The sequence below is a fragment of the Phalacrocorax aristotelis genome, chromosome 1, assembly GCF_949628215.1.
Source record: "Phalacrocorax aristotelis chromosome 1, bGulAri2.1, whole genome shotgun sequence".
NCBI classification, from domain to species: Eukaryota; Metazoa; Chordata; class Aves; order Suliformes; family Phalacrocoracidae; genus Phalacrocorax; species Phalacrocorax aristotelis.
In genome coordinates, this window is record NC_134276.1 from 117,388,345 (window position 1) to 117,454,738 (window position 66,394).

The window sequence follows — 66,394 nt, forward strand, 5'->3', positions numbered from 1 at the left end:
GACCAAGCAGACTACAGATGTCTCCCTGTGGGCCAGGACCAGCCCCTGCCCCAAAATGGCCTGGCTGAGGTGGGAAATACCCCCATGAAGATACCAACGATGACATCAGCATGCACAGGCAGAACTTGCTCTGGGCTCTTCACATGATATTTGAATGTAATTGCTATCCACCTCCTGAAGGGTTTAGCCATATTTGAACACTTTAGGGGGATGTCTCTGCCCCCACCCCCACTGCTCTCATCTTCCTTTGCCCTCCAGGTGGCCTGCTTTGGTATAGGCAGGGGATGGTTTCTTTACCTCTATCAATAGTGGATGGCCATGCAATTCATCCACATCACTTGCTGGTGATCAAGAGGGCTGGAGGTAAGAGTCTTTCAGTCCCAGAGCTGGCCAAGAGCTCTACTTCAGCCCGTCAGCCAGCCTGGAGCCACACAAGTGATGTTTGAGGGAGGCCAGCCAGAAAGATGCTGGAAAGGCCACTTCCCAGCTATCCTGCACAACCCAGAGTCTTCTCTTAACTGATCGCACCCAAGTTAAATTAATCTTGATATAATTAACACAACATCTGCCACCATTTGCTTGCTGGAAAAGCACAAATAATTAGAAGGGCTTTCCAGGTTCTCAGTAAAGACTCCCCTGCTGTTGCCAGCCTCATCCCCTGGCTGAGGCACAAGTCACGTAGCCTTGCAGAAAGGAAACACAGCGCTCATTGTGAACAAAACCAATGCAGGATGCAGTCACCTGTTGTCAAAGGTCACAGGGTCCCCACCAGGTGATGGTGTTGTTTCCCAGCCTTTTTTATACCAGAGGACAAGAGGGGACCATTGCATGTGCTCAGGAGGGACCTTCACCACTGCTAGCCTCCTACAGGGAGGGTTTGATTGCACCCAGGGCTGAGCAGCCTGGCCAAAAGCACAAACAATACCCCAACACTAATCCAAGCGCCTGCGATGACACGTCACCAAATTCTGCTTCCATCTCAGACAGAAATGGGTGATGCTGCTCATCTTGCCCACTTCTGTTAGTGGTTCTGTGTGTTTACTTATGGAAGTCCATGGGGCATCTCACTCCTCCCCGCCTGGTGGTAATAATACCTACACTTCTGGATCTTATGGCACCACCAGAATTTGTTGGCTAACATTAAGGAAATTATTTTGAAGATACCTATCAGTGATGCTGTATCCTACAGCTGAGTTACACATGAACTCTTCTTGTTTGCTTATTTTGAAATGAATTGCTATAGTTCATAAAAAGTGACATGCACTTATCATGCACGTGCCTAAAATCTAGAGGTTTTTTCAACTACACTGAGATTTTAATCAGAAGTTAACACAACAACTGCTTGCATGCCTCTTCTGCATTTACAATGAATGTTTCATTTGCTATAGTAAACTGGCCCGTTACCAGTTTTATCTGTCTGCTCACTGACTCACCAACTTCTACTCTGTTGTCTCTGCAGAGCTGTTGGCGGTGGGAAGGCCTGGTCCTCCAGCTCACCACAAACTGCTGCCTCTTGCTGTGGTGCCTCTGTGCCCCCATGCTGGGCTCTGAGGGAGGACCACAAGGGCTATGTACACAGCCACTGGGACATCAGGCACGGCAGCCTGGGGCAGAGGTTGGAAAGCAGAACACAAACTGTTTCATTACTGGGATAGCAAGATTCACTGACATGAGAATTTTGTGGGGGTGAGTTCATCCTGAATGCTAAAGAAAAAATCTAAAGGGATCATTCCCTTTTCTTTGCTTGCTGTTATACAACATGTTTCTTTTCTGGTTTTGCTTTCACCTATATACCAAGTCGAATAAGTTCATTCTCTGTTCTCCTTTTATATTTATAAACTTCATGAATTATATGATGAAAAAACTGCATATTACATTTCATGCCATTTGTTGCTTAGCATATGCCATAAGCAGAGGGAAATTTTTCTCTTTCCACTGCAAAACATTGACATGAATACAAATCTAAACATCCATTCTGCACAGTACTATAAACCACTGGTGGTTTGTCTCAGCTGGGAAGAAACTGCATCCCAAAACATCCACATTTCCCGCAGAGCAGAGCTCCCCTTGTCCTGCCAGCACTCGATGAGCAGATGGATGGACCTTGCCCTACCCCCAGCCTTCCCCAGCCAGGACCAGTGGCTGGAGAAGATGGCCTAACTGGCAGCATTCTGTGTGGCTCCCCTCCCCTGGAAAGCACCAGCTCCCCACAGGAGGCGAGAGGCACCCGGAGGCACCCTGGCACCAAGGCCTCCCTCAGTAACCTGGAGAGGGTATAGCTGGTATGGCACAGCCTCACCAGGGCCACCAGAAGCCCTGAAGAGGCAGTACAGACATGTATGTTTCTGGTCAAATTCCTGATAGCACCATGTACACCCATACCCGTTATGCTGCAGATAACCCCCGGCCCGAAAGTATCCTCACTACTGCCTCGCTGATGCAGTGCCCTAGTCAGGCTGGAAACAACTGCAAACGGAGGTAGGTGACTCCCCGGGGTGTTGGGTTCACAGGCTGCAGGACAGGATCACCCATGTCCAGTCACACCACTGTTCCAGGGCTAACCCTGTAATGGTAAAGTCAAGGGATTTTATATGATGACAAACCATTGGTTTTACCCACTGCCTGGGCCCATTTGTCTAAGGGTGATCACGAGAGAGTCACCTCCTCCTTGCAAAAGGAGCTATGCAGGCAAGCATCCTCTCTCACAGCTAAGGTGGCTTAGGTGCCACAAAAAAATCCAGATGGATAAAGATGGGTAAAACAAAACCATCTCCCTGCATCCCTTCCCTGCACCTCAGCGTTCGGGCAAAGCACCAGAGCAGGGTTTGGTGAGCTGCTGGTGCACACGCATATGCAGGCTTATTAGCACACGCACTCCAGTGGGGACCTGTTATATGCCACTGTCCTACAGCCTCTCCTGGACTGACTTACAAGTGTCCTTGTGATCTCTGTTCCCTAAACTACCCAAGTCAGCTCTAGTCAGCGGTAATGTGTTATCACCTTTCTTTTATTTGACCAGTTGAAAATTTAGAAACCAGCCTGTACTTTCACTGAAAACCATCAAGAAGCAATTATTAAATAACAGAACTTACACATTTCCAAAACAAGTTAGAAAACAGATCTTTTTATTAGGAACAAAATCACCGCAGAGAAAATAAAAAAAAAAAACCAAAACACCAAAAAAGAACAATAGCTGGACATGAACACATACAGTTAAAGGAAGAGCACAGGCTGCACAACTTCTCTCCTGACCTCACAGTAACAGAAACCTTTGCCCTGTTGCTGAATGGCATTTTCAGCAGGGAAGGACAGAAAACCAGCCATGTCCTGTCTGCCTAGTAAAGACGTCTTGAGTGTCAGATTCCCATCTCAATGGGAAAAATCCTTCCCACAGTGGGGTTACACCAGTGGTGACGCCAACAGCTGTCAGGGCACCCCCAGCCCTCCCAGGGCTGAGAGCAGCAATGCAGCACTAGGACAAGCTGGAGCCAGAATGCACCGGCCCAGCAGGACAAAGCTGGTCCAGCTCTGTCACCCTCAGCACCCCAGCGCTGGCATGTTCTCCAGCGCAGCTCAGAGCACCGTTCAGCCTTCGAAGCATATACTGGAGTCGACTGTCCCCTGCCTGCCCCTGCCAGAAAGTACAGAAGAAAAGCAAAGCTGACTACGTCCTCCCATTTCAGTGATGCTGGCCTCTGTTCACCTAGCATTGCTGCCACTGCGCTGCCTACAGGCAGCTGCCACCCCAAGTGCTCGGCATCACGTTTTTGTCATTCAACTCACAGCCTTTGAGGAATGTTTGTACTGAAAGGAGATAGCGCAGCACCATGAGGAAAAGAATTATTATCTCCCTCTTACCGTGGAAAATCTGATTCCTATGGCAGCCTTAAAAAGCAGAGACAGGCTGAATCACCATCAACACAGCACACAAGATCCAAAAATCTTCTAAACAGAGTCACAGGACAAGAAAACAAGAACAACCACCTACGGCTGGGCGTCACTGATGCAGAGCTTTGCCATGTACACAGACATGAAGGACTTCCAGGTAAGCATGCAGCTATCCTGCTGCATCTCCCCCACCTGGGAGAGAAGCATTCAGCTCGGTTTTCATTTTGCTGGGGTACTTGCAGACCTCGATGGGTGGCATTTACAAGACATACCTTAAATCTGTTTCCAAGGGATTCATGGCACAATGTCAGCACAATATAAAACAGGAACAAAATGACAAGGGAAGAGAGGAATGCAGTGCACACCTCCCCATCCCTTTCCACCTGATCTGTATCATCTCTGCTTTTACTCTACCATGCCTTTCTAGCCCATTGGGCTAGTTTAACACCAACATGCCTCAATTCCAACTACCAAAATGCACTTATACAGTAAACACCTTGCTCTGGCAGTGTATCCTGCAGCAATCCCTGTGGCCTGACAGCCCTGCAGCCCCTGGCAGCTTTGCCAGAGATTCAGCTACCTGCTGCCTGGGACTGAGTCCTTGCCCTCTCCTTACCTCGTCCTTCCCTGCGTGTCTACCCCAGCTGCTCCACTCACAAACTACCCCTGAGCAGAACAGGACATGTGTTAGCAGCAAGACTTGTCTCAGAGATTCTATAAATTGATGCTGTCTGTGCAAATAACACAGCACTGAAAAAGCCTACATGCACAGATAGATGGCCAGCTTAATCAGCTTGCAGTAGTTAAATCATTGCACTAAAGGCACTAATGTTTGCACTGATGAACGCTCTCAGCATTATAATCAACATTTCTGCCAAAATTACGCACCCAAGCCCCAGGCACCTTTCTGTTGCAAGCAAGCAAGCTAGTGACAGAGCTGTTTTAACTCACTGGCAACCCGAGCGGTTGGGTTCTGGTGAAAAGTAACCAGTATCCCTCTGCCATTACAAGGCATTGAAAGGCAAGCAAGCCAGCGTCACCTCCTGGGGTCTGCGCACAGCAGCAGCTACCACCACTCCTGGCCCCACACAGCAAGCAATGAGGGCCAAATCACAAAGGGTTTGGAGCTCAGAGGAGCGATTCAGTTAAGCACCCAGCACAGCAGATACCTAGATGAAACCTCCATCGGGCTTTTTTTACAGGGCCTGTGAAAAATGCCTTGAAATCTCTGGAGAAGAAGCTTTCTCAGGAAATTTCTAGCAGGTCCTTGATTCTCTCTGGGACTGGCAGGCCATCTCAATCAGCCTGTCATGCCTGTCCCTTGCAGGATCCACTGGCTGGTGAAAGCATGTCAAGGCATGGTGGGGGTAGGGAGCAGGAGAGACTGCCCCTCTTGTTTCAGGCTGTCCTCTAGGGCTCTACAGTTTAGCTGCAGGTCTATTAACAGGCAAAACATCAAAGAGCTGCCCAGTTTTGCTAATGAATCTGTCAGCCCACAGCAGCATGGCCTTGAAGCCACACATGTGCTTTTCCTTATTTTTTCTTTTTCTTTTTCTTTTTTTTTCTTTTTAAATGAGATTAGCAGGCCTGACACCTCACATCTTTCCCCTGCTAAAATTTTCCAGACCAATTCTTACACACAATGAGACTATGGGATGCAAAGGATGGGTGTTGTAGCCTTCAAGACAGGCTGGAACAGCAAGCATGCCAGGTCAGTCATCAGCTGGATCTGGGAAGCAGTCCGAGGCATTTTCCTGACTTTCCACATCAACTATGACCTCTGGGCCTGGCATTTCCTCAGCCTCTATAGCCATTGGTAAGTTTTCTTCCACCAGTGGTGGGGGCTCAACACCTTGACCAGTCTGGGCAGCATCTGGGAAAGAAAGGAAAAACAGTTTATAAGTGCCCATGCTATGCTCACCCTCATAAAAATCCCACCCGACCCCAGTCCCTGATGCTGCAGGCTGCCTAATCCACTCAGTTCCCTCTCCCCAGGCATCTGCAAGCCAAATTTCAATTTTCTTTATAACTACTCATTTCTTGAGCTGTCCACTGTGGTTTAGGCACGTTGGTGCTGAAGTTCTCTGGGCTCAACTGCCCAAAGTACACCAAAACACTCAGTTACATCTGAGTAATTAAAGCTGGCAACCAGCACACATTTAATATGTTCTCACCTAAACACTTTCCACAGGCACCTCTGCTTTTTGCTTATTTATAGAAAATTTAAATATGGGATACTTTGTTAGTCAAACTGACAATGTGTAAATTTTTCATTAAAAAAGTTTTACACTTTAAGTATATTAATATTAAACAATGACCTGAATGACTAACATCAGGGTTTTTTTTCCTTTGTTGTACTACATTCATGAGCAGCATTTAATATTTTGAAAGCAGAGCAAAGCAGCATCCAAGGTTAGAAATAAAGCATAGCTGAGCTGCTGAGAGGCTGTGCATAGTACAGTGAAGGACACCAGAAGTGGAGACAGCAGTGCTGAGACCAGGCTATGACCTACGCAATGCTGCTCCGGTTCATGATGTCTCTGCCAGACCTACTTCGTCTAATGATGGTGCATTACTAGGGAAGGTGTTGCAGCATTTGTGTTTGTGAAACAAAATTGAAGGAAACATAATGCAAAAAGTAGAGTATTAATATCAAGAACTCACAGAACAAGAGATTTCTGAAAGATTTTTATCACTGCACTCTCTTGACCATACTGTGCTAAAGCTGTGGGGTTTTATTCTCAATTTCTTTAAAGGATTTAAAATGTGATTGTATTCTCACTTTATCCCCAATTTAAGGAAACACACAAGCCTCTGACTTCGATGGGATTTAGCTGTGTTTACAGCTCAGCATATTGGTGGATGCTGTCACGAAGATGACTGCTTACAAAAACAATGCCAATCCTTACAAAATGTTACTGATGAGAAGGAGGAGGGGAGTGTGATAAAGTTTTGGGGGGTTGCTGGTTCTGAGATGGGTATTTTAGCACAGGAGAACAGACAGTCTGCAGCCTGCTGGCAGTACCTTCTGTGGGATGCTTATGAGACGGCTGCCACTACATCTCATGGCTGGGTAAGGGCAGGAGCTACTCCAGTGCAGAAGGTGGGCATGAGTAAGGTTCTGATAAATGACCTCCTGCAACTTCTGTCATCTGGACAAGATGCAGCACCTTCCCTGCACTGGTGAGTCCCAGGCCCCTCTCTACAGTCAGCTCCTCCACCATCAGCCACACACATCCATTTTGTCCTTCGTCCTCCTAAACAAGCTATCTGTCTGACTTAAAACAAGTCACTGGACCCACCAGGCTTTGGAGGGCAGTCGATTTGGGCAGCTTTAGCCTCGACATGGTCTCCACTGGGAGGGGTCTTCACACCTTCACTGGAGACTATGGACATTGTTAGTCCATCATCCTTCTCTTCCTCTGTAAAACCAAAACCGGAGACTTGAAGGAAAGAAGTCCCCCACAACCCAGAAGCCTCAGCATATTCATTGTAAGGCCAGACCACCAACAGATGCTTGCGTCTCCTCACGTGGCACTGGCTCCATTCCCGGAGCAGACAGATGCCAAGTACAGAGGGCCATTGCCAGCCTGTCAGAGACCAGCTTGGCCATGCTGGCAGGATCACAGCTTGAGGCAGCCTCACTGGGCATGGGCAGATTGCACTCAGGGACTGGCGCTGACAAAGGACTGCCATCAGAAGCCTTCAGGTTGTTTCAGGATCAGACCTCAATGAGGCTTAGTTTTCTTGCCCATAGAAAAGTTTTTGCTGTGCTTCTTTCTGGCCAGGAGCACATGGTGGCAAGCATGAGGTGGAAAAAGGAAAAGCAAAGTTTAATGCAAGACTCTGCTGGTCTTAACATTGCCTATCAGCAAGCAGCTTTCTGCTCCACCAAGTCAAGGGAGGGCCGGCTGGAAGACAAGTAGCTACCCAGCTGAGACCAGTTTATGCTGAGGTCATTTCAAGCCCAGCCTGCACACACACAGTCCTCTGAGACTCACCCCAGGAGGCAACAGCATTCTCCACTCACCTGAAGGTACTGGAATGAACTTGTGTTTCCTTTTCATGCAGCAACATATGACTGAGGACACGACCACCACCAGGATAACGGTGCCCCCTGCGCACCCTGCCAGGATGTAACTGAACCACGGGTACTGCAGCAGGTCTCCTGCAAGAAGGACGTGGCGTTGTTAGTTACCAGTGTGAACAAGCTTCTTTCTCCAAACAGGAGAAACCCTGCAGCCAGATTAGAGCATGTGGGCATTACTGTTTCTTTGGTTTGGATCAGGGAGCCAATACTTGTGAACTGTGGCACGTCGTGATTTACGTCACATCGTTAATTATGGTTTGGAATTTTTTGTTAACAAGAGGCTTGTATGACTAAGCTGTGTCCACTTGGTTCTACCTACTCTGACCAGTAACATCTAAGATAATTCCTAAGTTTTAATCAAATTTAACAGGGAAGGTGCTGTTTTGAAAGATACTACATTTCAACAAGTTTTACGAAAACAGGCAGCTGAGAAGAGGAGGGAGACCTAAGCTAGCTTCTCCTGCTGAAAGAGAAGCTGCAGAGTCTACCCTCAGAGCTTGTATTCCACTTAGGACAGCCACGTTAACAACTACGCCAACCTCAAAGCAAATCTGATCACAGCCTGCACTTCCTCAGACTCCAGCCACCCACGTCAGAGCTGTAGGAAACCGGCTTCACTGCTGCTCGGGGAAGGATTTATTTTTATTCCCCTTCCCAACTGAGATCACGCAAAATGCCTAGCAGGAGGCAAAGGCTACAGACAGCTGAGCAGAAGGCCACACACAAGTCAGTGGTAATTATTACCCAGCTCAGGGTCCCTTGCTCAGGGTTGCTTTGATGGGTCAGACTTGCACAAACGTTGCTGCTGAGCAGGGGAGCTGGTAGAGGGCATCACAGATTTGCAAAAAAGGGAGACCCGTGCAGACTCGCTCCTTCACTGAGACAATTTCCTCCAACCTGGGGCAGCCAGTAGGAAAACACTTCTTCCCATGTGAAAAAAAACCCTACAGCTCAACTATCGCTATTATATAAATTCCTCAAAACTCCTGAGGTAAACCTATAGCATCCCTTTTCAAATCATTTGGCTTCTCTTCAGCTGCACACGTGCCAGCACAGCACCACGCTGCAGAAACCAACAGGGTCATCTGGAGCTTGTTTTCGAGACCCCAAACACACAAATTGCTGCACATCCCCAGAGGCTGGGAAGTATTTCAAACATTCCAGGACATACTACATGCTGTCATAGTCCACATAGTCACCGGAACAGTAAAAACGACTGTAGACAGGTGCTCCTGTGCGTGAAATCACACATACTTGAAGTATTTTCGGAGTGCTTTTTCCAGTCTCTTTAGGAACAGTTACCAAGTTCAAAAAAACCCTATACTCCAAATTAAACTTTCAGTGAATGAGAAGTCATTTCCCTAATAATTTTATTTCCATTTTGATGACAGCTTAGAGAATACTGTCAAAGGCATAAATGTATGTTAGAAATATTTTTTCCTGAATATTTTTCCTAAAAATTTGCCATTTGTTAAAAAGATCTTTTTGAGATAAAATATTGTGTTAAAAATCAATAATAAACAAGTAACAAGACAAATAATGACTCAATAAAAGCCTTTTATATATGTTGACTTCTTAACTTCTGAATCTTCTGCTTTAGATCCTGTGTGATCAGAGCCCTTTGGTGCCTGGGATTTTTATGGTATTTCTGCCAGATTGTTTTACGCTAACAATTATTCAGAATTCATCTAATCAGCCAACAGGTTACCCAAATAAGTGTTTTCATACAGATCTTATACCTACAGTGGAAAAACTATATTCAGCCCTTTGCCTGGAGCAAATAATAGCCCACAAAAATAATTAATTAGTCTTTAATTTAATTGAACTCATTTCTCTCTTCATTTTACTAGCATTCAGAATTGCTTTAGTTCACCTTTTACAAATGTGGTTGCATTTGGTGACTGAAAAGTAGAATCGCTGCTACTTTCTTGCTCTCAGACCCTTCCAAATACGTGTTCGTGCGCATGTCCATCCCGACAGAGCTATAACTAAATTCCCCTATGGACTTTTCAAGAGGAAATAAGGAACCGATATCGCACCCAGGGGACTGGGCAGCCATCCAGAATAAACAACGGTAACTGTCAGCACTCGCATGATTTATCACAGGGCTTGATTGACCTGCTCATGGATGTTCTCATCCTCACTCCCCAGTGCCTCAGCCAACTTGGGTCTGACTACGCTGAACAACCTCTGACCAATTTAAGGTCACTGCTTCACAATCAGAAGTGCCAAACTTGTACAGATCAGCCAGCGGCGCCAACATTATCAGGCATGAACAGCCCACAGCATTTCTGCTGAATGCCAGCACACGATACAGGGTAGATGTCAGTAATTTTGCTTTCACACCAACTGCGTGGCAACCATAGAAGAAAAGACAGTATCTGCCATGGAGTTGGAGGGTCTCAGACAATTTCTAAAGTGTGAGGTGCTGTTGCACAGTACAATTTCTCTAGTAGCAAAGGTGATGAAATTAATTACAGGTAAATTAGTCAAAAACCTCATGGTTAAATTATTCCATCCTGACATAGTTTGACCATCTCCACTGTCAGAGAGGAGAAAAATCCTTCACTACTGGAGATGCAAGTGAAATCACACCCAAGGTTATAAATTTATTTTATTTTAATAAATGTGAGATTACAAGACAGACCAGTGTTTTTCATCATTAGGTTCTGGCCGTTTTGATCAGTCCTAGGATCCGAATTTTCTGTCTCACTAAACGATGGCCTCATTCAAGCAGAGTACTCAGCATGGAAGGAAAAACCCCTACATTTTGTAAGTAAATGAAGTAAATGCCTTGTGTCTTTACCACACCTCTTGATAGCGCGAGGCTGATGGAGGGACATTTGTATAGACTGGTAAATCTTTGGGCAGCTGGCCTAGATAAGGAGAAGAGAGGCAAGGCAAAACACCTCAGCCAAGTCCAGCAGCAACAGGGCTGAACTAGCCGAGTTGTTTTTGCAGGCATGTTGCAGAAACTGGAAGGCTGTCTGGGAAATGGATGAATGACGGAGTAGGAAGCAGTTCGTGTTTCTAAAGCAGCATAGAGGATCAGTGCACAGGGGGATGCAAGGTCTCCATCACTGGGAAATAGGAAACCAGACAGAGATCCACCCTTGCTGCAGAGTTGGGTAAAAGGACCTCCTGAATAAACTTCCATCCCTTCTGTGGTTGTAGGCTGTGTCAGTCTGAGCTACAGGAGGGAGAAGGCAGGGAAGGGAACTCTTTCTAAAGGGAGGGTGTGGTAGGTCTGGAAGGCATCTCTTCTGCCAGAGGACAGAAGAGTTTGCTATTATGCAGACAGCAATAACTCCCTAGTTTTCTGCTGCAAGAGACTAAAAGGGAAATTTTCTGGAGATGCCGTTACTCACCATAGCTGCAAGACAGCACAACGGGCCTGGTCCTCCTGATGCTGTTCCCATGGTAAACCTCACATACAAATTCCCCGGGCACGGTTTTGTCCAGAACCACCTTCTTCCCACCATCCTTAATGCAAGCCTCAGGGGCACTCAGCACAGTGCCATTCAGCAGCCAATGAAAGCTAGTGGTCTCATTTCTGGTCACGTCGCAGGTCAACTCTCCGGTCCCATTAGGGAAGCACTGGATACCAATGGCCGGCTCTGGTCACACACAGCATGAGGCAACAGGAACAGGGAGGAAAGAGAGAGGTGAGGAGCAGACTCAGCACTGAGCATGAGCTGGACAGGAGCTTCCCTTACTGCAGTCTTACCACCACCACATTTACTGGTAGCCAGGGAGCAAGAAATAAGTAACCAGACTCTTCAGTGCCTGCCTCCAGCCCTGAAATACTTAGCAGTTCCCACCCAACCCTGGTAGAGACTCTCGGTCCCTATTTTGGGGATGCCACAAAAATCCGGCATCTCTTCATTTTTCCTTATTGAGACTGAAAAAGTGAACAATAAAAGCACCTGATCTGAGAGGACAGTGGAAACACTCAAAGCATCTGCCAGCCAGAGGCTTTCTCTGTAATCAGCAGATAACCATAGCTTCAGAGGAGGAAGCCCTCTCTTCCACCAGAGGTTTGTACTTCTGCTGTCACTCTGCCTCTTCTTCCATTTTAGAAAGAAACTAGTACAAGGCATACCCAACAGAGCTACCAACACTAGACACCTGCAGTTACATAGGATGACCCAGACTAGGACAATTTAAGTAATGAATCACTGACCTTATTATATTTTCCTGAATTCCTCTCTTTCAGTCTACTACAAGAAGCCAACACATCTCCTACATTTGACACTTTGCTAGACAAAGAGGTATGGTTTTATGACTGTAAGAGTCACATTGAGAACGTCTATGAAACATCCACCTAAATAAGCTCAGAAATCACTTTCTTCAACTAGGAGGTCATCTTCAGCTAAAATTCAATGCCTCCAGGAATACCTTTGCTGTGAAATTGTTTCCCTGACTTAGATGTGGCAACAGAACACAAAGAGGAGACAAAAGTTCCCAAAGTGAATCCACTGACATTGAAGTTAAACCCAGGACACTTCTGCAGTCTTTGCATACTTCCAGTTTAAGCCCCTTATCTTCGTGCCAAGGAGTCACATCTTTGACCTACTCTCGGCGGCAGTTCTGCCTGTTTGCGCCCGAAAGGTGTAAGGATTCATTTGTCTTCACTCAGAGCAGTTTGCTCAGACATTTTCATTACAATTTCATACACTTCAGTTTCTCTTAGAAGCTTGTGTAAGTGAAAGCCCTGCAAAAGGAATGGTGGAGACGAAGACCAGAGCAATGGTTGCTGGCTGTCGGGAGCACTATTCAGCGGGGGGCAAACCCATTTAAGCCTTCTCCGTATTAACCAAGCAATGAGCTGGATCCTGTACAGAAGCGACTTTGTTTCTATCTTCCCACCCTGCAGATGGATGGATGAGCAGGCACATGAAGAGGAGCAGCAATTCTGAGGCCACAGTGAGGACAGCAGGGAGACTGGCATGGTAAGGTACCTATTGCTGGTCTCTGAACAGCCCCAGAAGATGCTGACCTCCAAGCTGCTTGGGGGCAGCTAAGAATCAGAAAGGCACACCCAGATTCCTTTAGTACCTTTCCTCAGCCACAGGAAGCAGGGGCAAAACCCAGCATGCCTCAACCAAGACCTGCACAGAAGTCCAGTTCAGTTTCCAGAGCCAAGTCAGGTAGAGTTAACTCCTTAAGGAAGTGTGTCCACAGGCAGCAAAACGCTGTCGGCCAGTGAGAGCTTTTCTGAGAGCATTCAGGAAGAGTACTCTAGAAATGGACTGAAATCTCCAGCTACATATCTACATACTGTAGGTTCAATTTTACAAACACTTCATGCTGCGTCAGGGAAAAACAGCATGTAGCTCAACTGACTGGTTACTTCAAGGAAGGTTCAACAGACAGGAGAGACTGAAAAACATATGCAAAAAGCATCCCTTACTTTACACTCACCACTACTGCTCCCCGAGTTGCCAGAAGCTTACAAAGCTGTTACAAAGGTGCCTACGGAGGCACCTATAGCTCCTGCAAGCTCAAGTCCTCTCTTAGGAAGAATTTCAAGGCACAAACTTTCAGCCAGGCTCACAAGTTCCAAAGCTATTTGTTGCTAAGAAAGCCACTTACCAAATACTTCCAGTGTAAATAAACCAGTGGTGTTGTGAAAAACAAACTCGTCCTTTCCTTCATCCTCTTTCTCCACGCTCCTCAGCACTAGGGAGCCATTCTGCAAGTTCAGGCATGTACCATCAGAAGTGCCACACTCAACCAACAAAGTATCATTTGAAACAGCTGTCCAGCATCTCACGTCCCTCTTACTCATTCTGGAGAGGTCCTGCAGGCTTTGAATTCCCACAGAAAAGACTGCTGTCCCACCGCTGAGGACACTGGTCCAGGAGCCTGAAAGGAGAGGCACAGAGCATGAGCAGCGAGCTTGCCATGTCCATCCATCGCCTCTTGGCTGCCTCCCAGAAAGGCAAATGCCCAGGTGAGACGTAGGAGGGACTGACCCACCCCTAGTGACAGGGTGGGATCACTAGTAATTGGAAATAAGAGGAGTGGGAAGCCTTCTATAAAGGCCAACTTTCCCACCAATAACATGGGAGTGGTGTGCGCACCATGCACAAAGGGTGATGAAAGGCTGAGCAGTTCGTCTTTTCTCTCCCCAAGTTTGACATGACCATCTACCACCCCTGCTTCAGAGCGAGAGACTGTGCAAAGATAGATCCTCAGGGCATCAATGCCATGGATCTTGTACAGAGGGTAGCAAAAACAACTTCTGCCTGCGCAGCTGCTTTTACCCGAAGATAAGGTCACAGTTTTATCTTGAAGAAGTCTCACAGTATCCTTGCACATTATTAAGTTGCCATACACAAATCAGAGTTGAGTAAGTGGCAGGGTGACAGCAGCTCAGGGACTAACCCAAGGTCACACTGAGCATTAGGAGCGGGACCACGTTGCTCTCCAGCCAGCATTCTGCGTACAAAGACCTTACATTCTCCACTGAAATGCTTTTAGAGATGCAGGACACTGAGAAAGTACAATATGTTAGTTATAATTCATTTACTAAAAAAAAAAAACTGTCTTACTTTTGTCTGACTGCCCCTTTCATGCATTAGCAGTTACACTATTTGACGTCTCCCCAAACCTGGCAGAGTCTTTAAAAGATCTTGGAGCAAAATTAAGGTGTCTGCTTACCTACGCAAATCTGTGCCACCTTCATAAAGAAAAAACCTACTTACCATGAATAACAGTGATTATCACCAGCAAGCACTGCAGAGTAAAAGGAGAGCTGAAATCCATTTTAAAGAGCTCCTTGCATCATATGCTGAGAAGACGGTCTGGCTACAGATCTCAGTGAGTATAGCATTCAGGAAATGATGTCAGAAGCAAGAGTGAAAAAAAAAAAAAAAAGAAAAAACTCCATAGTGGACAGTTTGAATAATGTTTCAAAATAGACCTGCAAGGTTTTGGGTGACTGAACTCAGGCTGAATCAAGCGAGCCACAATGTGCTGTGCAAAGTCCCGCACCTTGAAGCTAGCTGCAAGTGTGAGAACAGGGCTGAGAGGTGAGAAGAGACCAAAATATGTCCTGGTCAGCTCACTCCACTTAGGAAGACGCTAACACTGAGACCAGGCAAAGGCGAAACACCTATTTCTTTCATGCTTTTCCAGTTTATCGAAGTAAAGCATCACCACCCAGGGAAGATAAATCAGTCCAGTCAGATAAAGCACTGCATATGCAGACCAGCTGATTTTCTGAAATACCAACAACGGTCTCTCAGGGAAAGCCTCACCAGCAGAAGGTGTGGGAGAAGGCTCTCCTTCTGTATGCAAAGGCTATGTTGCCAGCCTGAATTTTGCAGAGCTCTTCTAGTGACCGAATGGTACCTGCCATGCAGGAAAGGGCTCCATACAGCTGCCTCAGGCAAAGAATAAAGGTTATGGGAAGTTAAGCTGCACTGCAAAACTAGACTGAATGCAGCCCAAAAGCCACCCCTGCTCTGTTTGGAGTGCAGATCCCAGAGACAAGACTGAAAAGCCAGTCTTGAAGAACCGCTGTGAATCAGTTATCTACAGGGCCACACAGGGCCAGATACTTTGTTTGCACTCTTTGAGATGGCTTAAAGCACGCTGGCATTTTGCACTGAGTGCTGAGGTGGGTTACACCACCGATGCAGCAGAAACTGTCTCATTCACTGGAGGAAGTAAACCGCCATAGCATTAGAGCCAACATCTGGATTTTTTTAGACGCACTTAGCAGATGTGCTGGGGAATAACTGCGAGAACAGTTCAGGATGTGGCTGGGAATCTTATCCTTTTGTGCTGTTTCTCTGGACACAAAAATAGACACAGCCCATTAAGGAAGCTCCACACAGTGGAATTACATATATACACATATTTCTGAGAAATGGTTAAACCCCTTGTGTTGCAGCCTGCACTATTTTTCAAACAATTTGGCTCTGCTTGATAATTCCACATTTCAGCCAGTGGTTTGGCCCCTCTGACTTCTTAGCAATAACAATTACGCCTCACCTCCTGCTGGTACCCAAAACTTCAAAGTTTGCTCAAGGCACCATCCTGTCTTTATTATATGTGCACAGGGCAGGCCTAAACTAATCTAAGATGTGACAGAAGTAGCCATCTCTGAGAAAAGCAGTGAAGTGAGTCTTCAAACACTCACAGCAGCGCAGAGGAAGGGGAGAGAGAAAAGTATTTACAGTAAGAAATACTTTCATTTCCTTCTGTGCTGCAGAAATAACATGAAGAAAAGCTCTCTCAAATAGCACTATGAGACTGGGGCTAACCATCTGCCTCAGATGTGCACATTCAACTTCATCTCACCTTCATGCTTGAAGGGCAAGCTGGTAGAGCTTAGGGTTGCAGCACTGAGGTGGAGACACGAGACAGAACAGATAGCATGTGCAGGGTCACTTCAAAATTGCACCCCAGAATTTTCAGAATCTCAGAAAAAAAAAAATGCAAAAGAGGTCTGAATACATCCAAATCCAGCAAAAGTTCTCTTTCTCCTCCAGCCAATGATAGCAGCCAGACAGAGCTCATTTACAGATTTGCAGTAAAATCAAAGAAAAATACAGCCTTTCTACTGTAGCTCTGTTGTAGAAGTGACTCTGCATGACTGTGACATTGCGGTGTCCTGTATTTAGTCTCCCTCTCAGTGACTCCAGGGCAAATGAGTACATTTATGAGTTCAATATTTCTGACTGCAAGTGCCCCATACATCACGCAGTACATGAAGTCCCATTAGGCTCCTTCTGTCCCTCACATCCTCACTAGCTAAAAAAAAAAAAAAGAAAAAGAAATCACAAGCAAAATAAAGATGTCAGCACATGCACAATCTGTGCTGTCATCAACCAGAAGCCTCCCTCTTAAGAGGAATCCTCTCAAATTTCATGTATAACAAATTTTTCAGATGAGATTAGATGCTAACTCCTAACATAGGCTAATGAACGTTCACAACACTCTTGGCTAGTCAGAGAATTCACTTCCCCTTTTTATATATAGACACATAAAGTTTTGTGTGATTATTGCAGACAAAAAGAAAACGCCATGAGAGGTTTAACGGGGGGCAGGGGGGCAAGGAAGACAAGAACTTGTAATTGGAAGATGAACTAAAACCTTTTTTACTTGGTAAGCTGCAAGCTCACAGAGCCATTTTGTCCTTTTGGCCCCTGAGAGCATCATGAAAGGAGAATGGAGATTCATTCCTTACATGACATGAGGTGTTGATGGAGCACAGGAGATTGGAAAACCTGAGCTAGCAAGTAAAGCAGGAAATAAGCTGAGAAATATTATGAAGAAATTTGTACATACTAACTCTGCATGTCTTCCTTTCAATAGGCTGGTAAGCATCAACAGCGCGTGTATTTTTACCGATGGTAATGCATGTCAGCTTTAACTGGGGAAATACACGTGCCTAGCTTCATACAGAGGCAGGTGGCAGAGCTAAATGCCAGAAACTCAAAGCGTGGAAACAGAAAATAAGCCCGCGGCTCTGGCAATGCACAGATCTGGCTCTGCAGGCTGCTGAGGGCTCCCTGCCCCAGCACCAGCACCGGGCCAGGAAACACTGCTGGCTGCCGGCATCTGCTCTTCTGTCCATGCATCCCCCTGCAGTGGAGCAGCCCGGCCAGGCTACACCACAGGCTGCCAGGGGAGGTACAGCCTGGACTGTGCAGCACTGGGAGTGGGGAAAAGTCTGCAGCCGTGTTAAGCTTATTTGTCCAATCCACCCCTACAGCTATTCATAGATGAGAGAGGGTTTTTTAAACACGTTTTGAGTTGCTCTTAGGAGAGTTTTAACTGTGCAGCCACAAGGTAGGAATAGGGGGTAAGCCTGAAAGATGCTTCTGTGTGGGCGCAGCAGGACCCCAGAAACTGATGAAGATGCAGAGACTGATGAAGATTCATATTCATTAGAATATGAGTTCTTTCTTTGTTAAATGAAACTAGCCAGAGAGTTATGCTTGAACTCTGAACTCTTTCTTGATCAAAGCAATAGCAAGCAAAAAGTAGCAAAGGTAAACACAGGAAGGTGTATGCTTATATGGTGATAAAAAGACTGTCACGCACTTTGTTTCTCTATCAGCCAAAGCTGTGAAATTACAGCTACTTTACAACTTATTTAGGAATTGGACATGCATAATCATGGTATCCCCATAGATCATGTTCGGAGCAAGTGACTTTTGGACAAAATAGGCTGCACTGGCATAGCAAGAAGAGTGACCAGGACCTCTGGTCATAGATGAAGGCCTTCTTGTGTCAGGGAGTCCACAGCCCATCACAGAGCTGTAAAATGGAAATAAACCTGCGTAATCCCAGATTCCCAGCTACAGACAACCAGGAGCATGGACATACATAGGATTTCCCAGGCAGTCCCAAAGTACAGGCCTGCCAAATACCATATGCTTTGCATGAGACCTGCTCCACTGGCCCTTGTCCCACACGCTGTCCTGCAGCACTTGTACTCCACAAGTTTGTGATACAGCACCGCAGTGCTGCTGCTTGGGACCCACCACACCAGAGAGAGCCTGTCATCCTGATCTGTGACATCCAGCCAGCTACAGCTGGTTTACATGGTCCTGGAGAAGCAGAGAAACCAAGAGGCTGTGTGGCAGCTGTGGATAGACATAATTTTACTGATGGCAGCCCATTCTTAAAGCTGACCCACACCCTAAGCACACACGCTACTCACCTCAATGGATGCACACCACGCGCTCTGCCAGTACGTCTGACAGATGAGAGGCTCTTCCCCACCACACGGACCAGAGCAGAGGGGTCTCATGTCAAGTCTTAGGAAAGCAGACAGGCCAGACACAGGTCACTAATGTTTCTCCCTACCTCCTGAAATCGTTCATTTGCCACAGTTCCCACAGAAAGTTGCACCTGGGGAATTTCTGCTGACCAGCTCTCACCTGGATGCTGAATAAGGCAAATCAGGAGGAGAGGAGGAAACTGGAGTTTCCTTCTCATTCCTCCTGTCTCTGCCTCAGAGACAACCTGCAGGTGATCCCCCTTTCAGCTCATTCCATCCAACTTCCATGGGGCTGGTCCTCTGCCCTGAGACAATGCTTAGCCCAGTGTGGTACGCCACAGCCATCGACCAGCTGCACAACATGAGGTTTAATCAGAGGCCACGTGAGGGGAAAAGGGAGTGAAGGAGACACATTGCACACTGTTTTTCCAGCTTCCAGCACAAAGAGACTATAAAAAAGACTGTTCTGAGTCAGATTAAAAGTTGACCTCAGCCACTAGCCTGTGTCCAAACACAGCTAATGTCAGAGCCTCAACTAGAGATGTTATCTCTGTGACAGGGCCATTTGAAGTAACCCACAAATTACAAAAAGCACGTTGCAGAAAAGTGGAAAACAGGAACTGCTACAAAAAGGCTTTGGGCCTAATTATGGACAAGATACAAGGGGTTTCTCCAGCCTGTAGTACCTCTGGCGAAGGAACGGTCCAACACTTGCAAGAGTCAGGGCCAGGATTTCTGGAGCTCCCAGGATGCCCCCATGGGGACTGTCAGATCTCTGGTGACAGGGGCCCATACAAACACTCTCTCTTTTTCAGACCATCCATGGATATTTTCAGCTTTCTCTTGCCAAGGGATGGAAGGAAGGTCCAAGATCCTGCAAACGTGGATGAAGACTTTGTTGTGTTTGGGGCTTAGCAGCAGAGCTGATAAAAGTAAAACCCATATGGATACCCTCTCTGAGCCCCAAAGAGGAACCTGGGAGAAGTCCCAGCAGCAGGTCTGTTGCACCTCAGACACCTCTCCATGAGATACACACCACCAGACTCCCACTTCCTCCCACAGACTTCACTTTTGCTGTGGGATACTGAAGTTATCTGGGACCACCAAACCAGATGCTGCTGTTCTGTCTAAAATGTACCATTCAAGTAACAGTACATGGCGGGGAGGATCCTGAAGGGGCAGAGAAGACGAGACTCTGCGTAGTACCCAGGAGAGTACAGAGGATCTAGTCCACATAAACCTTCTGCTCAAAGTAACCCAAGTAGAAAAACTCATGGTAGCACTTCGATTTTATGCACACAATGCCCACCTGTCTCACGCTCTGTGAGAGCTGACCTCTTTGCTGGCCTGTAATGCCCAGTAGAGCAGTCCCATGCCTTCAGATTATAGAAATAACAAGCTGGAGAGAGGTCTTCTTCAGCTCCCATTTCTAGTAAGTTAAAATCCATGTCCTTGTCACAGATCCCACAGTTCATGCACAAGCTCCCCCCTCCCAGCTCTCTCTCAGATGCTGAGCGAGACCGATCATGGTAACAGACAGCTCAGGGTGAATGTCATGCAGTCAGCTCTAACGCCACTACCACTGAGCAGCTACAGGGTGTGGGGCACCAAGGCAGGTCCACCAAAAAGCAGACACATGGAAAAGGCCCTGTGCCACATTGCTTCTCAGGGTGCTGGAGCACAGCGAGTGCTGAGCTTCAAGTATATGGTCTGATGGCAGATATCATCCCCTCTCAACACTTCTGCCACATACCCTCAACCCTTCCCACACACCCTGCTCGGGGCACAGGCTCGGGCTGTGCCTGGTGAAGGTATCAACTCCATTGCTGTAGCACCATCTACCACCTGCCATCTCACCTTGGCGCTCAACTATTGCCTCACTACCAGGTGAGATGAACAAGAACATAAGGATCCCAGCTGTCCAGGTCAAGCATACCAGTCTCATAGAGTTTCTCTGACATAGTCTTCCTAGTTTGGCCCATGATGACAAACGAAAAAGAGGAGTCCATATATGGCATAACTGCTAGAAACTACACAACTTATATTTAGCACCACTGCACACAGGGCAAAATGCTTTGCATTTGCTTTGAAAAAAAAAGCCAAAAACCAAACTTATTATTACAGAGTTATTCAGATGTATGTGTTCAATCATGCTGCTACGTGAGCAAAGTTAACTGAAGGACCATATTAAGGACAGCAAGGACAGTGCCTATAGTCTGTATGCTTTGGCTAGTTTTGCTGGTCAGAGGAAAATCTGTTTCTGCAAGTGAACAACAGTAGGAAAAGTCAAGTTAGGATCCAAGCAGCCACAGGTTGGTAAAAGCCAACTGTGGAGTTTTTTCCTTTCATCTCTAATGTAACTTAGAAGACTGAGATAAATTTCAGCTCCCAGTCAGTTTCACCTGGGCCTTGCTCACAAGCTGCTATTGTGTAACTGCCACCAGTGCCCCCAGGCCACTATCCTCTGCCTAGCCTGTTCTTGGGGGAACAGCACAAATTGCCTCCAACAGAGATTCTCAGCTCCTGTCAACCAAGGTTTCTCTGCAGCCACCCACTCACTCCTGAAGTGCCAGGTGAACTTGTTCATCTTTCCTGTTTCTTCTTGCTTTGCCTTGCCTCATTTCAGTGATGGAAAATCAACTTGGCAAAATCCCAACTTGGAAGATGAACATGGGAAATTTCACTAATGTCACCATCTTCAAACTAATCACATCAACATTATTTACAAAGGTAAAGAGATTTCACCAGTTAAAATTTCCCTGCAGGATTCACTTAACAATGCCTTAGTCTTACATCTGCTGTGGTTACAAAAAGGTTAATGCCAGGCTCATTTAAGACAATCTTTCACCACAGTACAGAATGTGGACAAAAGCCACCAAAACAGCTTTACAACCACAAGATCGCAGGTGGTTATGACAGGGATTCCCCACCCCATCGTACTGCAGTACCAATGGATAACCTAACGTGACAGTCAAAAGAATTGAAAAAGCAGCAAAAACCATTTTGTGCCTTTTGCTGAAGCTTTGCTACCAGACACAAGAAACTGCAACCACTGGTACCTGCAGCAAATGAGAGCATTAAAGAGCTTTAGGAAGCTTCTTTCAAAAAGCACAGACATACCCTTTGATCAAAAAGAAAAAAAGAGACTTCCAGCTCATCTACCTTTGTATTGCTTACTGGAAGTGCGAGCCAAACACAGATTAAGGTATTTAGAAAAACAGTCTTGTCAGCAGACTGAAAATCATTGTACAGGGAGCAGAACTCCACTGAAAAAAAATTTAGGGGTCCACAAATTGAAAGAAACTGAAAAGCAGTGTTTTATAGGATGAAAGCTAGAAACAATTTCAGCATGGCAACTAGAACTTGAAAGGCAGATTGAAAAGTCCTTCGTCATGACACTTTTTAATGAGATAGCCTTGGTTGAGTCAAAGACAGCAAATAAATACAGCCTTTTCAGACTAGATTAAATTCTTGCATACCCTGAAAATCTGAAGCAAGTAAGATTTTCAGGAAGTGCAAGAAAATCTTCAGTTATTGGTCTTATACCTTCTCTTTCTTCCTGAGATAACAGGAATTTTTAAGCAGGGAGGTTTGCCTCCCTTCATTTCTATCTGTACTGGATTAGCTGACCTTAATAACCATACATACCTGTGTATGTATGGTTATACATATTGGGCCCCTAAAATCCTAGGTAAGTCTTTGAGCTCCTGGAGTATTTCTACCCCTTCTTCAGTTGCTATAACCATCATGATTTTTTAGTACATTATGTATCAGGAATCACCATGTAATTCCTTGTGGTGTGCACTGCAACTCTGCCCATAATTTATATAACAAATATCTCCCCACCAAATCTGCTGGTGCTGATCCCAACAGAATGATTGACAGACCATCGACCTATCTGTATCATTTCTTATGTCCTGGGTACAAATGTAGATTTACCTTCTATTCCTACAACATTTACTTTACCCTTAATTCTTGATCCTTTGTTGGGGCTTGTTAATTTTGAGTAAGTTGCACCAGTACCTATCAGACATGAGTTTCATCTCCAATTTTCAAGTCTATAATTGGTTCCTTAGACTCCCCTGAGAGGATTACTTTTCTATCTCCTTCCACTGCTAGGGCTTGGGGATCTGGTAACCATCACTGTTCATCGCTTTTGTTCAGCTCCCAACTGATTTGGTTTCCCCTTGGTTGCTGTCATAGTCCCCCTTCTTGGGATCACAGGGCATTGTCTTTCCAATATCTTGGTTTTATTGCAGTAATCCTTTGGTCTTGTCTGATTTAAATTTCTATTTCACTTATTTCCATTATTATTACCTCTTTGCCCTTTAAAATTCCTACTTTGCAAAGCAGCTGCTAACAAGTCAGCCTTCTCTTCCTGCTGTTTTCCCTTCTGCCTAGCCTTAGCCTCATCCCTTCCATTATACACAAATATTGCAATACTTACTATCTCCCCTGTCAGCTTCCCTTGCCAACCCAGAGAATGCTGGTTAAAATACTTCTTAATATCTGGGGCTGCTTGATCTACAAATAAGGAGACAAGCAAAGACACATTTTGCAGGGCTTCAGGGTCAGCTCCCACACACATTCAAAATGGTTTCCCCTGCCTAGTTAATGCCTTGTCAGCATTCTTTTGTCTTTGTCCAATTCACCGTTCTTCTAACCCTTTTCGATATAATCTTAATGCATCTAATCCTGCCTTGGATCCTGATAATTCCTGTCTGGCTCTGTGTCTGGCCACACAGTCCTACCATCTGGAGCAGCATTCTCTATTTTTCTGCAAAATCAACACTCACACTTCAGGAGTAAATACAGTTTCCGGTAACCAACAAACATCAGACCAAGCAGTGCCATATGCTCTAAAAATTCCCCTAATCATTTGCTGAACCTTTTCCAGATCTTCCTGGAGTCAGGGTGTTTGCTGCTGCCACACCACCAGATCTGCTGGGCCAAATGGCACTTGTACTCTTGTTATGGTTGCAGCTGCCCCTGTTGCAGGAGGAGGAATAACCACCTCCTTCAGCAGCGCTTGCAAAGCTGTTGAAGGGAAACCAGGAGGTGCAAAGGGGAAACACGAGTGATAGAGTCAATAGGAGGCAAAGGAGATAGAGAGATATCTATAGCAGCTGTCTGAGCTTGCACAAAGAGCAGCGACTAAAGAGATGCCTTGGTTTTGTTCTTATTATTTATCTTATTAGATTTATCATGTTGCCAATTATCCCAAACGTACCAATAATTGATTTGAGCTGGGAAATGGTCTTCCAATATTAGCTTCAAGAACTTTAGACAAAGTTAAAACTGCCCACTGATGGCCACTTCTGGCCTCCAGACCCCAAAAGCAGTCATAGTCAGCCAGGTATCTTGACACAATTCCACAGCCCTTTTCCTTGACAACCCATGGGGACCCAGCAATTTTGCTTCAATTATTCCAGATTTCTGACAACGAAGTACCTTTCACTACACCTTGACCCGTTACCAAATTAAAGGAATTATGAAGAATTACAGAAATGCAACTCACCACCACCTCACCTCTTTCTGGTTGGTCCCAGCATACTCCCTGAAACAGACAGAAATAGATGAGCTCACACAGTCTGCAGCTCAGATGCTCAATAGGTGCCAGAGTTGACCAGTGCATGAAGGGTCCTATCTGGGCTACAAATTCTGTTGCAAAAGTGATCTGGGATGTTTGCTGGCCGAGGAAAAAAGGGACACAAGGGTAGAAAGATTTATTTCATGATCATGAAACCCCTTCTCCATAAGAGAAGAAAGGTATCCAAAGGGATTTTCAAGGAGTTTATTTGAAACGAAAGGTTAAGCATAATCATCCAATAACACACAGACACACTCCTCCCCTCTCACATCATGTTCAGGACCTCTGAAGTATACTCAGACATCCAGTATTGTGCTGCCTCTGCCACCTGGCTGTTAATACAGGACCTCCTGAGGTCCCAATGTTCCCATTCGATTACCAAACACAAATTATTGCTTATTATTCTTCTACTTAGGGCAACCCACTAACCTTCCTTCACATGATTGTTATCTGGAACACTAAGCTGAGCAATGACACCTTTAATCACAAAGGCAAAAGCATCTCCCACCAGCCAGAGCACCTCAACCAAGGCCAGACATACAGACCACCTGCGCCTGGACAGCAGCCATGTTCCCTGCAACCAGCCAGCAAAACAGTCTCTCCCTGGCCAGTCAAAAAACCAAAAACATGCCCTCACAAACAGACAGACAGAGCCACACACTCCTCTGCTGGCCAGCAAGAGCATCTCCCTGTCAACTAGCCTGCAGAAATATGATCATCACCCACCAGACAGATGCAAGCTTGAAAACTAGCCACCCATAGCCTCTGACAATGGCAAGCTAGATTAATACTAAGCCCAGGGCTGGAAACAGAGAACCACACTCACACGAGCACCAGCTAGACAAAGCGCTAAACCTGACCCAAGCCAGCCACATAGACTCCTACCACTTGCCTCAAGCAACAAGATACAAACCTACACCACTTACCCCAAATGACCAGCCAGAGTCTACACAAGCCCAACCAGCCAGGCAAAGCCACCTACCACTTGCACCACCCAGCCAGCAAAAGACCTAGAAAACTTGCCCCGACACATGAACAGCCAGCAAGACATGCCCACACTGCTTGACCCGGTCTGCCACCCAGAGCCATTCACACCTTACAGCACCCGGACAGCGAGTCCCCTGCACTGCTTGCCACAGCTGGCCAAACCGAGCCTTTACCTACTTCCCCCAACAGCCAGGCGCCCAGATACACTGCTTGCCCCAGCCAGCCAGCCAGTCAGAGCCCTAAACCACTTATACGAACCAGCCAGCCAGACCCATACTCAGTTTGCCCCAGAAGGACAGCCAGACCCAAAAATAAGCTTACACCGGCCAGCCACCCAGAGCCCTACACCGGTTGGGCCAAATTGGGTAGGGCTCTGGCTAACCAGGTGGTGGAAAGGGTTTAGGGCTCCGGCTGGCTGGCCGGGGCAAGCTGGGTAGGTCTGCAGCTGGCAGCCGAGCAAGATGGTATAGGGCTCTGGATAGCCAGCGGGGGGAAAGGTTTTAGAGCTCTGGGTGTCGGAGTCCTACCCCAGCCTGCCCCAGCCAGTCACACAGAGCCCTACCCTACCTTGCCCCGGCCAGTGTAATCTGTGATGTGGACCACCAGCTCCTTCCCATCAGCACTTATATCAGCAGGAATAACCAAAAGGGACTCTAAGTCTTACTTACAGAAAGGATGGTGTCCAAAAGTATTCGGTCCTGTCAGGTTGTATCACTAGAGCTTCTCCCTCTCTCTACAATCCCAGCCCTGCAGGTCACCACAGCCTCATGCTGTTTCAGGAGCTCCACACAGAGGTTGATAGAGCTGTAGGGCGCTTTTGGCACCCCCTGGTACCCCACCTTCCCCAGGGGCTCCCCACTGCAGCCCTCATCCCCTCCCCACCCCCACGGACCGTGGGCTGCGGCAGGGGCGCGTGGGGTAGGTGCCGCAGCCCCACCCATGTTCCAGAACCCACCAGTCACGATGCAGGGAACAATCTCCTCCAGCCAATCGGGACGCAGCTGCCAGAGGCTCCTGAAGCTTCTGGAACCTGCTACGCAGAGAAACCATCACTCGAAGCCCACGCAGAGAAGCCCCTCCCCAGAGGAATGGCAGAGCCGCTGCAGCTGGCCGCTGGCACACACCAGCCCCTGGCAGCCCCTCACACCCGGCCCCGGCCCCCAGAGCCCCGGCAGCGCCTCGCCCGGGCCAGCGGCGCAGCGCCAGGCTTCACCGGGCAGTGCTGGCAGCTGCCGAGAGTAACCGCTGGCTGACACCGGCGTGGCTTTGCTGTCCCTCACCGCATGGCCTCGCATGTGGCTCTAGTCGTGGTGCTGGTGCTTGGGTGTGAGAGGAAGGACGGGCCTGACACCCTGAGGAAGTTGGCATGTTTCTTGCTGAACTAATTGCAAATTGGTCTTGACTTAATAGTATAAAGAAGTCGATTCCAAACGCAGAACATAGAAGACCTTGCCGATAAACATGTAAGGCTAGTATTTTAAAGAGTAAGGACACACGTGGCAAGTCGAGGAATTTCAACCGTTAAAATCTAGTCACTTACTCTTCCCTTCAGAGCTGTGGTGTACTTACTCTTCTTGTACCCTTTGACTGACAGACACCTGTAAGCCTTCCTTTCCAATGCCAAGTCACCTAGTTAGTATAGCAGACATGCACAGTTCCCACAGTTAAATACTTTGCAAAATGAAACTGATCTGAAGAAGTAGTCAAGGAATGGGCAATAATTACTTAGCTTTGCTGTTGTAAACAGGAAGGCACTCCAAGCTCACAACCTGTTTTGGAAACTCCTTTTCTGTGACATCCTCCAATTTGCAACTTTCAGTAACCATGCTCAAATCTATCGAAGCTTTCTCACTCAGTTTTCAGACACTTTGTACTCATCAGCTCTTAATTTTTCATCACTCTACAAGATTGACACTTCTGGAGATACCCATTCATGGTAAGCAGATCACAATGTGTCTCAGTCAGTCTAGATCTACACTTGCTGAATTCTCTTGTAGATCAACAGCAGAATCAGCTTTTTCTTTTTTTTTTCCTGGAAATACCCAACAGGAATTCAAAGAGCTCTTACACTGTGAAGACTTACAAGCTCACACCATAGGCTAGAAGATAAACCTGAATTTTTGCCTTCAGACAGAATATCAGAAGTCTGAATGTGAGCTAGCAGGTGATCCCCTTCAAAAAAATATATCTTTCCTTTCTGAACACAGTAGGAAAAGCAAGAGCTACGAAGACAGATTACTTTAAAATTCTACAAGGAAATAGTGGTCAGTTGTGAGAATCAAAAGTTGAGAACAATGTGGGCAGACTGTAGACTCCACAGCAAAGCAAGAACAACCCTGTGAGAACAAGGTGAGAAAGGGGTTGGGTTTGGGGCTTTTCTCCCTGAAGGGCAGTCAGGAAGTGGGATTGTCATCACAATCATCTGCTTCCTCAAAGAGACACTAACCATGTGGCTTTGCCTACAGCAGGGTTAGAATACAAAGCCATAGATTTTACCTACAGAAAGAACATGTATTAAGATACCCTTAAAGAGCAAACCAGATTACATTCAGGAACACCTTTTTAGTAACAACTACAAAAAAAAAAAAACCACACTTTTTATTCAACATTCTGTAAGAGGAGATACTTCAGAAAACATACAAGCAGCACGTTGTAACTAAGATAAAGCCATCTTAAAATTACTACACACCATTTAAGATAAATTTTAAACATGAGCATTGCAGAAAATACATCATCTAATTACCAAAGCTATTTGTTAATCGCAAGTACATATATGGCTATGCCCATTTGCTAGCCACGTTCGTTTTCTTCCCTTTTTTTCCTTCTAAAACAACAGTTCCTAAATAAAAGCTGTGGCACATTCTTCGCTGCAGTTCCCATCTCCTAAGATAGTTTAAACTGACTTCCACCTAAGTGGCACATTCCTCTAAGCAAACAACAGGAGTACAATCATGCTTAAATCTACCAAGTTAAACTGTGGTTTTATTAACACTGTATGTGTTAAATGAAGAGTGAAGTCATGTCCACTGAGCTGTTCAGGTGCTGGCCCTGCTCCCCTGTCCATTCAGTCAGGTGCATGGACCAGCCATGGGGGCTGATGGGGACTGAGGTCAGAGCCCTGATCTGGCCTCCAGAAATCCCTGAGGCCCTTCTCTTTTCAGTGACACCTCTTAGTGGAAGCAAAGACAAGCGGGCACTGAATGCTTCTCAGTGTTAATTACGAGGTCTGCTTTCCAAGGGACTCCTCCCAGGTTCTCCTGGAAGACCTTCAGCAAAGAAAAGAGAAGGGCATCTGCTCTGGAAAACAAACTGATCCACAGAGAAATTTCTCTCCAGGCTTCCACCCGATTCTTCAAAGCAAAAAATCAGATCTGTATGAGCAACAGCAGAAATGCAAGGTTAGCTCAAAGCCAGCTGAGACAGAAGGGAAGAGTCCAAACCTCAAGTCCAATACTGTGGATATCTTTCCTGGGAAATCGATAGAAAGAACTGCATACTGAATCTCCAGACTTGTCTTCTGGGAGCCCCCTTTTGCTGCTGTCCATCAAAGCGTACTGAGAAGGCATGTCTCCTTCACTGCATTTCCAGGACCGTATGGATCCTGAAGTCACACAGTCCGAGTTACACAAAATAACATAGTCATCCTTCAAGCCCTCAGATCCTGGAGGACTGCAAGAATTGAGTTCTGCAGGAGCACAGCCATCAAACGCTGGGGGAATGGAGTGCTCAAATTCTGGATGGGTGGTGTTCTTAGCATTTGGGGTAACACACATTTCATTAACCAAAGCAGGAGGCTTTACAGCTGTCATACCTCCGTGCCTGGACAGCTCACCCCTTTCTCCATCTGGAAGGAAAAAAGATGAGTAGAAATCTCTTTAATGCCACTGACTAGACAAGATGATGATACAGACACAGGAAAACCCCACAGCCAGAAGTTGGCAAAGGCTGGCCAAAGAATATGTGCAAAAGGACCACCTCTGCTTCCCATCCGCTAGGAGGATGGGGAGCGTGGCAGAAAGAGAGACACCAGGGCAGCCCCTCGAAGGAGCTGGCAAGCTAGAGGCCACTGACCAGCTGCCGGCAGGCATGGGAGCACCCTGAGCTGTATGGTGAAGCACTCACTCCCTCGATGCTTGCACACAGGGCTGGTATACCTCTGGCCAGGCCTTCCACAGGACATGGGGGAGATGACAGACCCCTGGGTGAGCACTTGCCTGGCAGAACAGCACCAGTGGATGCTCGCACTCAGAGCAACTCCATCTGTAGCAGTAGCTCCTCCCTGCCTCTAGCACAAAGTAGGAGTGGATGCTTGCGGTTACAGCAGGGCTCAGGCGCAGCACACAGCCTGCTGAGCCCAGCCCGCCCATAGACCCCGCACCCACAGGATGCCCCTCAGCCCCCACCACCCCCATGGGCAGAGGGGCACAGCCCCTGCAGACCACTGGCTCTGCTCACAGCTCTCAAGCTCTGGCCTGTCCCAAAGGCCCCAGGGAAAGACGGGGTGTTAATGTAAAGGGTGTGCCCCTTACAGGAAGGGGCACAATAGGGGACACTCCCACCTGAACAGCCAAGTGCTTTGGGGCACCAGGGCCTCACTGTTCACTCTCTCCTCCGTGTTCAGCGGGTGTGAGCAGGACTTCTGGCCAACAGCTCGCTCCTGCCTGCGGTGGCATCAGCCAGTAATGCTGGGCAGAGCCACCCAAGCGTTTTGGACAGGGCTTGCTGCAGCTCTGTGTGCCAAGAGGTAGAAAAGGGCCTGGGTAGCTCCACTGGCAGTGCAGTCCCTGGCCACAGCGTGGGGGAGCACTGGCCAAACACACTGCACTAAGCACAGGCCAGGTGCTGAGCACAGCGACCCTGCACGGGCAGGAGACCTTCCACTTCCCCAGCCTGAGTCTTGCTTCCCATCCACAGGAAATTCTCTTAAAGCTCTTGTTTGATATTTTACTCTAGTTCAGTTTTTGCTTTGTTTACTTGCTTTTGATTACCTTGAAACGTGGAACCAGAAAAATGTGGCACCTTGTCAGCTGCTGCAGGGTTTATAGCCTTTTTGTTGCTTCTCACAAAACCTTTACTCCTTTGCTCTGTGGAGTTTGTACCATCTAGTCCCTGCACACTAGGATTTTCATCATTTTCTGAAAGGAGAAAAAAAACATTTAACTGAAAATAAAAATCAAAGTGTGGACAACAGAAAAAGATGGAGTTCAGAGGTCAGTTCCTGGGCTGACTTCTGACTGCCTTCCTTTAGACACTCCTTTGAAGCTACTTCTGGGACAGGAATGGAGGTTTTCATAGTATAAAAAAGACACTGGCTCAAGGTTCAGAGTTCAGACAGGCAAAATGCCTTTGGCAAACAGGCCAGCACAGACAGTGTGTGACCGGTGCCTACAGGTATGGCATTTTCACCTGAACATCATTACAACTCCCTCTGCAAAGTATCCCCGTAGTAGTTCAACATGTGTTTCTCAGGCACTGGTTGATGAGTGCAGTGCTGGCATGAAAGTAGCCAGTCTGGGGACTCTCACGAGGGTAGGCACTAGCCACAAGATGCTCCATAAGCAATTACAGGGATCTGGGCTGAGTAACATCCTCCATGAGGAAACACCTTGTTTAAAGCAGAAAGCAAACAGAAATGTCTATGTTTCACAGCTGAAGCCACATTTCTAAAATTATTAGATTTGTATATTTACTGAAAACTCAGAAAAAATGTAAATTGAAACCGAAGTCTCTGCCATGCCTCTCAAGTACAGCATCCGAGTTTCACTCCACTTCACCCACCACCTCCATCCTCCATCACTTCCTGTAACTACAAAACAGAGCAGGAAAGGAGCCCAAGAAGATACATCTATTCCCTGAACCACCCAGTGCACACACAATACCTCTAGTGCCGCAGTGCTCAACACTCAGATGCGGGAATCCCTTCTGTCCACAGAGAAGCCACTGGACTTCTCACACCCCCGCCGTAGGGGTGACAGCAGGGTCTGGTCCCTTTGCTCCCTGCAGATCACATCTTGGTGTTGAGGGGACAGGACCTCCAGGCCGATGAATGACACGTGCCGAACGCTGTGCAATAGCCTAGCTCGGAGCTGGGATGGAAACTCCTCCCACCAGGTGGGAGTGTTACCCGAAAAGCGGATCCACCGCCCAGCGTGCAGTGAGTCAACAATCACACACTCAGGAACGACACTGCAAATTTATTTCAGGGTTGCACAAGCCTGGGTGCTCAGTGGTTTTCCATAAATCAAGCACACTGAAGCCAGCTACCTTATCGTATTTATACAATAATGGCCATACATATTCTATCTATCTAATACATATTCATTCTCATTTACCTAAGTTATATAATTGGCACTGAGTCATTCTTCTTGGCTCTGCCTCACTTTCTTCCATGCATGCTTTCTTTTCTTCAGGGGTCTTTGGTGATCTTGATGGATGGGGCAATGTAACTCCTGTTACATAGAAACAACTTCAAACTATTTCCTCTTAGCAACTCTCACTCATTTTTCTTCTAAAAAGAAATGTTTGTCATTAATTAAATGAGCGAGCTGATGGCCAAGATATCTCAGCCCTAGTCTTAGATTACCTATTAACAACGTTTAATCAAAAAGGAAAGGGTCTATATTCACACTAACTTAATCATACACAATACCCCTTAGATTCATGAGAACTAAACATATACAATACACCGTAGATTCTCGCTAACACTCCTTGTATCCAAGGCGGGGGGGTGGGGTGGTGGTGTCCTCTATTATGAGGAACTGTGCAAGGATCACAAAGGGCAAAAGAGTATGGGGGAGGACAGAAGGAGAGACAGATGGAAGGAAAGATCACTGCAGTTAACACCAAAGAGATACTGTCTGCTCTGCACAGTCTGAGCGACCCTCTCTGCCCAGAAAGGGTGATGCCTAACACATGTGCAGGGCAACTGGAAGAAGGGAAAGCACCAGCCATTCCCAGGCAGTGAGTAGCCAAAAGGAACCGCTGGTCTCTGCACCCAGGTGAAGAGGACAGAGCCCACTAGACTAGGGTAGGAAAGACCTGAGACTGCAGAATATTCGTGCACTGGACTAGGATGATCTAGATAACATGTGATTACGCCGGTATTAATGCTGTCAGCAGCTGCCAGTACTTTGAGTAATTTGGATCTTTCAAATTTGAGATATTTCTGTGCTGGAAAGAGACCCCCTTGATTACAATATTCAGTTTAAATAAGATAATCAGGCCTCACTAAACCACACTCGGCCAAATCACACTCTTGGCTCCCTCTCTGTGATTGACAGGAAGCCACACAGCAATGGATATTCACCTGAACGACGACTGTTTTCATCCCCTTCTTCACATTTCTCAGGATTGTCTCCCTCATCTGCAAGGATCAAACTTGCATGATGAATACTTGGTATCAGGATCTGAACTGAAGTAAAAAGCAGACAAATACAGTTGAAACATTCACAGGAAGAGCTGGAAGAATTCATACCCACCATATTGCCCAATTCCCTATAGCTCATCCCTTACCAGAAGTAAGGCAGGCTCAGGAGAACATCACTAAAGATAATGGCTTTGATTTCAGTGCATCTCACCACTCTGAACCATGGACAATATTCTACCCACTGATCTTGTATTTTTTAGTCTCCTCATGCACCCTCCCCCCAATTCTCTTTTCCCTCTCACCTTTCCTGCCCCCAGTCCTCTCCTCTGTTTAGCTTAAAGCCTTTCAAATCACTACCCACTCCTTTCTACCAAACTACCTTTTGTCTGCATTAGCTATGGGCTGGACCAACTTTGGATTTGAACTGCAAAGCACCTCCAGGCAATAACAGCTTCTTGTTAGAGAAGGCCACCATCTTCCATCCTCTGAGCCACACAGACCCATTATCTTCTCACCTTTATGCATTGCTGCAGGGACCTGTGATTCTCATTCCCATCTTGCCCTCATTTGGGTGTGAGCTATTTAAAGCTGACAAACCAGAAGATTTGTATTAATTTGTACTGAAATCTCACACAGGCCTCGGAGCTCAGGGGGAGCTCCTGAGCAGCAGCACAGCTTCACGCATACTGCACAACACTGTCATGGTTGAGCCCCATTAACAAATGCTCACCCGCACGGCTCCATGGGTGACGTGGTGTCTGGGCTCAGGGAGGTCACATCACATTTGGGCTAGGGTCCCTGACTCAGGAGTAAACATGGGTGTCCCACCACTGCCAGCACTCACCAACGCTGTGCTCCCAAAAGTGGCCGAACCCAGAGGAGCCCCACCAGACAGAGATACAAGGCCCTTTTTTACGAGCCAATGTCCCATCTGCAAATAACAAAACCACCTGTCAGCAGACTGTGAAAACAACAGGAAAATCACAGCTGCTGGGACCTCCTAAGGCCTTGCCACAAGTCCATCGTGTAGACACACAGGACCAATGTAGACACTCCCAGCACAGGACCTTGGCAGCAGGCAGGTTCCATCTATGTGGGAAACCCTCAGGCAGTCAGTCCCTGCAGAGCCACGTGGCAACAGCAGCACTGACAGCAGTGTAAATCTGTAGCCTGTTAGTCTTAAACTAACTCACAGTAGAAACTGCACTGTCAGATATTCCCTGAAATGCAGAGAACTGGATCTACACATAAATGGCTATTTAAATAGGGTTTTTGTATTCTGAAAATGTTGAATAGGATATCTTACCTGACCTGCCTTTGTGCTTCTGAAAATGCCATATCAGCGCAACCAAGATAGTAATAAATACAACTCCTACTGATGCTATGAGAATATAGAACAGTACATGAACAAGAATTCTTCTGAATGCCTCCTTTTGCTCTACAAGGAAAAATCAGTTGTAAAAAAAAACTTAGTGTACGTTCATCCTGCTCTACTATGTTATCTTTATTGTTCTTAATTATTTTTGTAACAGCCTGTAAGTACATTATTATCAGAAAGCTGATTTCTAAAATTAAAGGTTACCTTCTTTATTTTCTCTAAGGTTTTTACAATCAAAGAGTCTCTTTTCACGAAGTATATATGGGACCCTGTAGCCCATGACATTGGGAGAAACCTCAGCCAACAGCCTAGATCATTGGTGGTGTGAGGCAGAAAGAACAGGCAGTGAAGAAACCTGTAAGGTGTGGTAAGAATAGCTAGGGAGATATATTCACACACTAGGCATTTGGGTATCACTGTGTAATACTCAGGTATACTTGCAAGACTCTCTGTATCACTCTGGTTGGGTTTCTGTACCACAGAAAAGTCCAAACAGTACATCAGCCTTGTGTTCCAGGGAAGCGCATGCAGCACTGAAGCACCACTCATGCCATTTCATTGGGAAGCTAAGGTGTCACTGCCCAGAGCTCTGCTGGCCCATGAACACATGAGTCTCTCGGCATTAAATGAAGGAGAAGAGGCAAGCAGTAGATGTGAATTATTTCTTTTTTTACAATAACTGTTTTCCTCTCTCTTGTGTGTCCCTTGCCCAGTAAAAAGACTAATATAACTACATTAGTTATACCTCTTAAACTGTGAAATTTAGAACAAAGCTAGAATCACAGGCAGCATTTAATGAAGTTTCCCAGTTTCCCCACCACAGTAACCCTTGTGAAAGTGGATCTTTTCGCAATTTGGGGGATAGTCATAAACTCAAATTCACCAGAAAGTTCTGATACATCTAAACCAGCAATCACCTGAACAAAGGATATGGCATTTACTGGCTTAAAAAAAAAAAAAAAAAAAAAAGAAAAAAGTAATTTTTCCATCACAGCTCATTTCAAAATATATTGGAGTAGCAAACCAGAAACACAATAACACTTTCTGCCAGCCTAGGTCTTTGGCTGGAGCAGTCATACTGGCAAAAAAACACCCAGCTTTACCCAACAAGGCTTACCCTAGCTAGTCTTTGTTTCATCCATCTGTTAATTAGCTAATTGCTAGCGCGTTTGGGGCAGTCTCTTACATAATCCATCTGGCTTTGTGTATTGAATCTGGATTAAAAAACCCCCAAACCTCTGCTTAACCGAGAGCCAGCATTTTTAAGTGATACTCACCAACTTTTACATTAGTGATGCCTTCATATACGGTTCTCCCATCTCTGTCATTCACTTCTATAGAATATCTACCGTGGTCACGTTCCTGAATCCTGTCTAGTCTAAGACTGTAATTAGACACAACCTCAGACCTGTTAACATATTCCTCATGGTACCAAACACAAGAACCATTTGTCCAAGCAATTTCTGTGTTTTCTTTTTTCCAGACTACCTGAAAGAAGTGTTTCAGCTTTGTCCCTGTTAGATTCAAGAACACGGATCCACCAGCAAGTTCTGTGATTTCTTTAAATGTTTCCACTCCTGAGGGCAGAGAAAAAACATATCTGCTCATTTCTGGGGTATTTTACATTCCACAGAGAGGGACCACAAGCAGGAATATTTCTTGTATCTGTTGTTAGTTGGAAGTGTTCTTCCATTGCTACAGTTATTTGAAACATCATCCTGAAATCAATACAGAGAGATTCATTATAAGAGTGCTTTAATATTTTAACTTGTAATAAGATAGGGGTTTTTTTTCCATTTTAGTAATGTTTCTTCCATTCCATGCGCTTACACAGATTTTCCTCACTACAACAAGGTGGGCAAGCTATAGGTTGCCTTTCTTCCAGATGACATGGATGCCTCCAGCTGATTCCAGGCAGTTCAGGTCAAAAGTAACACAGTCACCTACAAGCCCTCTGACAAGGTGCCCTACTGAAAGACAGCACATGCATATTTACTTACAGGATGTACAGGACGTCATGCATATTTGCTTTTTGAAATCTCTTACTACCTTGGAAGCATTCCCACACAGGCTTACAAGATATCTACTAGGAACCTGCATGCAGCCAGAGTTTGCTTTTAAGAGGAAAGCAGGTAACAAATTAAGTCCCTGAACAGTTTGGAGGTCCATTTCCTTGTCATGCTGAGGAAGCATTTTATTTGGATTTGGTTGAGGAATGGAGAATCCTACTGGGAGGTCACAAGACATATCAAGAAAGTATTATGAATCAGTATCCATCATATAAATGAATGCCCAGGGACACATCTAAAATATTGTCTTTGATACTTTCCAAAACTCAAATAGTGGCTTTCAACAGTTTCTCTACAAAGCTGGATCCTGACATTTGTAATAGCTACTGTCTCAGAAGTAGAAACAAACCCTATGCCTTTTGTCATAAGCTGAATTTGGCACGTCTGTGTTATAAAATTACATAGTCTCAAAGTCTGAATGAAAATAACTCCCATGCAAATAATAACTACTTGCTTCTAAAAAGCTAACTGCTTCTAGGCAATCATAGATTCATAGAATTGTAAAGGTTGGAAAAGACCCTTAAGATCATCGAGTCCAACTGCTAACCTATCACTGCCAAGTCCACCACCAAACCGTATCCTCAAGCACCACATCTACCCTTTTGAATACCTCCAGGGATGGAGACTCAGCCACTTCCCTGGGAAGCCTCTTCCAATGTTTGACAACCCTTTCGGTGAAGAAGTTTTTCCTAATGTCCAACCTAAACTTCCCCTGACACAGCCTGAGGCCGTTTCCTCTCATCCTATGGCTTGTTACTAGGGAGAAGAGTCCGACCCCCACCTCACTACAACCTCCTTCCAGGTAGCTGTAGAGAGCGATAAGGTCTCCCCTCAGCCTCCTCTTCTCCACGCTAAACAACCCCAGCTCCCTCAGCCGCTCCTCATAAGACTTGTTCTCCAGACCTTTCACCAGCTTCTTTGCCATTCTCTGGACACGCTCCAGCACCTCAATGTCCTTCTCACAGTGAGGGGCCCAAAACTGAACACAGTACTCGAGGTGCGGCCTCACCAGTGCTAAGTACAGGGGCACAATGATTGTTTTGCCCTGACAAGCAAAGAATTCTGCTACATTGAAACCACCTGCCATAACATAGTTCAGTTGCCTAGCTATTTCAAAATAAGATAGGACACAACTCAAACAGACTAAAACACCTTCTGTTTGTCTGTCTACCCATCCAGTGGACAAGAAGAAAAAAAATATCTCTGGTTCCCATCTCCAGGAAACAGAGGAAGTGCATTAACTAAAAGGCACAAAGACTGAGTCACCTCCAACAGCAGTGTTGTCAGAATCCATTTTCTATTCCCTGTTCTTGCATTGCTCTGGCTTGAGTCAGAGATGGCAAGTTCAAGTCACTGAAGTACAAAAGATGAAATTGCCTTCAACATTCGGGGCTATCAGAAAGGCCGGGCAGCCAGAGTGCTTTGCTGGGTACCAAAAATATCAAGGGAGCAGCGTGAGGAGGAACTCATTCTCATCCTCTACTCCTGGCTGGGAAATGCAGGAACTAGAATGAAAGGTGACAGGGAGGACAGGGGGTTATTGGGAAAAGAGAGCAAGTATTTATTTTTGTGGGCCCTCTGGCATCCCTGCAACCACAAGCAGAGGGTGGTATCAAGAGTGAGGAAAGCAGGAAGGCAGAACAATGCATAACTGACTAATCTTCTGTACCATGGTAGCCCTGAAGAACTGTAACATCTCAAGGGCCAGGATGCTCAGAATAGGGAGGAGAGCCCTAATCAGCGCTTTGTAGGTCCCTAAACCTCCACATTTTTCCACCGTGGGTCAGACTTCAAGAAGGCTAAGACAGCTTTCAGTAAACATCACTGGACTGGGTTGACCCCAATAGCTATGTTAACACATTTCAAAATAAAGATCTAATTTTTCTGGCTGGTAAATTCAAGCACTGGACAAAGAGAGAAAAACCAAGATTTGAAACGGACTCTAGAATTAGCACCCAATAATGGAACAAGGAAGCTCAGTAAGAGCTCAGCACATTTAGAAGCTTGAATGGTTGGGTTTAAAAGTCTAACTGTAACTTTTTTTTTTTTAGACTTGTAGCACAAGTGTAGATGCTAGTTGCAAGTGTAATAAACATTTAATTAAAAATATAACATAGAATTGTTCTCATCCATATTATAACATGAACTCAAAGGCAGAAGCTGTCAACCGTGAATACATAATCCACACATCATAATATAAACAAGTATCTGATCTGGGCAACCCAAGACAGAAAGAAAAGGACTTTAAAGTGAGAATTTACACCCACCATGCACACGTAGCTGAAATTTTCTTTGGTAGGGACAATGCTGAGAGCTGTTGCACACCATGGCTGTGTACCATCCTGCATCTTCTTTCCCAACCACATGGAGCCCCAACGTCCCATTAGGAAAGACACGAACACGCTGGCCATGCCTGGTGTTGCCCTGCATCCAGCGCTGTGAGGATGTATTTCCCTTGCGCCAGCTGATCCGAAAAGGGTACTCCAACTGGGGACACTCAGGGTCAAAAATAACATAGTCGCACACTCTCCCCTCTATTGTCACCACATCATTGTAAGCTGAAAACACAGCATGCACAGGAAAAGGTCATTAGCAAATAGTTCAACATAATTACAGCTATCAGGCTGAAACTCTGGTGATGAGACTGGTTTGAGAACATCACCTGCAAGCTGAGATTTAAGAGTGAAAATCGGGATTCACTTCCAAATCTTGCTACTGAAATGTATGATCTCAAACTTATCACTAAACCCTGGCTTGTCCAAGTACTAGAGCTTACGCGCAGATGGTTTTGTACTGGTCTTCCTCCTTAGCAGTTTCATAAAGCTTAAGTAAGAAATTTCTTTAAACTCCTGTGAGAGATTTTTGACGAAATAAAGCCACAAATGGCATAACCTGATGCATGTTGAAAAGTATTCCTGACAGCTAATGTATCAGCCATTTTTATTCTTTGTAAATACAAAGACACAGCTCACATCTTGTACTCAATTATTAATATCTAATAAGCCAGCGCTGTCAAATTACATTTGTTTTATTAGTATTATCTTGCTAGAGTTTATTACAGCACTCCTTCAAATATTAAATCTTTAAGAGGAAGCTGTAAGCTTAATTAATATTCTATTTTTAATTGCTTGGCTTTTTCGTATTCCAAATATACTGACATAATTCCATTAGCTGAGGTCTTTTATTTCCCAGTGGAATTAATTTCAAGCAGAAGCTACTTACAACAGCAAGTGCAGCTGTCAGCTTACAGCGGCAAGCTAAAACTCTTTGGGAACATAATTTTGTTTCAACCCAACACTCAAATGTTGTCCTGATCCTGCAGCTAATAAACCCAGCAGCATAAACCTCTAAGAACACATCCACACCAAACCAGATTTTCCATCCCAGTTTAGCATTAAAGCATGCTGCTACCAGGGAATTATTAAGAATTAAATAAGTTTTCTTACCTTCAGGAATAACAACTGCACACAACGCAACCTGGAAGGCGATAACAGGTACCATTTCAGAAGTGACCTTTCCTTTGCTATTGCATATACACTTTTTCATGGGCTTGTTCACCAGGAAACTTAAATCCTGCTAGTTTAGATCCCTAGTGAATTATATGACTTGAAGTAAGAAGGTGAGGAGAAATATTTAAAGTATTCTTAGATGCTAATCATTTCCTTACTGAACCTGAATAGAGAATTCTCAGATAGAATAGCTATTTTGTTAAAAAAAAAAAAAAAAAAAATCCTGTGGCTTCAACCGGTGTCAGAACAGTATCAGCTATGAACTTGTGGGTAAGCTTCCCTTTTTCCACGCCACAAGTGTGACAGTCGAGGCTAGCACTATCAGACGTCCTTTCACAGCAAAAAGAAATCAAGGTAAAAGGCGTAGCTGCAGGTCAACAAAGGAAGATTTGTTGCTGGAGACTTGCACATCTGTACAACTGCTCCTGTGGCCCTCTACAAAAATACTCCAACACAGCAAAAGCTCTTATTTGTGTTTAGTAAGGCGCTATAGCTTTGTCATCAAAAGCATGAGGATGTCTGCAACAAAGAACTATATTACAGTTATCTGCAGTATTGGGGCTTTCCCCGAAGAAACCAATTCTATGTAATATAGTGCAACAAACAACAACCACCACCACACTGCAGCAGCAGCAGCCCAAAGCCATGTCACACATCCTGCTCAGCTTCCAGTTTTGCCTGAGTGTGTACATGACTAACCAAACGAAGCCACAGGAGACAGCACAAAGCATTTCTTGATATGCCAAAGGAGCATATGTGAAGAAAAACTCCCACGAGTCTCTAGAGAAGCCCATGGTACTAGTATCTCTCTGCCAGCTATGTGGTCACCTCAGAAAGTAGATTTCTGGAGATCACAGAATCTAATTTCCCAACCTGACAGTCAACCCGTAAATTAGGGAGAAGTTTCACTCCACAGTACAGGCACAACACCAAAGCTGCAACTTGAGCAGCAAATTATTGATTGAACCTGTCTTTGCTGTTTCACAGTTTCCCCAAAATCATTGCCTGCGCTTCAACAAGGAAAAAGGAAAACTGCATGTAGGGCAGAGCTGACACCCAGACCAAGCAACAAAATAGACAGAACCTCTGGGGAGAACAGACTGCCTCTCTTTCTGCTTGTCAGGCAACATCTTGGACCCAAACTCAGCATGTACAAGGTCATAGAAAAGCATGCATCCAAGAGCCTTAAAATGAAGCAAATGTCCACTAACTCATGCTGACTATCCAAAATAACTGCTTGCTGTGGTTTACACTCATATAGAAACAAGAGACACATCTCAAAGGCAACCATCTGAAAGACCTCAGCCTGACTAAAAATATATGTTGCCATATAACCAACAAGTCAAGCACTTCTCATGTGAAAACTTTACCAGAGAGCCTTCATAACCTTCGTTGCTACCTTCACTAGATATGTGTTTGACCACAAAATACAGCTTTGTGGGCCATCTTTACTGCCTCATTTCAGCAAATACGGAGACTGTGAAAACCATGGCACCCTGGAAAAAAAAAAAAAACAAACCACCTATGATTATATATTCAAAAGAAAAAGGAGAAAAAACTGCAAACTAGCTGCTTTCAACACAAAAGCATTCAAATTAATAGCAAGCAACAAGGACAAAAAGCCAGCAAACACAAGAAGTCTAAACCACGCACAGTTCTGCAGCAACTCAGAGATCTAAACGAAAAGGGCAATTTAATGAAGCCAGATAAATAGCCGGATGTCTGTCAGTGCCATCGGCAGCAAACACCATTCGGCTTCAAAAGATCTCTGAAGGAGAGCAGCTACACCAATAATTAACATCTTTTGCCATAACAAAGTTGGACAGCACATTGCCTCAGATGTGCCCTCCCCAGTATCAACCCTTGCATGGTCGTCTACATCTAGCCACGTTAAATGAGCTCCACAAGAAGTGCAGGTCCCCAAAAGCAACCATTCGGCCTACGGCAGATTTACCAGCGACGGCACTGCTTATCTTCCTTCCTCCCACACTAAACTGGTGGTGTTTCTTGTTACGTGGAAAAACGACAGCACGTTTATTAGGTAGTCAGTAAGCGGCCAAGTCTTTACACAGCCCAAAACAGCAGTAAGACTTGCTGAACAGTGGTAGTCAGCATTTTAGCTATAGCTTTATCCTGGGTTCAAAGTGGGAAGATGTTGACTTGCACCACTAACCACACTAGTCTTGTTGACATCAGCGTGCCCTTCAAAATTCTCATGCTATGAGGAAGACGTCTGTGTGTGCACACAGGTGTGCACGTGCCTGTGCACATATTTGTGTGCAGCTCTATTTGAGCTGTTTGTTTTAAGCTTTGTCTTGCTTGTTTGACCCGCAGGCAGTAGTCGTAATCAGAGAAGGCTCACAAGAAAACCAGCTGAGTGACTCCCGCCTCTCTTTGACAGGCTTGCCATGCAAAACCCTCACGGAGTACTAGCCTCCAGTATTCTCATAATTACCTGAACTGTTTAAAAAGTCTCCTCTGTTAATTATTTCTTCTCAGCACCCACAGACCACTGGAGCCCAAATAATTTGCATATACCATTACCTCTGGGCAGATAAGGCATGTGCATGCAATTTCAGGTATGCAGTTTCACTTAGGACTTGTCAGCTGATCAGTTCCAATTGAAATGAAGCTGCAATGGGACCCAAGGCTGCTATCTTTTACTTTGCATAACACAATTACCCTGATGTGGCCGACAAAATACATATTTAAACAAATAACCACGTTAATATAGCTCAATTCCTGGATCAACCGTCACCTAAAATGAAGTCGTTCAACACCGGGCTGCCTGAGGGAAAAAATGGGGAAATACTGCCCCCTCCAGTACACAAACATCTTATTCCCCAGACACCTGAGAGCAAGATCTAGCTTTCTTTTCACACCTTGGGACATGTATTTAATTGAAAAAAACTAACAGAGTTAAAGCTGTACAAACAACGAGTGGCAAGTTCTCTCTAGCGAAAAACAAGCTTTCAAATACAGACAGCAAGCACTTCATTCGTGGTTCTCCTTCCACTTCTCCCACAAATGTACAAGACCTTTCATTTCACCCGTTCTAGTTGGCTTCCCAATGCTGTTAAGTGCCTGATGTCCCTTCGTACACAGGACTACATCAGAACTATCTTGCTACTTCCCCCAAAAAAAGGCTAGAAAAATGAATGCATACCTGTCACTTCCTGTTGCCTAACTTCTACTGCTCAGTGTGATCTTTTTGCATGTTTTCTCTAAATACCTAATCGATGCCATGACACAGGCTCTATATTCCCAATGAAACTGATCTCCCAGTTCACTCTGCTTGACACAAACATAAAAGAATGAGAGTACTGACTCAGAAGTCACCAAGTACAATGTTGAAATATATCTGGGTATTAAAAATACACTAGTAGACAACTGCAAGCTTCAGCAATGCCAGACAGAAAACACTATTGCAGGGCATGATCTACGACTTCTGCCTTTTTCTTGAGTGTGTTTCATCTATGACCCTTAAGCAAGCCTTTTTTCTTCCCACAGGGAGACGTGTCAATTAAGTAAGAGAGACTGCACTATACTTTGAGCAGTCTGAAACACCTCACTGTAAGATGTGAGGAACAAACTATGGTGCTTTACTGCAAAACTTCCAATTTTAGAGGCACTTTCCCCTATATATGTTGAGTTCTAAGATGACATTTTCAGCCTAATTAAAACTGAGAAATCAGTAGGTAGTATTGTTTGCAGATACAGAAAACTCAAGAGAATGAAAGCAAGATGTTCACTAGAATATTACATCCATGCATTTGCAAGAAAAATACTATTAAAAAAAAACTGTATAACTGTGACATAAATGGTAACATAAGTTACACTCCTGAGATTAGAGAGTACCACAGCTGCAACCACATGAACACAAAGTTCCAGATACAACCTTTAGGTGATCAAACCACAGATAAGCTTGACTTGGAAGGGTCTCGCAGAGGAAGCATCACTCTGCACTCACCTTTCTTACAGGCAGGCCATTAAGCGAACCTTAAGCATGACTTGGTATGGCACTCCTTCTTCAAAGACCACGGAAACAAACATCATTTGTGAATGGAAACAGGCAGCACAGGCCAAAAGGAGAGGCAGAGTTGGCGGCTCACGTTTTGCCTTCCCCATCAGTGACCGCCACACAGCTGCAAGAGATGCTTTGCCCTCTCCCTTGCTGCTCCTTGAAGCCTCCCGCACGCAGCAACCCACCCGCTCCCTCCAGCCACGCTCCCTCGGCCGACAGCCTGCCTCTTCCCAGGCCCCTTCCACGCAGCCCTCTCCGGAGTGCTTCTCCCCCACATCGCCCACTTTCCCGCCCTTCCACAGAAGGAACGGCACGGGCTAAGGAGGCGGCGCCCCGGCCCCGCCTGCCGTATCCCCACCGCGCATGCGCGCCCACCTCCCCGCGCCCCGGTGGATTCTGGGTGCTGTAGTCCCGCCGGGGGCGGCGGGGAGCGCAGTGGGACTCCCCGCCGTGACAGCCAAGGGCTACGATTTGTCGTGGGGGGAGATGGACCTCCAGTGCTCCCTGCTTGTGCAAAGCGTTTCTTCGTGTGGCTAACCGCTTCTGAGAAGTCCTTTATAACTGCTCCTTGAAAATTCTCCATTATTCCTAGATGTTGGGGGTCGGAGGGGTCATCAGTTACTCCAAATCCTTCAGTTACAGAAGCATTAAGGGAAGACTGAACACAAGAGCGCAGAACTGGCTGCAGCCCTTCGGGGGAGGCACAGCCAAAACAGGGGGTCAACCAAGTCCTTGGACACCATTCTGCTAGTGCAAAGCATCTACCTGCCACCACCTCATGAAAGGCAGTCTCCCTTTCCCACGGTATGAGGAGATGGGCTGCACAGGGAAGTAAAAATATTTAGACTATTTAACTAGCAAACTGTTTAAATTGTATTGGTCTTCTAAAGATGCGATAAGATTCAGCATCTGTTGAATGCAGTTTCCCAGTTGCTTTTCAGTCTTTCGGGTTTCACCAGATCTTAGGCTTTGTAAGATCGTAGCCGAAGCAATAAATCTAAGGTAATTAAGCAATCAGCCACTGAGATAAAGGCAGTCACTCCTTTAACCGACACATTTTATTGGGTATGTAGGTAAGTACGTAAAACATAAGCTCCGCTAACACCAGTCCATTGGCTAGCTGTCTCGGGAGCCTTAGGAGCCTGGGGACTGTCTCCAATGAATTCACACAGAGATTCACGCAGCTGTATTTACTTGTTCTTCCAGTCCTCTCTTATATTCTTTCCCACTTACTCAATGCTGGAAATGCCTCTCCTTACTCACTAGTTGATTTCCCCCCTGCCAGCTGTTACACTCCTCCTTCTCTACAAGAGCTTTTTTCCTTATATCTTTCTGTTTTACTTAGGGAGTCTTAAAAACCATACAATGACAGCCACTCTCCATTTTGGGTGAGGCAAGGGTCCATCACAGCTTTCTTACACTAACCTTAATGCATGTCAGTTACAGACTGCTGGTCCACAAGAGTGTACCCAGGCAAAACCTCAGCTATTACTTTATGTTACAGGGCAGGTTAAACACCAAATAGAGTAAACCTCCTCACCTACATGTTAATTGCCAAAGTGAGTGGTAAATTAGGTGCACAAATATAACCCTGATTTTGCACCTCATATGTAATTGGCCAAACACTTTGAAGTCCATTTCTTCAAAAAGGGAGTGCGTATCATTATTTGTAAACAAAATAACACATTAAAAAATAGCTGATCCACGGATGTGCACCCTTTTTTTTTAATTTCTATTTGGAAAAAAATGTAATTTATCCAGTGTGTGTAAGCTTGAATCAAACCTAGCAAGAAGTTTGTGGCAACAAAGGGTTGCTATTCCTGGGCTGCCCTCATCATGTGTTTGTAATGGCTTTGACAGCCATTCTAGTCCCAATCCGTCACAGGTGTCCTTGAGTCTCCTGGCAGAAAGCTCTTCTTTCTGCATCCATTTTTAAGGCTGATAGCAGATTTGATTCAATGCAAGTTGCTCAAAGCAGCAGTTACTGCCAAGACACAATACAAATACCTTCAGCTAGAATCCTCCCAGAGTACTGACACGTACTGTCGTCTGAAGCATGTATCCCCCTGAAACACAATGGAGTTTCTGAACTACTGAAAAATGGAACATGACACAGTGATGCTGCCAAGATGTTTGGCAGTTCCCTCGTTCGCTTGTTTTTCCCACGAGTGCACGCCTAGATTGAAGCAGTTGCATTTTAGCATTGATATAGCAACTGGTTGCTTTCCAATTTTTCAATCAATCCAGTGTTAGTTTGCTTCCTGACTTGTTTTTCCCTGAAATGTATTGAAGAAACAGAGATACTCAGAACCCATCTGTATGTGGTCCTGGGCAGCCTGCTCTGGCTGACCCTGCTTGAGCAGGGGGTTGGACTAGATAATCTCCAGGGGTGCCTTCCAACCTCAACCACGCTGTGATTCTGTAATTCCCATATCAGAAACTATTGCAGGGGGGGAGAAGCTTCAATACTCCAAATCCAAACCAAGGGATGTCATTATCTTCTTAGAAAGCACTGCACTTAACTTTTTGCAGTGTTAACAAGCAATTCTATCTAGGCTATGGAAAACGGCATGAGTTGATGGAGCTGAAATACTTGCAGTAGCTTCTCCTGTCAAATGGGCTTGAGGAAGAGTAAGGCAGCAAACAGCTCTCATTGTTTATCTTTTAGCAGCTGTGCAGAGTGTCGGTGGTCTACATGAGTGATGAACATATCTCTCCACACCAAAAGCGCTTTCAGCGCAGGTGAAAATGGTTGATCGATACTTATGTTTAAGAAACAATCTTCAGTGGGCAGCCACAATCCTTTGGATGTCTTTAGTAAACTTCCTTCCTTCTATTCAGGTGGCTGTTCTCCTGAGTGTAAGTTAATTACTGTAAAGGCTGTACAATACCAAAGAATGGTAAAGCTGAAGGTTAGGTAAAGCTTACTGCCAAATGGAAAAACGGTTACTCCCATATGTCATACTTCTCCTTATCTACTGCCATTCTCACCGGGGCTTTTCATTGCTTTTCTCCAGCGAGCTCTTAGTTAGACGTGGGGGTTTGGCCATTTCAACTATTTAAGCATCGTGGGCTTTCTAAAGACAAAATACTCTTAACACTACAAGCATAGGGCCTTTCAAAACTGATACATCTGCTTTGTTAAAAAAAAAAAACAGGAAAAAAAAAAAAGGAAAGGGGACTTCCAAATCATTAGCCAGCTGAAGTTCAAAATCATCAAACAGTGAAATTGCTCTGAAGTAGCAAAAAATGGACATGGTGGCATTTCTGAACTAATGCAGCTATTTTAAAATGCAGGAACTTTCCTGAGGGCGCCTGTCTTGATTCAGGCAGTTGTATTTAACAGTAATCTAGGAAATGCTGGCTTACCATTTTATCAAGCTGGAGACACTTCACTTCCTTCCCTTTTCCATGAAATATGGTCACCCAATTTTTGCACTTTATTGCTTTATGTGTTTCTAAGACAGCCAAACCCTTTTTGGAAGATTTCTCCCAACTCACCAGCTTTTAACTATTGAATTGTCTGCAGGATGCTACATGTATGTTAACCCAAAATTGCCCACATCTCGGTCACAGAATCACAGAAATGTCAATTGGAAGAGAGTTCCAGAGCCCAGCCTCCTGCTCGCTCAAAGCAGAACTATCACCAGCACCAGATCAGGTCAGCCATGGCTTTGTTGAGCCAAGTTTCAAAAACCTCCAGGGATGGATATCCAGCAACCAGGATTAATTTCCTCTTTCATTCTTTTGTACTTTGATCTTCAACCCTCCACATTTGTAAGCAAATGTGCTATATGCTACAAGCCTGACAAGGATACAGCAATGGGCCTGCCTGTTGTACTGTTTTGTAAATTGATGTGGCCATGTTTTCCCTTTCATTCTATTTCAGTATTCCCATCTTATTTTGTTGACGACCATTTCTCCATCTGTCCACAACCAGTGAAATTACAGACTGTGAGTCTAATGAGCCCATATCAGTCATCACTTCTCCAACAGAAAAAGTCCTTAAAGCAAACTGATGCTTAAATCATAACAAAGCCTCAGCATGACAAAACTGGGCCCCGTTCCTTCCTCTCTTATTGCATTTCCTATACAGTTTAGGGCACAGAGTCACTACGGTTTCTACTAATTCAAACCACTTGTGCCCTGCCACCGATAATAGCTTGAAGCAGAAAGGGAATCAGGAGGCTCTGAGAGGATTTTTCACTTTGTTAGTAGGAAAGATTTCCAGATTCCTGGAAAACCACTCCTTTCTGTGCCCTCATCTGAGTCCTCACCTCACAGCCAGCCTGTTTTGTACCACTGCTGAGCACATGCTACATATTTGGGTGTTTTAGCTCCCTGAAGGGCTGCATAATTTTCTGTATTATCACCTTGGAGCAAGCGGTGGCTTGAAAAAACGACCACCCAAAAAGGCAGCTATTTACCAGCTGGGATACAGTGGGCAAGGTGAAAAGCTGCTCATTTCTATGACCTTGTGGAGCACATCTGCTGTCTCCTGCCTGCGTCTGTGGCCACAGGGTGGCTTCCTCCGTGTTCAAACCCACGCCAGTCTCCTGGTAAAGTGGCAGGGAACCCCAAGCGTCAGCACAGCAAGAAAACAGCAAACATCCAGATTGCCGCGTCAAGAAAAGCTGCGGCCTCTCAGACAGCTGGTCCCCGCCAGGCCCCGGACTCTGACCTCCGACCGCTGGTGGCCGGGGGCACGAAGGCCCCCACGCCGCACAAGAGAGCGAACGGCCGGGGTACTGCTGGCGGCCTACCGAAGTGGAATGGCCTGGTTTCTACTGGTGAGCATCGGTGCACCCCAACGCACCCGCTCCCCAGCTGGGCAGCTGTGTGAAGGGGGGCTCCGGGCACGGGCTTAAGCTCGGAACTGCAGAGGCCTATGTTAATCCTTTCCTATGTCACCTACTGCGTAGCGAGAACTTCCCGAGCGAGGGAAGAACTCGTTGATTCGCCCAAGCTCTCAGGCTTCCTACCACATTTCATGAAAACACGTGTAGCCATCTACCTTCTCCCCTCCGGGTACGAGTTACGCGGGGAAATTAAGGACAGCGGGCACCGCCTCGCGAAACCACGCGTGCATTTCTCTCCCGCGCCGAAGCTCCAAAGGAGACAGCAGTCCCAGCGCAGGGTGACCAGCCACCGCCTCGCCACCTCAGAAGCACGGCAGCCCCCAGGGCGCTGCCTCCCGCCCCGCCCAGGAAGCGCCCTTTGCCCGCGGAGCAGGAAGCGGCGGCCGCCGCCGCGCAGCCGGGCCGGAGCGGGCGCCCTGCAGGTAGGCACGGCTCGGCATGGCCCGGCCCGCCCCGGGACGGCGCCGTGGTGCTTGGCACGGCGCGGCGCTGCGTGGTGCTGCACGGCGGGGCCGGGCCTCCCGCATCCCCTCGGCTTGGAGGGCGGGCAGGGCCTGGGCTGCCCGCGGGAGAGGCGAGCTGCGCTGAGAGCTGGGCTTTAAACCCTCCTCTGAGCCCCCCTTCAGGGCGCCGGCGCACAGCTGGCTGGCTGGAGGGCTGCTGCGTTGGGGTGCACCAGTGCTTACCAGTACAGACCCCTCTCTGAGTGTCTGTTGGCACTGCGGAGGAAGGAGCTACCCGGAGGAGAGGAAAAAGTACAGCTCGGAGAAGGGGAGGGCCAGCTTGCCCCTTCATTAGACTGTAGTTGCCGCCCTTGTCTGCTCGTGTCTCATCCCTGTAATGCAGTTCCCCACCTCACCCCAGTTCCACCCCTGTTCCACCCCTTTTCACCCGCTGCTGAGCGAATGCGTATCTTCCCCCAGTTCCCACCCGATGCCCCTGATTGCTGTTGCAGACAGGTAACTTTGCGCCCCTACACCATGGAAAACCCTTGCTCCCAAAAGCTGCACAGTACTTGCTTGCCCTGCAAGCCTCCTTGCCTTCAGGTGCTCCAGCAGCGTGTGCTGCAGTGGCCCTCCCGTTCTGCCTCCTGTGTCTCTCCCAGCGTCCCCCCAGCATCCCTGGCTGGGCGCGGAGCCGGGCAGGAAGGCAGTCACTGGCAAGTTTATGAACAAATCTGACGGTACAGGGAAGGGGGCTCTTGTCACGCCTGAGACAAGTCCAATACGCGCTGTGCAAGTTTGTGCAGCTGCACGATTAGCTGGTTTTTGTGATAAAAATGTCTTCACCTTTTTGAGATTACTGCAAGCATTATCTATCCCACATAATAACTGGGGAGAGGAAGATTTGAACGCCACCTTCTGAATTGCAGGTTTGCACTGTCGCGCCTGGCATGACCGTGCGGAGAGCGCTCAGCCACCGACAGCACTTCAGGAGCAGACTGCGAGACCCCAAGGAGGACAAGAAACTGAAAGTATGGCGCTCTGCACTAGGATGAGTCCCATAACCTCCACAGCTCGGTACAGCCACAGGAGGAATACAGAACTGAGTGGTCGGAAGAGAAAATAAGTAGCTGTTTGCAAATAGCTAAGGTAAAGAACATAAATTTTAGGACCCAGCTACGAAATCTATATAGGTTATCACAATGCTAAAGCCAAGGCCCCAGGAACAGTATGGTGTGTTTGCAAAGCCCCTGCTGGAGGTCCAAATTAGATGCTGTTCGTGTCTTGTTTAGTAAAGCTGCAGATGTTGCCTACGGTAGCCTCGCACACCCACATACACAGATGTTCTTCCTGCTTCGGTTTCCACATTCAAGCAATAACCCAATATGCCCAAGGATATGCTTCTGCCAGTCACAGATTAAATCCCTGAAGGAATGTCCCCTCTGTTGATGAGGTTTGTCCCTTCCTTTCATGGAGACATGACTGTGATTGTGGGAAAGGAAGAAACTCTTTCCTTACCCCAGACTAGCCTGTAAATTGTATAAAGGCTATCTGCTTTCTGCCGAGCTGCCGCAGCAAACGTGAGCATAGCAGCAGTGTGTCAATGGCAACCTGAGCTAGGAAATTTTTGCAGAAGGGAACTCTTCTACCTTGCCTGCTTGCTTAGATGTTTCCCCAGGGTGGTGGTGGTTGGACATTTGTCAGATGCTGATACCACCTCTGAAATGCTGAGGCATTTGCTCCTCCAAAGTTCCTGTTTGTTGACAGCTTTCAGAGTGAAACCCTGCTGTTAGTGGTTAGCTGCCTGGGGAAAGGTCTGTGTGTGGACAGGGTTTTGATGACTCTTGCTCTAGAGTGGAGGCGGGCCATCTGGTGCATATTGTGGCATGTAAATACCTTGGTCAGCTTGTACTGCCAAACTTGCAACAGAAATTCTCGGTAATGGCAAAGTCCTGAGAGCTGTAGGGCAGCAGAAAGCAACCTCCCTTTGTACACTGGCTTCAAACTGTCATATGATCTGCCTGCAGGTGTGGTCCACTTCAGCATTCAGCACATACTTAAAGTAGGGACTCAGATTATCAGATTATTAACTTTTAAGGCTTTTTTTTTTTTTGCTAAGGCTTCTTTTTTGCATATCTGATATTTTTTTCTTCATGGTTCTGCAGTTTAAAATTGCAGTCTTTCTCTTTTGCTTGCTCCCTGTCTTTCTGTCCAGCTTTGCCACCTAGGATTAAAGACTTCAAGACTAGTGGTTTTATAATCACTGGAAACCGAGGTCCAAAACTGTTCCATTCATCTGAGTTGTCTCCTTGATTCTGACACTATCTGATCCTTTATTATCCATTACCTGCTGTTAAATAGCTGTTGGTGATGGATGAAGAGGTCCAGGACCAGGCACCCATCAGTGAACAGTCTTTGCACCAGAGCCCATCTGTCCAGTTAATCAATTCCATCTGGACCTTGAGTGGTTGTCCAGAGAGATTGGTAGCTTGAAGCAGAGTCCAGGGTGTATATTTTTGAAGTGATGCAAACTAGTATTAAGTAACTATAAAGGCTCAAAGGGTGGAAAAAGATAATGTCTTAAATGCTTTAAAAACATTCCTGTAAGCAATCTCAGCTTTAGCTGTGATGCATGTTAGTCTCTGGTCCTAGATTCATCCATGTGGTATCCTTTCCCTGCCATCTTTGATTCTTACTTTTTAAAATACAGTGGGATTTTCCTTATCATTGTATTTTCTCTCTTCTTCCGTGTTTTTTCTGCAGCAACTGCTAATGCCTGCCCTCTTGATGCTAACTGCAGTTGCTTACTGCTTGGCTTGTTTTGGCCTTAAAATAGCAAATACTGAAGGAAAAATTCTTGCCTTTGGTGCTGATGGCGTTGGTAAGAGCACCTGCCCAACAGTTGCATTCATGGCAGTTGTTGGAGCTCAGTAGGAATGCCAGGCAGAGAACTAAGAGAATCCAGCTGGAATAGACAAGACCTTAAATTGTCTGGTTTGTTGGTTTTTGCTGCCTCAGCCTGAGGGCCTTGGAGGAGAAAAAAGAGATGAGGTAGCAAGTAAGAAAATCAGGTTCTGGTGACCAAAGAGTCATTTTCCATTTAAAATAACCTTAGGACAGTAATTAATCTTGGGGCTGTCATTATTAAAGAAATGTAAATAAATGTAGGCTAGGTTTTGTAGCTTGCTTACACCTGTATAGGATTGCTGTCAACCAATCCTAAGTCCAGCACATCTGGTGTATGTCCTAATGTATATTTCTTATCAGAAGGGGGGCAACCTTGAATCTCCTTTAAGGAAAGAGGGAGTATGTGACACCAGATACCCCAGTAGTGCTCAAGATGTCCATAAATGTTCGCTCAGTTAATTCCATTATTTTACGCAACTGCTCTGATTGTTCCCCGTATTCAGCAGGGACAGTAGATTTTAAGACAAGTGACAAGCTTTTGCTGAATATTCAACTAAGATTACTTTTGTTTGCTTTTGTAAGAAGGATTCCTGATTGCTGAACCTGACGTAACTGCCCAGATGGACCAAGGAGAAGAACAAGATCATGAGGCCTTGGAGGAGGCAGACATGGGTGAGGAATAAATTAAATAGGTTTATAAACACAGAGCAAACAAAATGCTCTTTGAGCTGCCTCAGTGTTATTTAAGCCACTTTCTTCCATGCAGCTCATATTGAGACCTGCGCTTTCCCCTTCAGGGCAGGCAGACAGGCTGCCTTTGTCAGCCTGCTGTTAAGACTATGTACAAGAAGACAGAATATTAAGAAGACAATATGTGAAGATTTCTTGGGGGCAAGGAGACACCTGTAGCATTGTCCTTGGCTCTGCTGTTTGTGGCACGTCTGCTCTGGGTCGCATGATGACGCCATACAGCCTTTCCTGCAGCTAGGTTTCTGTTTGCTCCCAGTCTTCCCTCTACTGCTTCTCCTACGTGGTGCAGACCAGGCTCCCTAGGAGAACAGCTTGCCTGTTCTCTGCTGTGCCGCTTCCCAGCGAGAATCACAGTTAGAGTCGTACTTTTTTTCCAGGTGGTGAGGTAGGTCCCCTTCCAGTTCACGTTGCAAGCACAGATCAGCAGGACATCTTGGCAGCAGGGTCCAGAGGAAGAGAGGAACAGTTTGGGGACAGCCATGGAAGTCGGTGTGGCTCCCCAGAGGTGCAGCAAGGTGACTGTGAGGAGGAGGAGGGGGAAGCGGCTAAGCTGTCTTGCTCTGATATCAGCCTGGTGAAAAGACAGGAGAGAAGGGTGGCAGCAGCGTCACGGCAAGTCCCTTGTGCAGAGCGGCCCACCATCTGCTCCGAGTGTGGCAAGGGCTTCAGTCGGAGCACCCACCTCATCCAGCACCAGCGAATGCACACTGGGGAGCGCCCGTTCCTGTGCGGGGAGTGTGGCAAGGGCTTCAGCCAGAGCTCTCATCTCATCCAGCACCGGCGGGTCCACACAGGCCAGAAACCCTACACCTGTGCTGAGTGTGGGAAGAGCTTCAGCCAGAGCTCCAACCTCCTCAAGCACCAGCGTATCCACACTGGGCTAAAACCCTACGTGTGTGGCGAGTGCGGGAAGATTTTCAGCGACAGCTCCACCTGCATCAAACACCAGCGCATGCATACGGGCGAGCGGCCCTACAAGTGCCCAGCTTGCGGGAAAAGCTTCAGCCAACACTCCCACCTCCTTCAGCACCAGCGAGCCCACGACGGCATCCGGCCTTATGCCTGCGGGCAGTGTGGCAAACGTTTTGGGCAGAGCTCTGACCTGATTAACCATGCTCATACCCACACCGGCGAGAAGCCTTACAAATGCAGCCAGTGCGGCCGGGGCTTCAGTGGCAACTCCAACCTGATCAAGCATACCCGCATCCACACTGGGGAGCAGCCGTACCGCTGCACCCAGTGTGGGGAGAGCTTTCGGTTCCAGCCCCAGCTGGTGCGCCACCAGAAGCACCATACGGAGTAGTTGGTGGCGGGGAGAAGGCCACGCAGACCATAGGCAGCTACCTGGTGTTGGGAAGACACACGGCTGCTCCCTGGACACTTCATTTGGGGCATGAATTTTGGGGGAGGGATCCCTCAGAGCCTGTCCCCTTTACTTCTGGGTAAATCTGTTGGCAAGCATTGGCCAAGAGGCCGCTGCCGAACAAACTACTGCATGTTCACTGCGGCGCAGTGGTTCTGAGCCCTTCTTTTGGGGATGGGGAAGAGAAAGGTGCTCACAGCACAGTACATTCAAGGTCAGAAAGGAGAACATAGAGGCATTCCAAGGATCAGTGCCTTTTTCTGTTATTTCTAGTGGGGAGTGATTTTTATTCCAGTAAAAAACGGGTAAGATCCATACCTGTTTTCTGTACAAGGTGCCTGTGTTTTGCCCTTGCAATAAGGCCATGGCCTGGGATGATCACTCCCCTCAGAATCCACATCTCCCGCTTGCCGGTGTTCTTGGGTTTAGGTGGTGTTAGCATCTGTTTATTTCAAAACCCCACAACACTGTGCTGGGTGCCCGTGCGTACGCATCCCGGGCCCAGCTGATGCTCTGTTGGGGCCACGTCTACGGAGCGGTATTTTTGCTGGGTTGTATGGTTGTTAAATTGGCGGTTCCACAAATTACACTGCTGTCTGACAGCTTAGTCCTCATCAGCAATTAAGTAAATTAACATCCTAATAGGTATTTCTCTCAGATTCTTGTTTAGGTGCTTTTGTGGGTGGCACTTTATGAATGTTTTTATAAGGCTTTTAAAAGTATTTAGGATTACTTTTTTTAATTGTGATCTTCTAATTGTCAGTTGATGAACAGAAAAATGATGACGTTTGAAAAATGAGCTATGTCAAACTTCGATTTTATATTAAATGTTAAACATTTTTTCCTGCATAAAACTTTTTAACTCAAATGATATGGTTTTGATCTGTTAATGATTATGAAGATGTAATTACGACATCGATTTGTAGAATCTCTGTGATATTTTTGCAAGTGGTTTTGAGATCTTTAATAACGACTTTCCAAGGAATATGGGGGAGGCAGGATTCTGAGAAAGCAGATGGAACTGACCTCTGAAGAGATCTTCACTTTGAGGAGAAGAATACTACTACTGGGAGTCTGTCCTTGAAAGGAATTCTTGCTCAGGCGACCACTTGGTACGGGGGAGGAGGGAACTGGCAGTAATAACAAAGATGTTAATATCTCTAGCACGGAAGAACTCCCTGTAATGAGCGTGGCAGTGTGTACTGAAATGCCTGTTCCACCCACGGAGCCAAACAGGGGAAGGAATCACAGTGTGCTTTAGGCAAGAAAATGAAGTGATCAAATCTGTTGTGCTGTAGGATTTTTATTTTCAGCACCGCACGTAGGCCTAATGCTAACAATGAGCTTTTGCACAGAGATGAGTTCCCAAATGGGGAATATCACTAAGGGCAAAGAGAACGCCCAGCCTGAAGAGCACAGGATCCCAAGGAAACAAGCAAACTGTGAGCAGTAGCAATGTGACTGGAATTACTGGCTGAGTAATGCGGGTACATCCAATCCGCCCTTAGCCACCAATTGCTATCCCAGAGGGCACAGCTTCATGCTCCATTGCCAGTAGATGTAGTTTAAGTCATTTGGTCTTGCTCTACTCCCACCTTCCCCCCTAGAGCCTGAATTAATACAGCTGTGCTGAGTAATTGTTGGCATGGGTGTGCCCTAAGTCAGATCCATAAGATGATCTGCGTTGTTTAAATGACAGACTTTGGAGAGTTCATTTTAAACTGCATTAGTCCAGTCCAGACCCCAGCCTCACAAGCAGTAGGGTACGCAAGACCAAGAGTCTTCATGTCAGAAAACAGACAGGCCAAAAAGGAAATAAATAACGTGCCAGTATCACTGTTAGTGCCCAAGAAACACATCATTTAACATGTTTGTTACTTTTTTTTTTTTTTAATGTTTCTAGGGAGGACTAGACCTAGAAAAGCCTAAAACGTTGCCTGTATTGTTTCTGCATTCCCCCAGCCCCTTCAGGAAGACACATAGCCCCATTGCCACAGCATAATGGAAAACTACGCTTCGTTTCTGCGGTGCCCTTGCCACACATACTGTTACCAAGATATGTGTTTGTTCTGAACAGTAGTTCTGTCCCATAGACTGGCTGAAAATGCAACTCTTGCCTCAGAGTTGGAGTATCAGCCTATCGTGTTCGTGTGTGGAAGGAGCAAAGCAATGCAATGAGCAGAACAGTTACATCTGTGCAGTAAAAGTTGCCAGGGGCACGGAAGCCAAGTGGTATTAGACCAGGTGAACTCCTTCCAAAAATGCCAGGTTGTCATCTAGCTAGATGTGGCCAGACCGTGTGTTGGTCTTGGTGCCCTGTGTCCTAGACGTGTAGCTCCTGCAGGGTGCCCTAAGGGACAGCCTTGTTCAACTGGTGGTTCTTCAGGAGCAGTTAGTTACTGAACACAGACCACTGCAAACAACTTTGCTCCAGAATGCGGTGTAGAATATAGTACACGAATATGCAGAGTGGATGAGCAGGGACTGGGCACCCAGATTCACTCCCTGGGGCTGTTACACACTGGTATAAACTTAACCTAAAGGTACTAATCAGCTAAGATGATCAATATTCATGCAGCATTTCTCTGTGGCCACTTGATGCATTGAAGCACACCAGCATGTTCCCCTTCATTTTGCTCCTGTGCTTGAATTTAGTGCTTACTTGAAGGCAGCTGTTTTCCTTTTCTCCTCCAGGCTCCTACTACCAGCTGCTTCACAAACACCAGTGCCCTCCCTCATTAGCTTAAACAGTTTGTCCAATACTTCACCCATGGATTCTTTGTTTTTCCCATTAATTGAAAGAAGTTTAATCATGAAATCAGTGTAATTGAGATGCTCAAACAGGAACTCAGTTAAGCTTAGCCGCAAGGGCTGCTTCTTAATTAATTTGCCTGCAAGTAAAGTTGAGCTTTTCACAGAAGTGCGTGGATCTCAGGTCTCCCCAGCAATACTTGGGATGCTACCCACACTCTTCCTTTCAAAGATCTTTGCAGCAGTACAGAACTGTGTTAATGCTCTTCAAACACATTTTAAAATGTGTTCTCTGCATGTTGCACGTGCTTGAGTGTTAGAATTCATGCAAAAGCCTCTAAAAACCGTTGTTGTTGAGAGCTGTAACTCCAGACTCATTGATACGATGAGGGAAGTTGGGACACTTAGGAATTGTTTCAGCATCTTTGCTTAATTAAGAAGCGTCTCTCACCAGGATGACAGGCTGTCCGTGCAGACCTCTTGACTACAGAGCTCTGCTGCAGTACCTTTACTTTTGCACCTATTCACAAGAATCAGCCTAAGTTGCATATTACTGAAACCGGGGAGTGAAATTTTCCACTCAAGCACCATACAAAGGCAGCCTCATATCTCTCTTCTCAGAAATGAAGATGTAAATTACTATATATATACATTTCTATTTAAAAAAAAAAAACCAAACCAACAAACAAACAAACCACATTTCACTCCCCCAGTGCTACTTAAAGCATACCTTAGGCTCTTAGTCGGCCGCCCACATGTGTTCTGTCACTCTGGTCGCCAGGTGAAGGCCTGTTTGCTGTGGGTTCCGACTTGCATCAGTCGGTTCTGGCTGCTGGGGCTGCACAGTGCGGTCTCTGTAAATCAGCTGCACTGGGATGCACGCGGTCTGCATTTTTGGTAATTTGAGTAGTTTTAATTCCCCAGGAATCCTGACCCCTTGACTGTGCCGATAGTTTCAGTTCAAGGTGCCAGGGCTCCGAGTTCTAAAGAAAGATGTTCCAGTTAGCCGGCCTATGCATCCTTTCTGCACGCACTTAGTGATAGTAGCCAAGTCCACGCATAAAAATTTGTGGGGCCTGCATTTTAGGCAGGCATTCCTCAACTTTAACTGTGCAGGCCTACCCTTCAAAGTCTAAGACTGCCAAAGACTTGAAAGAGAACTCTAGGAAGAGCTTATACAGCTAAGGCAGTCTTCATTTTAGTAACCTCACCCTTCTTGCAGGGTCTTACTGATCTGAAGATGTGAGAGAGGTTCTAGTTCCCCTTGCTGGGGATGCTGTCAGCAGCAGGGCTGCTCCCTGAGGGGAGCCTACGGCCAGCAGCAGCAAGCCAGGCTGGGCTATGCCCTCCCCAACAGAGCACAATCCCGCAGTGCACGAGGCCCCTGGGCAGTCCTCCTTTGGCTGACTTGCTTTAACCATACTTACCCCTACATCCTCCTGTCAGAGGTCCTCTGACTTGTGTGTCAGAGGACCACAAGTGTCTTTTCAGTGACTGCACACAGGTTTAGCGATGCCAGATGGCTGCAGTAGTCCTTAGGTAGGACACAGCAGCGTATCTGCAAGAGGTAAAGCCTTTATCTTTTTCTGATAATGTTTTACCAGATCTCCACCTTACCGGAGGGTAAAGTCCTTGCCAAAATGTGCAGTTCCGAGGTGAGCTGGGCTGAGGCCTGTAGAAACACATACTCTGGCTTTGCCAGGAAGGAGGGAACTTTAAGAGACCGAATAAATTAATCATTTAGCAGGCTCTTGAGTGTAAAATACATCCAATTGGAGTTCAAACTCTCACTACCCTGGAGTACCTATTCAGAGACAAGTGTGCTGACTGATCCGTTGCTCAAAGAGAAGATGTGAGAACTGGGACATGAAAATCACCAACACCTGCTCTTGAGGGGATGATGGAAACAAACTTGCAATATAACCAGAAAGGAATTCCACCCTAGTTGAAAGCACTACACCTCTTGGAATAAGTCATCCTGTGCCACTTCAGGCAATTTTTTTCAGGCTCATTTCTGTAATTCAGAAATGGCCCTGAATCACAGACCTGTGTCTGCAGCCAAGAGCTCTGGGCCAGCTGGGCCTGGGCACAGAAGAGCCTTACCTGTATGAGGGGTAACCAGAAGTTACTGTGGGAGCTGCAGGGGCACCTCTGGCCTCTGCCTTGCTAGCATAAACACTTCCCCTGCCAGAAGCAACTTCCCACAGAGCTCGGTGACCGCTTGGTATCCCTGTTGTCATGTCTTCTTTGCCCCCAGCTGTCTTCAAGGTATGGGCAACTTTCCTTCTTCTTGTAGGTTTGGAGGCTTCTCCATTTTGGGGGGGGGGGGGGGGGGATAACAAGGCCCAAAGAAACACCAAGCACCTTCACAAATTAAAAAAAAAATATATGATTTTCAGAGGCAAGTGTTGAGATTAGAGATCCCTGACCCTACACGCTCCATTCGATCAGCCTTTCACCAGACCTCCGACTCCCACCCCCCCCACGGTGTCTGCTGCCTGGCGTGGGCACGGCGGGGGGGTTCCCCACCACCCCCCACTCCGCGCGGCGGCAGGGCGGGCCGCCAGGGGGCGCCCCTCCACAGCCCTGTCACGCTGACGTCTTCGCCGAGGCTGTGAGGTGTTAGCTCAGCGCAGAGGCAGCGAATCATAAAATCATTAAGGTTGGAAAAAACCTCTAGGATCATCAAGTCCAGACGTCAAACCAACACCACCATGCCTCCTAGACCATGCCCTGTAGTGCCACGTCTACACGTCTTCTAATAAATTGGAGTTGTGATGCAGTCCGGCATTTGGAAGAGGCGTCCGGAGCGGGTCCGAGCTCACCAGGGGTTGGCCAGCACCACCCTTGGAAATGGGTGGCCCCGGAATTGCTCCCCATTCCCCAGGGAGCAAACTGCAGGGCCGGGGGTGATGCGCCTTGTGCAGGGAAATACAGACCAGCTTCTGCCTCACCCAACTGCTGGTAACGCCTCGCAGATGTGGGTCTAAACGTGTATGTGCTGGTGGGATCACATCTGCAAACAGCGTGAGAGCCCGCATCCATTATTTATAACATGGACATGGGATCTGAATGAAGTTACTTGCTTACAAGAGAGGAAAACCATCAATCCGGAGTCCTGCAGCATAAGCACAAAGGGGTCAAACTGCCAAAAGGAAAGAACGTGTCTGTAGAAAAAAGATAAACTTTCCCAATAAAAGCCACAGGGAAAAAGTTTTTTGGACTGCAAAACCAGGGGAGAGTTTCTCCTTTCTGTGAAGCACTGTGGCTCCGTGGGGTAATTCTAGGGATTTCTTGCATGAAAGGAGGCTGGGCAGAATGTGCTCCTGTATGTTATCCTCTGAGTGAGTGCAAAATTTGTGAAGGGATCTGCTGCTCCACTGGAAAATGTTTGGTTTATTGTCCATTAATCAAAAAAAGAGTTGAAAACCGCTCATGTAAACTGCTCGTTGCTTAGCAAAAAGTGGGCTTTAGGATAATAAAAAGGCAGATTGATGGTAGCTTTTCCTGCTTTTATTCTCGACGGTGACAACTCAAAAGCAACAACTTTGAAACTACGAGCGTGGCAAATGTGTAATGCTTGGTAATTGCGGATTAGGATGTGTCCCAAAAAGCTATAAAAGTGTTGTATTTTCATTATACAGAGTATTGGTATGTCCTTCTCCCCCAAGTTCATTACAGGAGAGAAGCACAATTTAAAATAACAACGGCCAAGTACAGCAAAGAAAGCCACTCACTCATGGCATAATGGAGGAAAAATGGCTGTTGTGGGTGAGCAACAGCAGCAGAAAAAAAAAAAAACCAGCTCATTGATGAACAGCAAGAGGACCATAGCCCTGGGCCGGGGCTTTTGACAGGGTCTATGAAAAGTCAGCAAGAGCGGGCAGCCATCTCCCACCCCAGAGCCTTCAGACTGTAGCTTGTACACACAGAACTGCAGGTGAGTCTGTCGGGATGCCTGACGGGGATGGCATTGGTGCTCTGTGGACTGCGAGGCTGGGACAGGGATGCGCAAGAAGCTCCTTTCACCTCCGAGTTCATTTTGGTGCTTGGGGCACAGGGGGCATGTTGTTCTCAGAGCGCTAGTAGAGGCTTTGCAGAAAAAAAAGCCATTTTTCTATATAAAGTGATCAGGTGCGGTAGAAAGCCACCACCTGGCATTACAGATTAAAACCTTGCCATTTCCTTGACCTGAATTTTGCTTTTAAAATGAGCCTGTCGACTTTTAATTCATACTTTTAGACTCAAATGTAACTAATAGCATCTTGGAATCCCATTTGCTTTCTATGACTCAGGAAATGCTGCCTCTCCCTGCTACTGCTCTCACCAAGGACAGTGAAAACTGAATGCATTTGCTCTGTTGTTTGCACTTCAGAGCTCTGACTGCAGCTGCCCTGGGGTTGAAAACAATACTTACTCGTTTTGAAATTATGTTCAGCTTTAATTTTTAAAATGTTTTCAGTAACATCCCTGCTTGGGCTTGAGAGAATACCTGGAGGGCTTGGGGTTTTGTGTTGTGTATTCTGTAATTGTTGCTTTTATGGGGGGTAAAAATGTCTTTTTAAAAAACACCACTCACTCTACATCTAAATTGACCGGAATCCCTAGGCACAACGCTGAAGGTTAACTGAGAATAGCCAAGGATAGCAATGGGGTCAGAGAGGGATTACAAGCATGACAAAAAATGACAGGCAGAAAGGCAGAGGAGGTGGAGGTCCCTGCTGGCAAAGGCCCCGGTGCAGGCAGGGGTGAACGTCAAAAAGCAATTATAAAGGGCATAAGAGAATTTATACAGGAATCATGGCAGATCCATTCCTTTAGCATTCGCTGACTTTGTTCTTAAGAATTTTCTGATTTTAATGTTGGTAATCCAGCTAGCATTTTTAAAATCACATCAAAATGATAGCTGTCCCATCACATTACATAATGGATCTCTTTTCCGATCTCCCAAGCAAAGGAAAGGGGCCTTTAGGAGACCCAAGTGACGATGAGGGTGGTTTCAACCTCACAGCTGTTGTAGAAAGCATGTATGGCCGGTAGAGCCGACAGAGATGCTGTACCACAGAGATTTCCGGAGTCATAGGGTCAGATCCGTAGCATCTGGCCTATGCCAAAGGTCTCTGCTCCTGGACCCAGACAAGAAACGAGCTAAAGCCCCTTCAACTTCTGTTTCCACATGTCCTAGACCCTGTACTTAGCAACACAGAACAGATCCTCACCCACAACCCTGTGTGAAAGCTCCCCGGAGAAAACGGAAGATAGGTCCAAGCTGTTTCTCAGCAAAACAATCTCCACGACGTCAAATCTATTTTCAGAATAGCCCAGGCATGATAAATACCATGGCGGGCCATCTATGTACCTGTAGCAGTCTGTGGTTTGGTTTGACCTCTACAATGTTTCGTGATTGCTCCTTCTCAGGGATCTGTATTTGCACAGCCCAGGGGCTGTCCCGTACCTCTTCAGGGAAGCAGCTTTGGGAGGGACCTTGGGTCAAAAGAGACATAGTCCTCTTTGAGTATACGGAGCGTTAGCAGCTACTTTGCTCAAGGCAGCCTGGGAGCGTGGGAGTGGGCTGGCCACCTGGTCAAGCAAAGCTCTTCTGCCCCATGTCGGATCACTGGTCACACCCCAGTGGTGGCATCCGTGTGTGTTAACTGAAGCCCCCTGAAAAAATGCTCTGAGAACACCCTTCTCTCCTGCCTGCAAAAGGCCAGCTCCACCTTTCAATGCCCGACACTTTCTTTGCCACTCCCTCCCACAGATTTCTCTGGCCAGTTTTAGGTAACTCTCTGGAGAGGGTTGGCACGTAAAAGTCTCTTTGGTGATGGCAAAACCATTTGCCTTATGTTACAGGTGAACCGGTATTGCCCACCAAGAGGGGGCTTATTGGAAAAGGCCAGGAAAGCAGTGCAACTGCTGAGATGCTTACAGTTCCAGTCCCCTGTATTACATGCAGCACAGAGACCTGAATAATTCTGGCTGCCTGTCCCAGGTGATACATGTCGGAGTTTTTCAACATTTTGAAGTATTCAAAGTGCTAATTTTAATTTTTCCAGTTCGGTGGAAACAGAGTGGTCTGAGGATATTCACACTGAAACCACCCCCTGGAATTTTTGCAGTGTACTTTAAAGTATTAATGGGATTGTTGAGAAGTCACTAGCATTGGTATTTATTTTATCATTCCATTATGTCAAAACTTTTTCAGTAGCCCAGATCACATTTTTTGACAGCACAGCCTTATTTACCGCTGATGCTTGATCCTGCTGTTGCTCTAAGGGCTCTTTTTGTCTCTTTTTTTTTTCTTTTTTATTACAGGATTCACTGATCATCCCAGTTGTCTTCTTAGCAAGTCACTGTTGTGATGCTTCATTTTAAGGCCCCAAAATCATCTGTGTCTTTCGTGTGACCCAGACATCCATATCCTGTATGAAAAGCATTTTAATTATACGCCAGCAATAAAAATTGATCACTGGAAAATTTATAATTTGAGACCCCATAATAATCAGCCTCGTTATTTTCCAGTGCCAGCATTCTGCAGGTGTTCTGAGAGATGGCGCAGACACAAACAATTACTTTTTCTGAGACAAGAGGCTCCTCTCAGCCTCTCCATTAGCCTCTGGCCCCCTGCTCCGACCTGTTGCAAAAACAGGTCATCAGGGTTGTGTAGCAATAGATGGAAGCCTTACTCTTCATCACCCCTCGCTTTTTGATTTGGTCCATTTGGTGCTGCTGCTGCAGACACATTTCTAATGGGAAAAATAAAGATGGCCTGGGGACAGACCCTATCAGTAACTGAAAATTCCATCAGATTTGTATAGGGCGATATGAAACCTAAAATTTTAAAGTAAAGGTAGAGCCACCTGATGGGTGCTGCCCAGATGTGACTTCAGGGCATTAAGACCTTGCAACTGCTTATTTATAGGCTAGATACATAAACGGCAACTTCCTACACATAGTGTACAAATGCCCTAAAGCACCAGCATCGAGCAAACAAAGCCGATTCAAAGAAATGAGGGGGAGGCTTGTATTTTTAATACACACAACTCATTCCTGAGAGCTTGATCAAATAACTAAAGTGACTCAGATAAGGGACAGGCATAACTGAAATGAGGAGGAGATTGTGACGCTCTGGCTTTCAGTATGATTTAAGATATTGGTATTCAGAGCCTGTTAAATCGCTGTTTTGGCCCCTTTCTGACATAGTCATTGTTGCAGATGCACTTTCAAATTTATATGTAAAATGTTTCCTGCGTCTGCTGGATATCTGATGGAAAACGACAGCAGGCTAAACTCCCTTGAAATTCGTGGCATGGGGATTCCCAAGGTTTTCAGACTAACAAAACATGAACATTTCTTGCTGCCAGTATCATCATATGTCAGGGATGAAATGTTTAATTTAAAATAACACGTAGTATAGCTCTAGACTCTCAAGGCCATCGAGGCCTCAGATAGCAACCACCTGCCTACCTCTTGTTAACTGTGCTGTGATTTTTCCTAGGAACATACATTAAGGATGAGAAAACATGAAAATACTTAAATTTAGTCTCTCCAGCCATGTAGCATGTAGCATGTAGATGTAGCATGTAGCTGGCAAATGTAGTGGCTAAGCTGCTCTCCCCATCTGAAAAGTCATGGCAGTCGGGCCAAGTCCCCAGTGACAGAGAAAAGGGAAACATCACACCCATTTTTAAAAGAGGTAAAAAGGAGGACCTTGGAACAACCAAGCAGTCAGCATCACATCTGCACCCAGTTAGATCATGGAACAGATCCTCCTGGAAGCTATGATGTCACGGCATATGGGTAGCACGGTGATGATCAGAGAAAGCCAGCACGGCTTCTCAAAGTGCCTGACTCTCTGGAGGCCGCCTACGATGGAGCAGCTCTGTTGGTGGATAAGGGAAGAGCAACTGACATCACCTACCTTGACTTCCATAAGGTCTCTGACACAGTCCCACACAACATCCTTGTCTCTAAATCGGAGAGATGTGGGTTTGATGGATGGACTACTTGATGGGTAAGCAAGTGGCTTGATGGATGCATCCAAAGAGTTGCAGTCAATGGCTCAGTGTCCAAATTGAGACCAGTAACAAATGGCGTCCCTCAGGGGTCTGATACGGTTCAATCTTTATTAGTGACATAGATAGTGTACCCTCAGCAAGTCTGTGGATGACACCAAGTGGAGTGGTGCAGCTGATTGGCTAGAGAGAAGGGATGCTGTCCAGAGGGACCTTGACAGGCTTGAGGAGTGGGCCCATGTGAACCTTATGAGGTTCAACAAGGCCAAGTGCAAGGTCCTACACCTGAGTTGGGGCAATCCCAAATATCAGTACAGGCTGAGGGATGAAGAGGTTGAGAGCAATGCTGCAGAGGACTTTGGGATACTGGTAGATGAAAGATTGGATGTGACCTGGCAATGTGCACTTGCAGCCCAGAAGGCAACTGTATCCTGGGCTGCATCAGAAGTGTGGCCAGCAGGTTGAGGGAGGTGATTCTGCCCCTCTACTGTGCTCTGGTGAGACCCCACCTGGAGCGCTGCATCCAACTCTGGAGCTCTCAGCAAAGACATGGGCCCGTTGGAACACGTCCAGAGGAGGGCTGGAGCACCTCCCCTATGGAGAAAGGCTGAGAGGGTTGTGGTTGTTCAGCCTGGGGAAGAGAAGGCTGCGGGGAGGCCTTATTGTGGCCTTTTGATACTTGAAGGGGGCTTATAAGAAAGATGGACAGAGACTTTTTACGAGGGGCAATGGTTTTAAACTAAAAGAGGGTAGATTTAGATTAGATATAAGGAAGAAATTCTTTATAATGAGGGTGGTGAGACACTGGAAGAAGTTGCCTAGAGAGGTCATGGATGTCCGATCATTGGAAGTGCTCAAGGCCAGGTTGGCTGGAGCACTGACCAACATGATCTAGTGGAAGATGTCCCTTGTCCATGCCAGGAGGTTGGAACTAGATGACCTTTAAAGGTCCCTTCCTTCCCAAACTGTTCTGTGATTCCATGACTGTACACCCCTGCAGGCTAATGCTTCTCTTGCCAAGAAGACCTAGGACTGGGATTTCCAAAACTACATTCATCGCTAGAGGAGCGATGGAGAAGAAAGCCATCCTTTCATCAATTCACCTTGTAGCATGAAAACTGCACTGTCAGCAAATCTATGGAGATTATCCTTCCTCTCTGCTAACCACTTGTGGTGAACTAATATGCTAAAGGAGTAATACAGAAATTAATCTGTCATTTTTACAGAGAACTGCAGTAATGTTAAGAAATCTCGTGTTCAAAGCAGTATTGCCAGAGTGAGCACCTGAGGCCAGACAGCTCCCCAGATTTCCAGAGTAACAATAGAGATGGCATTTCAGAGGCTGACAATGTCCATAACACAACAGGACACTAAGTTGTTTCTAGGCATAATAGGGATCAAGATGCTGGACCTTAAAGTGTTCCCATCATCTTCCTTCACATTACAATTTTAGCAGCTAAAAATTAAAGAAATGACTGCATTATACCCTATGAAAACCAGAATTCCAGATGGCGTAAAGTACTCAGTTCCAAATTCAGCTGGTCCTGAGACAACAGCCACTAAAACCGTGTCACAACTGAAGTGAATGAAATGGCTGTAAGTGAAAAAGTTGACTTTCAAAGCTCGTGTTCATTGACGGTGTTAATTCTTTTTCCACTCTC

At 46.2% G+C, this 66,394-nt stretch overlaps 3 protein-coding genes across 4 annotated transcripts; 1 reads left to right on the plus strand and 2 right to left on the minus strand.

Annotated features, from left to right (window-relative positions):
• Positions 1 to 5,461: 5,461 nt before the first annotated feature.
• On the minus strand, positions 5,462 to 14,885 carry LOC142052149 (uncharacterized). The gene is made up of 6 exons (XM_075081958.1): positions 14,689 to 14,885; positions 13,574 to 13,846; positions 11,347 to 11,595; positions 7,919 to 8,056; positions 7,191 to 7,310; positions 5,462 to 5,761 (listed from the first exon to the last, which is right to left on the minus strand). The coding sequence occupies exons 1-6, from the start codon at positions 14,747 to 14,749 to the stop codon at positions 5,601 to 5,603; spliced, it is 1,002 nt and encodes a 333-aa protein (XP_074938059.1). The 5' UTR covers positions 14,750 to 14,885; the 3' UTR covers positions 5,462 to 5,600.
• A 12,958-nt stretch (positions 14,886 to 27,843) lies between these two features.
• On the minus strand, positions 27,844 to 39,613 carry LOC142053660 (uncharacterized). Its single transcript, XM_075085676.1, has 7 exons — positions 39,559 to 39,613; positions 38,380 to 38,670; positions 33,972 to 34,103; positions 33,510 to 33,596; positions 32,606 to 32,710; positions 30,288 to 30,434; positions 27,844 to 29,143 (listed from the first exon to the last, which is right to left on the minus strand). The coding sequence occupies exons 1-7, from the start codon at positions 39,611 to 39,613 to the stop codon at positions 28,704 to 28,706; spliced, it is 1,257 nt and encodes a 418-aa protein (XP_074941777.1). The 3' UTR covers positions 27,844 to 28,703.
• A 9,232-nt stretch (positions 39,614 to 48,845) lies between these two features.
• Positions 48,846 to 54,835, plus strand: LOC142061609 (uncharacterized). Of its 2 annotated transcripts, XM_075102931.1 has the most exons (4): positions 48,846 to 48,926; positions 49,877 to 50,096; positions 52,437 to 52,526; positions 52,982 to 54,835. In XM_075102931.1, the coding sequence occupies exons 3-4, from the start codon at positions 52,475 to 52,477 to the stop codon at positions 53,905 to 53,907; spliced, it is 978 nt and encodes a 325-aa protein (XP_074959032.1). In that variant the 5' UTR covers positions 48,846 to 48,926; positions 49,877 to 50,096; positions 52,437 to 52,474; the 3' UTR covers positions 53,908 to 54,835. The 2 variants fall into 2 exon arrangements, with proteins under 2 accessions (XP_074959032.1, XP_074959040.1); XM_075102939.1 differs by lacking the exon at positions 48,846 to 48,926 and having other exon boundaries at positions 49,967 to 50,096; positions 52,440 to 52,526.
• Positions 54,836 to 66,394: the final 11,559 nt, after the last annotated feature.

Excerpts from the sequence above, each read along its gene's own strand:
- LOC142061609 (XM_075102931.1), top strand. The coding sequence starts at position 52,475 with ATGGACCAAGGAGAAGAACAAGATCATGAGGCCTTGGAGGAGGCAGAC. Across the intron at positions 52,527-52,981 it reads CTTGGAGGAGGCAGACATGG|GTGGTGAGGTAGGTCCCCTT; the intron begins GTGAGGAATAAA and ends CTTTTTTTCCAG.
- LOC142052149 (XM_075081958.1), bottom strand. The coding sequence starts at position 14,749 with ATGGATTTCAGCTCTCCTTTTACTCTGCAGTGCTTGCTGGTGATAATC. Across the intron at positions 11,596-13,573 it reads ATTTACACTGGAAGTATTTG|AGCCGGCCATTGGTATCCAG; the intron begins GTAAGTGGCTTT and ends GTGTGTGACCAG. Across the intron at positions 5,762-7,190 it reads CGACTGCCCTCCAAAGCCTG|ATGCTGCCCAGACTGGTCAA; the intron begins GTGGGTCCAGTG and ends TTTCTTTCCCAG.
- LOC142053660 (XM_075085676.1), bottom strand. The coding sequence starts at position 39,613 with ATGGTACCTGTTATCGCCTTCCAGGTTGCGTTGTGTGCAGTTGTTATT. Across the intron at positions 34,104-38,379 it reads ATTTCAGCTACGTGTGCATG|AGCAAAAGGAGGCATTCAGA; the intron begins GTGGGTGTAAAT and ends TTTTCCTTGTAG. Across the intron at positions 32,711-33,509 it reads CTTTTGGGAGCACAGCGTTG|TTCAGATCCTGATACCAAGT; the intron begins GTGAGTGCTGGC and ends TTTTTACTTCAG.